Here is a 72,089-nt window from a genome sequence, read left to right on the forward strand (position 1 = left end):
TGCGGTTTCCTGTCGCCGTGACAACTCCGACGCTTCGGTGGGTGTGAACAGGGTTTTTAATTTTCATATTGTTCAGACGAGATGCTCCACAGGCGGCGCATGCAAATGCAAATGCAAATGCAAATGGGTTAGAGAGAGGTCTCTCCAATGATTAAGTGGCCGCATTAAAAGGCGCTGAAAGTGAGAGCGTTAAAAAGCCAACTTATGGCATATTTAACTTATCAATGAATAATTTATTTTTCTATTTTCATTTTCTTTCCTTTTGGTTATCTTTAAAACGAGAACTTGCATTTTTTTTTGGAATTTAATCAAATGCGACGCTTGTTGTTTGAGGAAAAGTTGTTATTTAGAGGAAATGTTTTGGAATTTGTGTTTGTTTTTCTTTTTGTTAAATGTGAGAACATTTTTGATATAATTATTTAAAAGAATTAATTGTGAGGTTTGAAATTTGTAATTAATTCAACGGCAATAAAAACTTTGAATAATAACAATAATAACTGAATTGAATTTCGTTGATAAGCTGTATGAGCTATATATTATATAATACATTTTAATCGAAGTGTAATTAATTTATACTAAATCAAATTAAATAATTAACGTAATAAAATGTAAATTGTAATATTAATAAAATTAAATTAAGCATATAATTCTTTTACTCTCAATTGTGTTGATTTTTTTTTTGAATAAATGATATTATTAATAATCAAAGTAAATAATTATGTTATAAATACCTAAATACTGAGTTTTCTGCTTGGCAATCGAAAGTCGTAGTCTCCTTTATGGCTTTCGAAAGGACACAGCCATGCGAAAGGACACAATCATTTAGTTAACTACTTAGCGACCTGATTGGCAACTAACATGTCAGAGCAGAGCACTTTTCATGGCAGGCAATAAAAAACCGCGGCAAAAAAAAAAACGCAAATGAGAAAAAATATTTCTAACCAGGTGTTGCAACGCTTTTTGCTGCGTTGTTTCCGCCATTCGCCAATAATTCACGACCCTGGCGGGTTGCCTATGGGACGCGGACGTGTCACAGCGGCGCAGAGATAAATTAGTTAATAAATAAAAAAAAAATAAAACGCTAACTAATTTGCATATTTGCCCTTTGCCTGGTCCCATTGACAGTTGCGAGTCGCGTCGCGTCGCGTCGCTCAATGCCAAAGCCAATGAGGCGCACCAAAATGCATTTAACCCAACTGCCGATGGGTTAGACGAAGGCCCAGAGCCGGGTCGGGGTTCGGGTGGGGAGGGGCCATAAGTATGGCAACAACAATTGCCATTTTGTGTTCCGTTTGCGTATTTTATGTTTTGGCGGGACGCGAAAATTTTCTATTTTTCTTTTTTTTTTTAGGGCTCAACTAATTTGCATATGACAGTGAGTCCTGCGTGTGTGTCTGTGTTGGAATTTGGCAAACTGCTGGGGTGCTCTGTATGTGTGTGTGTGCGTGTGTGTTTGTAGGTAGCGAAAGTGAAAGGATAAAGGCCAAAGGATAAGCGCCGCGTCCTTATTGCAGCCAGCAGAGACTTTAACGGCCGTTGCATGCAAAATCGCAAAATCGCCAAATTGCACAAATTTCAAATTGCCAAAAAAATGATAAATGGTTGCTTGCATCTCGCTGTTAAAGCAGACCCTCCGGAGGGGGAAGGGGGGAGTTTGAGTCTTGAGTTGCGAGCAAATTTGCCTACGTGAGCAGCTCGTCTGACCTTGTCGTAAGGGTAGCCCAGCCAAAGGGTTGTCTTCAGCTCCTGTCTTGGTTAGCTTCTTCAATTGAAGGCTGCTTGTTGTCTTTAGTCTGCTGTGTGTGTGTGCTACTTTTTGGCGCGCAATTTTTCTGGTTTCCTTCGTGCCTGCTCTCTGGGCATATGGTAAAGAGTTGACCGACTCGACTGTCTGCTGGGATGGGTTCTTGTGTGTCGCTGTCTTTTGGATTGCCCATGAAAACTGCAGCTGAGTCTTGACATTAGCTAATGAAACGTTTTGTTTGCAAACGAAGAGCAGGATTAAAAATGCATATGAGTTGGGCAAAGGGATTGAAAGCAGCTATGATAATGGCACGGAGATGATATGCGCTGCAGCATATATGATTTTGTATGAAACTCTGTCTGACTTGCTCATAGAAATCAGGTTTCTGCGAATTCCTGCGGCTAGAACTGAGGTAGGATAGGTATATATAGGATAGAATTGGTATATATATAAAGATTTGTCCTGGCAGTACAAAAATGTTGTAGTTATTTCTTTTCAAGCCGTAAGAAAAAAAGCTTCTAAATATAGATTTGACCACAGCGGAGTTGGGTTAGGTTTTTTTTTACGAAATTTCTCAAAACCTTCTTTTGCATTTTCCTTAAAGCTTCGTATGCATATTGTCGGATTTATAACTAGCCCATAGAATCAATTTGTTCACAGCTAAGGTTTATTTATCCATCAATTATCAATCGAAACTCATAAGACTTGCACAAGCCAAAGCAAGGTTTCATTAGGATTCCCCGCAGCTTTCCGTCTAACGTTCTCTCTATTAATTTGCGTACATTTGCTGACTTTTTATGCATTTAAGCGTTAAATAATACAACAATTAGGCGCTCAAGAGTTGTCCAAAAGTGGCCTCCCTCGCAGCGCCTTAATTGTGTATTGCGCGGCAAATAAAGCGTCTTAAATGAGACCAGTTTATATCTGGTCTACAAATTATGGCCAAAATTAATTGCCAACAACAGATGCCAAAGTTTGTTTTCGGTGGCACTACAACAATACACACACATACACACACACTCAAATTAATGCAAAATAAGAAGAAAATTATGCTAATAATTATCAAGCAAGTGCGCCGAGCAGACAGCTAGGTGCGAGAGGCCCGATACCCGGCCGCGAGCTTAAGCCGGAGCCGAGCGCAAAAAAAAAATGCAGCCAAAATGCTAATCGCGCCTCATTATCATCCAAATCAACGGCGCCGGAGGCGGGCTGAGGGCGAGGGGCAGAGGCGAGATCTTCATTCATAAATACAGCGCTTAGTTATGGTTTTTGTTTTTGCTTTTGCTTTTGTTGTTGTGCAGTGTTATTTACTCGCATGCGGCGCATAATTATGCAACAAGTCCTTGCCACGGCCACAAAACCAAACGCGGCGCGTGCGCATTTAGCATACGTCGAGGGCCACGGGGCTGGCGGTGCGGCATAAACAGGATTTTTCGTCATTTGAAATTTAAATATATTTTTTTTTCGTTTTAGGTTGTATTTTTTTTTGTTCATTTAATTTTTAAGCGGCGCCCGCCTAATTATCATGTAAATTCGCCCAAGGACCGTTGTTCGGTTGGGTGACAAAACTTTGACGCGGCGACGGCGACTGTTTAGCTCTGTCTCTGGCTTATTAATTATGCCCAAGTGTGTGGCCAAAGGACAAAAAATAAACAACAACAAAATGTAAACAAACTGATGCAAATGTTGTCCGTCTGTGCGTGTGTGTGTGTGTGTGTTTGTTGTTGTTGATGGCGTTGACCTTAGTTTGCATAATATTTGACACAACCTGGACTCTTGACCTGCCGCAAGAGTTGTGCATAGCATAAGGAGAGAGCCAGAGCGAGAGAGAGATACAGAGAGAGAGAGAGAGAGTGTGTGTGAATAGAGCACAGTTTAAGGTAAAAAATTATAAAGTATTTTGCACGTATTTGGACAGGTTTAAGCAATTAGTTGATGATTGGAAGAATTTAGAACAGGTTGCTCAAATGTGTACTATATACAATTTTTATGGGGCTCCAATAACAAATGATGTGTTCCTAAGTGTAGAAATTTTGGCTAAAGATGATGTCAAATCAATGAATAGAGATATTTAAAAGCGGCATTCCATGTGTATGATAGAAATTTCAAAAATAATATATTAACCTAACTAACTAATCTAAATATTAAGAGTAAATTAAAATACTATATATATGTTAGTTGGGTTTATATGAAAAGAATATACGATAACTGTTATCATTGAATGACATATACTTTGTGTATGCCAAAGGAAGTATAAGAAAATCACAATATGATAAATAAGCAATAGAAAAAAAATCATTTTAATAAGATCACATGCTTTGAAGTGTGGAAAATTAAAATAAGCATGCTTATAATTAAAATAAAATATAGGCGTTAATTAAAGCTATTAACAGTTAATAAATCCATTAAAAAAACTATAGATAGCTGCTTTTAATGACCAATTATTGGAAAATTATTCAGAAAACCCCCCGCAAGTCAGAAAATACCCTTTGGCATAATATTTCTCCAGGCAAAACCCAAGTGTTATATTATTAGACCAAGACACAAGCTCTGGCAAGCGAACTTCTATGCTCCCGTTTTTGCGCAGTGTATTCGAACTGTTGCATTCATTTTAGAGAATGGCTTAAATGCCATTGAAGCCGTTTTAACTGTCCACTAAATCAAAGCTCAGAGAGAGAGAGAGAGGGAGAAAGAGATGGTGGGAGGGAGGGAGAGAGAAGCGTACAAAAGAAGTTAAAGACTTTTACATTTTTGCAAATTCTGTTAAATGTAAAATCAATAAAAATTAGGAAAAAAATTAGCACGTTCTGCAAATCAATAACTAAACAGGAGAATGCTTAACGGTAAACAAAGCGCGAGTACCAAAACAGAGACCAGCCCACACACACACGCACACACACACGCACACACACACGCACACACACTCACTCAGACACGTATTCGCATAGACAATGGGCCTTTCTTTGAAAGTAACTGACAGATATGCATAACAAAAAGCTGCGAACTGAAAACTGGACGAAGATTGAAACATTTGTAACATTTGCATGCAAATTTATTGCCGCGATACATTTCAATTAATGTGCGACTGATTTTACAGTTGTTCTCGGACGCGTTAGATGCTCCGATATCGCAGAGATAGCCCGTTTGCCCGTTTGCCCGTTGCCCATTGCCCGTTGTCGGTTGTCGGTTGTTGGTTGTCAGTTGCATTGCCCGCCCCATTGTAGTGCTGCCAATGCACACGCCCCACTAAAAATAATACACACACATACACACATAGTCACACTCACACTCACACACAGCACACGGCACACCAACAAAATGAAAGCAAAAGTTGGCAGCCCAAAGTGCCAGAGCGAACTGAACAAAGCTTCCTGTGGCCGGCGCGCAATCCTGTGCGGAAAAGCTTTCGCGTCGCGTCTAACAAAGGCCACTGCGCGCGCCTCTTGCGCTCTCGCTCTCCCTTGTGCCGGCTGCCTGGCAATTAAAAATGTCACTCTGCATGGGAATGCGACGCTGCTTGCTTGCTTGCTTTTTGGTGGGCGGCACTGGAAAGCCAGCCAGCCGTCGAGCCCAATAGAGCGCAAGTCGACTTCCAGTTACGTGTGCTCTCAGCGGCCATCTCGCTTGCGCGCGCTACCTTCAAATAGTCGCACGCATGCCGTCTCGTTTGCGCGCATGGCGTATTGGAAGACACGGGTTGAAAACTGGTTTCGCCGCGCGAGCCCAATACAGCTGTGCGTGTATGCCTGTGTGTGCCTGTGTGTGTGTGTGTGTGTGTGTGTGTGTGCGTGTCGTTGTCGTCGTTGTCGGCCGCCGTCGAGAGCGCCGTCTACGTAGCGCCGCTGGCCGCTGCATGACGTTAGTTCACTTCGATAGCTCTACGAGTTTGCACGTGAATTTGTCCCATAGACTCGACTCTCCTCAGCAGTGTGTGTCTGGGCGCCCGTCTCTCTGTGTGTATTTCATATTATTATTATTATTGTTGTTATGTGCGCTGTGTGGCTGATCCGAATCCGACAAAAATCTCAATCACAATTCTGAATGCCGAATCTCGTCTCGCATCTGAATCTGTATCAAGCTCTTCTCGATCCAGTTGAAGATGATGTGTTTGTGACTTGACAACGATAACAACAATTATACGAAAAAAAAATAAACAACAACAACAAAAGCAACAGAAACAACAACAGCAGCAGCAACAAATATAACGTAAATTCAACAACGAAATACGCAAAATATTGTCCAAGTGCCAAGTGTTAAAAAAAGCAACAAAGTGCAACAATTACAAGAAGAAGCAGAAAACAAAAAAATAAATCACACAATTAAATAAAATATATACGAAAGCCAAATCGAAAGTAAATTTTTTGATAAACTGCGCAATTTTTACGAAATATCCACACAACAATTTTGCCGTGCAACATTTTTGTCGTCGTCGGGCCGTCGGTGACGAAACTTGTTGACTGTGTGTGTGTGTGTTGCGTGTGTGAGCGTGTGCGCGGTTGTGTGTTGAGTGTGTGCTGCGTGTGTGTGCGAGTCGCGCGATCGGCCGCCACGCCCACATATTTACGTCGCCACGTTGCCAGTAAAAGACTTCAAGACGGTTGCCTCACGGTTCGAGTGGAATGAGCATAGGGACTCAGGTCTTCCTTTCGATCGATCGGTCTACAAAGTCGTTAAACTGAGCCCCAACTTGGAGCCCTACCCCGCCAGCGTGGAGGGCCTGAACAGCCCCAGAGCGGTGGGGATGGCCGCTACCTCCTACATGACGCCGCCCAGCGGCGATCTCGACATGGCGCTGGGCGGCGGCGGCGGTGGCTATCACACATCCTCGCCCCGATCTGCCGCCGATGCCGGTGAGATGAAGTACATGCAGCATCATCATCATCATCATGCGGCCGTTGCTGCGGCCGCCGCCTCGGCATCGCACCACCAGCAGCAGCTGCCGTCGTCGCCATCGCCCAACGGACAGGTGCAGGGCGGCGGGCAGGGCAACAGTTTGGGCGGCCTGACGCCCGGCTCGGGCCTGGGCAGCTGGAGCGCCTTGCATCCGGATCCGTGGTCGCTGCCCACACATCATACGACGCATCATCATCCCGCCGCCGCCGCTGCCGCAGCCGTTGACTCCGTCAAGCAGGAGATGTCACATCTGACGCAGCAGACGCGCATTCAACAGGGCATGGCCTCGCCGCACGCGGCCGCTGCGTGGCATGCCCCGCATGCGGGTCACTATGCACCCACCGGCGGATCGCCGCTGCAGTATCATCATGCGGCCATGAACGGCATGCTGCATCATCATCCGGCCCATCATGCGGCGCAGGTGGCGCCACTGCATCATGCGCTGCGCGGCGAGTCGCCGCAGCTGCACATACACGCCCATCACATGGGCGGCGGTGGCGGCGATCGCGACGCGATCAGCGGCGGTGAGGAGGACACGCCCACATCCGACGACCTGGAGGCATTTGCCAAGCAGTTCAAGCAGCGACGCATCAAGCTCGGCTTCACCCAGGCGGACGTCGGCCTGGCCCTGGGCACCCTGTACGGCAACGTCTTCTCGCAGACGACCATCTGCCGGTTCGAGGCTCTACAGTTAAGTTTTAAGAACATGTGCAAGCTGAAGCCGCTGCTCCAGAAATGGCTCGAGGAGGCGGACTCCACCACCGGCTCGCCGACGAGCATTGACAAGATCGCCGCACAGGGACGCAAGCGCAAGAAACGCACCAGCATCGAGGTGAGCGTTAAGGGTGCGCTAGAGCAGCATTTCCACAAGCAGCCAAAGCCCTCGGCGCAGGAGATCACATCGCTGGCGGACTCGCTGCAGCTGGAGAAGGAGGTGGTGCGCGTGTGGTTCTGCAATCGCCGCCAGAAGGAGAAGCGCATGACGCCGCCGAACACGCTCGGCGGCGATATGATGGACGGCATGCCACCGGGCCATATGCATCACGGTGGCTATCACTCCCACCACGACATGCACGGCAGTCCCATGGGCAACCATTCGCACAGCCACAGCCCGCCCATGCTGAGCCCCCAGAACATGCAGTCGGCGCATCAATTGGCGGCTCACTAGCAATCAGAAATCCAGGAGTCGAACTCAGCTGCAGCTGCGTCCACTCCTGCCAACAGTCTGCACCAGCAACAACAGCAACAGCAGCAACACCAACAGCAACAACAACAGCAACACCAACAACAACAGCAACAGCAGCAACAGCAGCAGCAGCAGCAACAACAGCAGCAGCAGCTCACGCCCAATACGCCCTCTTCTAGTGCGGGCTCCTCGGTGACGATGACTAGTCAGGGTCAGGTGATGTCGCCGCAAAGCCCCTTGGGCAGCTCCTCAGCTGGTGGTCAGACGAATAATAATAACAACAACAACAATAGCAGCACCAACAATAACAACAACAACAACAACGAGGAGCAAGTGAAGCAACAACAACAGCAACAACAACAGCAGGCATCCAGCATAGCAGCCGCTGCAGCAGCTGCCATGTACATGGATCCCATGCGCTACCAACACGCGCACCATGCCCATCATCCGCACCAGCATCCGCATCTGAATCCCGCGCATCATCCGCACCTATTCCATACCAGCGATCAGCTGCAGCATCCGCACGCCCAGCATCTGCAGTCGCAGCAGACGGGCGGCAGCAGCAGCTCTCAGCTCTCGCCAGGAGCGGGCAGCAATAGCGGGCTGCCCCTGCAGCCGCCCAGTGCCGCCTCGCCGGGCTCGGCGTCCAGTGTGCTGGGCGGACATCTCAATCTGAATGCCCATTCGGCGGCGGCGCTGCACCAGCATCATCATTACCAGCACCATCATCACCAGCAGCACCATCATCATCAGCAGCAGCAGCAGCAGCTGCACGCCCGTCGCCTCTTCGAGCTGAGTCTGCAGTTTGGTGCTGCCGCCGCGCCGGGTGCAGTGCGTCATTTCAATAGCTTTGGTGGCGGCGGTGCGGGCGGTGAATAGCATTCGTCGGCCGCCTGGTTTGGCTACGAGTCCTCCTAGGACACAATGCCAGACGGGTGGCCGGAATGCAAGCGCGAGCAGCCCTAAAAGCGACCACAACCTCGTCCTCGTCCTCGTCCTCGTCGTTGTCGTCGTCCAAGGGCTGCTCCACACACGCCACACTTTTACCAGTGCATTAATCTGTGTTACAACTTGAACTAAGTAGTAGTTAGGGCAGTGGATCGATCGGTTAGTTGAATACTCTTCTATATACATATATATCCACATATATACATATATATATATATACAGCCTGGCACCGCCGCCTGCCGCCTCTGCCTGTCGTTTCTTTTTTATATACATACATTTATTTTTGTTTCCAAACTTTCAAAGTTTCAAAAACTTTCTAAAACTCGATGTAAAAATTTAAACAAAACAAAAAAAACACGCAATTCAAATCAAACGTGAAACCAAGTGATGTTGTTTTTAAATCTAAATTAAATAAAACAAAAAAGAAAACGAATTAAAATCGAATCGAATCGAATCGGATCGAATCGTATATCGATAACTAGCTAAAGTGCGACAAGTGTTGGGAAATGCGCGAAAACACTTAAAAAACAACAGCTGCATTCCATCAAGCAAGGTAAATCTTACAACCATATGACCACCAACCACGCCCCCGCCCCCCTGCCCCTAGCTAACGTTTCGCAACACTTTGTCGCCCGTGTGGGTTAAGAGATTTAGCAAAAAAAAAAAAAAAACAAAAAAACAAAAGAATAATAAAAAATTAATTTTTAAGCCAATGTAATGAATATAATTAATAAATATTGTAGCGCTCAAGTGGTTCAAGCCGCCACCGCAGACTCTAATGACTCGGTTCTAGCTAGGGTTATAGGTTATACACACACACACACACACACACATAGCCAGTAGATTGTACTCTATATAAATATATATATATATGACAAAAGTTAAAAAACATAAAAACAAAACTTAGAATTTAGTCAAGAATACAAAAAGTAAATGAGAAGAGAAGCAAACATTCTGTAAATAAAACTACAGTTAAGTCATATTTTTAGCTTTAAATGCAATTGTAGATTTTTTAATAAACAAAAAACATAAACAAAAATACAATTAAAAGAAATAATATGGAAGTGACAAACAAAACAAAAAGAAAAAAAAAAACAACCTAAATGAAGCGAAAATCATGAAATAAACATAAATTGTAATTTCTAGGCGCTAATTTTATGAATAGGCACAAGAAGTTTAGTTACTTAGTACTGTACTTTCTATATAAGCAAATCGAAAATACACACACCTACACACAACCACACACACTCACAAACACACACACACATATAGCTAAATCTTAAAATTTAAACGAAAAATAATCAAGTACACGAAACAAAAGCTAAATTGTAAAATATATAATTGATGTAAATTTGAAAAAAAGTCCAAAAAACAACAGAAAAAAAACTTAATAAAAAGCTGAAATTATTTCAAACAAAAAATAATAGATGTGTAAAACAAAAAAAAAAAAAAGGAAGAAAACAAAACGTGCTTCGTGTTTTTTGATATACGTACAACTTTTTATAGAAGTGGCCGTTTTTTAATTTTTTATTGTATAAAAACAAAAAGAAAATGGAAAAAAAAAAACAAAAATATAAATACGCAAACTTTTAACTATTACTTAAAATTGCTTTTAGTTTTCTTTGGGTGTAATTAAAATACAAAAAAAAAAAAACACTTTTGTTTAGTTATTTTGTTTGGTATGTTGAAAACTATGCATGAAGAGCGAAGGAGATGAGAGTACTTGTCCGCAGATGATAATGATTATGATAATGATAAAGATAAAGATAATGCTAATGATGATGAAGAAGAAGAAGAAGTTGAACAAAAAATATTAATGTTTAAGCCATGCCCTCAATTGTATAATAAATTATGCTACAACAAATGGAAGCACCAAGTCAACAAAGCGGTGCATTCCACCACAAATACACACACACACAACCACACCACCACACACTCACACACACACACACACACACACACTTAAACACAGAGAAATTTAAAACCAAGAAAACAAAGCAAAAAAAAAAAACAAAAGAAAAAACCTTAAAAAAACAAATAAAAGAGAATATTATTCGAAAAAAAAACAAGAATTTTATTTGCCAAAATGTCCTTTTATTATTATTTAATTAGCGTTAACGGCGGCTCATTACGGTCGTTAGCCATTTACAGTTTACGAGTCGCTGTGCCTGACAGTTTTACAGCCACATTACAGGGGGGGCACCCTTCCCGCCCTCCCTTATGTTTTGAGCGCCAGCCGATGCCAAGCCGATTCCCAATTGGATTCCGATTTCGATTCCGATTCTGATCCCGATTTCCATTGCGATAATTACGGGTATTATTATTTTTTTGTTTATTTAAAGTGTTCGAAAAGCAATTAACAATTAAGTGGGCACATTATAATGCGATTGCCTACGTCACAATTAACTAATAACAACCCCTCCCCAACCCCCGCTCCACTGCTGCAGCGGGGAGGGTTAATGTAGGCTGTCATTAGCAAGCGTTTTATTTGATTCGCTTTTTATAGGGCTTTAAATAAAGCTGCGTGTAGCTCATTGAAGTCAACTTCGGGCCTATAATAGCCCAAATATAAAATATTTAACATTTATTTATTATAACTATATAAACTGGATATATAACTGACAGATTGCAGATCAAACCCAGGAAATGTACTTAGCTAGCGGCATGGGCCAAGCGTCGGCAAGCTCAGCTCGAAGTTCAGGGATCAAACCTTCGTGAAGCCAAAAACAAGTTTAAGTTAGAAATTATTAAAAGAATTGCCAAATTTATTAAGTTAAGCCGCGCGACGTGGCTTTATTTCTTATTTGAACAGATATAAACTTAAATCAGGCTCAAGTCTTGCCGTTTTGACTTACTTAGCAACAAATTACTTGGTTACTTTGTTTGATTTATAATTTATTAACTTCCGATTATAGTATTTTTATTATATTTATTTTTATAGTATTCGCCTGCTCATTGCCCTTTACTCGAATGTGGTGCACGTTATTTGCATTAAGCCCATAATTTAGATGCATTTATTATTTTGCACATTTCTCTGGAAGCTGATTACAAATTTCATGCACAAAATATTTCGGTTGGTAATTTTGCATAAAAATTGCATCAGCCTCTAACGTTTTTAAGTCGAAAATATAATAATAATAAAAATAATAAATAAAAAACAAAAATTAAATGCAGAATAAAACAAACAAATTGCAAATGCGCATAATTGAAAGCCAGTTTGAGGCCTCAAAAATAAAATTGTACAGATATATATATATATTTATACTTATATATATATATTACAGATATATAATACAGAAGCGTAATTGCAATAATTTGTATTTATGCGTCGGCTTTCATGTTTTATCAAAACAAAATAACACTCGAAAATTATTATTTATTATTATTATTGCCAAAGTGTGTGCATTTTTCATTTTTCTTTTTAATTTGAACCTGTTTAAAGTCAACTCTCTAATTTGTGTTTTATTCTCTGAAACGCCCACGCGCTGCGCCTCGTGCTCTCGAACAATATATTTATAGGCAGTTCTCTTAATTACTATCTAAAATAAAAGACAAGGGAAGGGAATTAAATGTGATAAAAAAAAACATGGCTGCCTACAGTGCCTAAGCATATATCTATTGCCACCTGCCATTTTGGGGTTGTTGTGCGAGCACACACACACCCGCACACAGCACGTTGCAAACACACCCACATAGATAAAACCTGCCCCTAGGCTAAATAACTTTTTCAACTAAGTAACCAGAAGTCAAGTTTGACCATAGCAGAACGAAGTTTGCATGCTCTACTTGAAATTTACTAGAAAGAGGGTCATTTTAGATTTACTTATTAAAAGTTAATATATTTGGAATTAAAATAACAGGGAAATAGATTTAGGAATCTGCTAACTTTTGGTCTAGAAAATAGCATATATTTACTTTGATTGAATTGCCAGCAAATGTCTTTAGACGTGCGGACTTTTCAGCTTCAAGTTTCCATCCTTCAATATAGTTCTATATTCTAGTTCTCGTTCAAGTATCCTTCAATATAAGCCTTTATTTTGCTTCCAGTTCAAGTAGCCTTCAATGTAGGCCTATATTTAAGTTCTAGCTAAAGTTTCCTTTAACTTAGATCTAAATTCAGCTTTCAGTTCAATTATTCTTCTATATAGGCCTTTATTCAGCTTCTGGCTGCACACATATATGATAAATCATATTCCAAATTCCTTACCACTTGCATTTAACCAATAAATCAGGCATTAGAAAAGGGCGCTATCAATTAGCTATGCCGCAACCTAAGCTCATTAAAAGGTAGTGCACATTTGTGTACATATAGGGTATTATTCGAGTACTCTCTGCCGCGTGTCAAGCCCTGTGACATAGTTCTAATGCCCGCAGCACAAGGGGGCTATAAATGCTTATTCACATTATGGTCATATATGATAAAAATGTAGTCATATAAGATGGCAAATTGTAGTTTTCATTGGTTTTAATGTGGCCGTGCGTGTTAAGTGCGACCGACATCGAAGCTGAAGTCGAAGCCGCAGCCGCAGCCAGAACCACCCCCTCCCCCTGCTGCCAACCAGGGGCAGCACCTTAACAACCACCTCACCTCAGGTCCGGCTCACAAAACATAGTTCGTCGCAGTTCCCTTTCCGCAAAGCGATGCCGACATTTTCATTATTATTTCGAGTTGGCTTTTTTATTATTTCGCGTGGCAAAGCTTTTGTGCTCGCCTTGTTGTTGTTGTTGTTGCTTTAGCTGCTGCTCAGTTTCTCTCTGTGTATGTATTTTTGGGCTGCGTGCATACAACCGTGTCAATAATTACCCGTGGGACTGACACGACCAACGAGAATCATTCAAATGTTGCAAAAGCGGCAGCCACAGAGCCCCCACAAACAATGGCTAAAAACAAAAGCAGAGACAGGCAATGCCGACGCCAACGTCGACGTCGACGCCAACAGCGACCCAGTCGAGAGAGTCGACTCGAGACGAGACGAGGCGAGACGGGGCGACAGACAAGTGGAGAAGCAGGCACAATGGCAATATGCTTGGACGCCGCTGCTGCCATTGTGGCACTGGCAAAATGGCTGACACTCGTGGCCAGAAGGCGACCCAGCCGGGCTGACAAGCTGGCCAACTGACGAGCTGGCCAACTGACGAGTTGACGCACTGACGCATCGACCAACTGACTTGGTCCGGCTGGGCGAGTTTTCACTGGGGTGGCATTGTGCTCATTATCTATGCTTCCTTTGGGAATTTTCATTTTCTTTTAAAGTTTTTCGACGCTGCGCAATCGTGTGCGACAGTTCCGAATAGGAAAGAAAAACATTTCAGCGATAGCCAACACTGCAAAAGGAACCAAACTTTTCTATATATCTATATACTCTCAACTTTTACTTATAGCTTGTAGATGTGTGTCTTATTTCACTTATGTAAGCGGCAGAGACACATCTCCGACTCGAGAACTACACTAATTACAAAAATTGATGAGCTTTTAAAGCGAATGCGTCGATTGCTGTGACGAAAATAGTTTTAACTACCCACAATAACACCCACAAGCATATTAAGCTCTGACTTTTCCAAATGCAGGCGAAACAAACGAGACTATCACACAGCCAGCTAGAGAGAAAGAGAGAGGTTGAGGGAGAGATAGATAGAGAGAGGGAGAGAGAGAGACGCCTACCCCAAGCGACAAACGAGACGAACGACAGGCGACACCTTCGACAAGGCACTTGCAAAGCTGATCAGCAGACACCTAGACAAATAATGCGGGCATGCTATATATGGTAGATTGCTGTGATATAGGCAAGCCATAAGACCTGGGAGCTGCTACAGAAGTTGCTGCTCAGTGAGAAGCTATCAAGAACTCGGATGTCTGGAGAAAAATTTGTTAGGAAAAATGCAATCATTAATAGCAATGGGACTTACGATATTATTAACAAAGTAGGAAAATGTTACTATAAGAAAATATATTAGTTGTAGTTAAAGTTAACTAAGGCGAGTTTTCAGTATAATCAACTATTGTTGTAATATTAACTGAAGCTTAAGACCTAATATGGATTATTATACAGGGATTGCATGATAGTGAAAACTTTCAAAAACTATATTTCCGACTAGAATTTGAAATACATTCTATTTTACCACCTATAAGTAATGTTAATTATTTATTTATTAAGCAATGCCTAAAGTTGCCAGCTAGCTTTTAATTTAAATAAATTAAATGAACAGAAAATAATTACAATTTAAAAATAGTCAAGGAGTAAGGCCTGAAAAGAAAAAGTCATGGCATGAAAATGAAATTTATATGGATCGTCCCATTGTTGTTAAGAAAAAACAATGCTTTAAACATATTCATTTGCTTTCCATATATTTATATAGTTTTATAAGGTCTTTCTTCTGAACTTCTGCACAACCTTCCTGCATTAAGAGCTCTGTTTCAATCGCAAGCCTGACAGCTTGAGCTGCTAAAGTCATTTTGTCTGCTGGCTGTCTGCTAAAGAAACTCATTTAGCCGCCCTCGCAGTCAATTAACAGCACACTAGCACACACACACACACACATGATTGCATACACACCCAGATATACACACAGTCAAGTGTTTTGGCTCTGAGCAAACACGCAAACATCTCTCTTCTCTAATAAACAAACTCAATTGAGGTATGAACCATGACATTGTCTCGTGTGCAGTTTCGAGTCAACTGTTGAAAATGCGCGGGTTATTAATGGCTTTATAAGCTGCTGCCGCCACACACACTACACACACACTGCACACGCGCACACACACTGGCCAATATAATGTAGACTTTGGCAGGCAAATTGGACGGGCCACTTGGACAGGCCAGCAGCTGCAGCCAGCCAAAGAGCCAAGTGCCAGCGATCGCTGCTTGCCGATCGGTGATCGGTGATCGGTGTGAGGTGATCAGTGATCAGCGGCGGTGATCAGCAGCGGCGCAGTGTCAAAGCCAACCACTTTGCGCGTTTTCATAACAATTTTTTTTTGCGCTGTTGTTTGCGCACATTTTTAACGTATAAATAAAAGCGTGACATGAGCGAGCGGGGGGTGAGCGGGCTGAGAGGGGTACGGCTAGTGGCCATGTCTGTTGGTGTGTGGGCCAACCTGGCCCAGGTCGCATAGCCAAGAAATATTTCTCACACACAAAACGCAAACGCAGACGCAGACGCGACGGGCGGCGCTTGACATTTTGGCAAGCAAATGGAAATGGCAACAAGGTCGCCCAGAGCTCAGATGGCTATCGAAACGCAAATACTGGCGGGCAGCGGGCAACCGGGCAGCAGCCGGGCAGCAGATGGAGCGGAGCAAGTGCAGCATAGAATTTCAAATTTAAATTTGTATTGCACAGTTCGTGAACGGACGCCGGCGGCGTTCTCGGTCAAGTGCAGGCATCAGCTGCTGCTGCTGCCGTTGCTGCTGCTGTGGCTGCCGCTGCCATAAATCTCATAATGAAAACCGGCAATAAACTTGGCCAGCTCGCAAAACGCCGGCGGCAAACCGACAAAAAAATCCCGCGCCAAGCGCGAAAAAATGCGCAAAAGAATTAATAAACAAAGTAGCTGGGCATGTTGGCATGCCCACTCTTTCTCTCCTGGGATGCAGGCGGCACTTGGTCCACTTGGTCTCCCTTCACCCACTCCGCTCACTCTGCGCTTCACAAGCTGCAAACGGACAAGTTATTTGCTGCGCATGCGCGCACGTGCTCGCTGCTTAATGTGCGCGCAGCGCAGCCGACGTCGACGTCGACGTGGCCGCACGTTTCAGCGCTCGAGCTGCGCATGCGCATCATCAAAAGACGTTGTCGTCGCCGTCGTCGTCGTCGTCGTTGTCGCTGTCAGCGCTTGGGGCAGCGCCGCCTGACGTCTAGTCGCATTTGCATTTCTAATTTTTGCATATTCGCATTGCCATGCAACTCGGGGACGTTGCATCCACCGCAGCCGCTAGCCGCCAGCAGCCGTGCGGCAACAGCAAATATTGGAGTCAATCGCGGAGGTGTCTCCTCAATCGCTTGTGTTTATGTATCTTAGATGTCTAGGCTGACCAACCGATCACTTCTCACAAACAGCTGCTTGGACGTGTGTATCAAGGAATCACAGATGGAACAGGTAAAGTTCATTCGAATATAATATTTATTCTAATGCCTTAGCCAAAAACATTTCTTACTTACCCCAAAATTTACAGGCTCACGAGCTATTAGTTGATTGTATTTAATTTGTAGATAGAAACCTAGTTTCATAAATACACATCACTGAAAAATAAAGATAAAATGCGAATTAGTTAGTGAGAGTAAGAGCTGGCGAGAGAAAGAGAAAAGAAGAAAAAGCCAAGAGAGGAAGTGTGCAAATAAAAGTGAGAGCACGAGCAGAGATAATTTCAGTAAACTTACCAGCGTAACAAACAAATAAAAAAACTATCAAACAAGGCATTGCTACCTCCAGGACTTACTTTAATTCATGAGAATCGCGTAGTAGGGCTAGGTATGAGAGAACGTATATTCAAACGTGCATGTATACATACATACATACACACACATGCATACAAACATACATACATACATGCATGCATACATACATACATACATACATACATACATACATACATACATACATACATACATACATACATACATACATACATACATACATACATACATACATACATACATACATACATACATACATACATAAATACATACATACATACATACATACATACATACATACATACATACATACCTCGAAAAAACAAGACATAACTTTTCCAGCACGGCTAGTTAATGTAGAACTCTTACTCGCAGCATGAAAACCTGCTGGCCTTACTTGAATTCATGAGAATCGAATAGGAGGGCACTAAATATAATTACGTTATTTTAATTTCTAACGCAGTGGGAAAATGATTTTGTTTGGGTTAAACATACATATTTACGTACAGGCATTCATACTCTCAAGCATACATACAAACATACTCTCATGCATGCATACATACATAGCTTAAACAAATTATAGCAATCGATCAGAACTTTTTAAATATTTTTAAATATTATATTTTTGTTAAACAGAAATTGGATAACCGATTTCCACTATGCTTTATAAATTAGTTACAGCTAGAAATAAATTTAGGGATTATAACAGCGAGTGTTAGGAGTCAGCTTTTCTACCTATAGAATTTTTGCAAGAAACGAACTTGTATTTCGAAATGAATGTATTATGGGCCTCTATTGTTAGTCTAAGCCTCCCAAAGCTCTAGTCAACTTTGGCAGCTTGATTTGGTTTGTGCGTCGACAGTTTGTCTGGACTTTCGAATAAACTATTCAATAGGGATGTCTCGTCATGGGTCTAAAAATATCAGTTGATTCATTCAAAGTCAACAGTTTTGGTAGCAACAACAAGAAGACGAAGAAGAAGCACAAGCATTGTAAACGCATTTGAGTGCGATTGCTGTTGCTGTTGTTGCTGCTGCTGTGGTGTTTGTTGTTGTCGTTGGTTGAGGCAATTGACTACCGAAAAGTATTAAACAAAAAGCTCTCGAAGCGCGCCCAGCGAACTGCGTCGGAAACTAATGCAAACAACGCGCAGCAGCAAGAAAATAAAAAAAATGTTTAAATATTTGCAAAAGAAATCGTTGGCGAAAAAAAAAACTTTGGCAACGCGGTAGCCATAAATCAAAGTCGCGTTAATGAAAGCGCAATTAAAGCGGGCTGCCAGAGAGTGGGCGGTGAGCGGGGCGTATGGGTAAGGGAGGTGGGGTACATACTTGAAGTCGAGGCGTATTTGGGCCAGCTTTAAGCGCAGGAAATTAAATTTTATGATGCCGTTGCCAGCCAGTTGGCCATTTGGCCATTTGGCCAGCCCAAGCCAATGCCAATGCAATTGTTGCAGTTCGCAGTTGTCGCGACTGCAGTTAAATGTGCAGCCAATGTTGCTGTTGTTGCAGTTGTTGCAGTTTCTTTTGCTGTCTGAAAAGTTGCACAAGGTTGGCCACAACAACAACAACAACAGCAACAGCAACAACGACTGCCGCGTAAAGTTTATGCAGCGGCGCGACGGCGGCGACACCTACACCTACACATAAAGAGAGACCCGCAGAAACCGACCGCCTCACACCTCGCTGCAAGCGCCCGGGACCAGACTTGACCTACAAAAGCCATGGCGACCATGACGCCCCTGGGTGTACAGTGTACACTGTGCAGACACAGACTTCGTCTACCTATTGACAGCTCAAGCTGCGCCATTTATGTCCAATTTGGTGTGACGTCAGCCCCGGACTTTGATGGTCTCTCAACAATAACAATAACAATAATAACTATAATAACAATGCCACACCCCTTTTATAACTAATGAAATACTAACAACATTTTAGGCAGCTATTTAAGCCAAAGTATTTCAACACCTGCTCATCGTATGCCCAAAAATAATATTAATCCAGTTGACACAAAATGAGATTGTGAACTGAACTAAATAAGTTCTAAGATTGCCTTATGCTTTAGACTTAGAATATTTATATTATTTTTGTTAATTTTCTTACATTTTTTAATTTCAATGATTTGTTTTTCGTTTTTTTGTATTATTTATGTAAGCCACAGATTTGTTTAAAATTGTAATTGTCAATTGTATTCATCTAACCATATTTGAAAGATATAAATTTTATTGTCAGATCAAATTTATGCGTATTTTTATTATTATCAAATATCACATTCTTACTTTTAAATTCTTATATTTACTTTTTTAAATGCATACAAAAAGAAAACTAGGCTTCCACCAATCTCTGGGTTCTGACATGTGAAAAACTAGCTTCATGAACCAAGACTTAAGGCAGGGAGCTGGCTCGAACTGTTTTTGTTGGTTTTACAGCCTGGTTTTAAATGTGAACTTTAGTTATGCGTAATTGCGTAGAGGTTCAATTCGATGTGCTTGTTGTTCATTTCCGCTTCCAGTGGCAGGTTGCAATTTGCACGAGTGAATCGCAAAACCATCGTGAGATCCACATAAAGTTAAACAATTCGCAAAAGCGGCTTAATTGAAATAAAAAGTAAAATCGTATGCGGCTGGGCAGGCCGTCAACTCGTTTGGCTGTTGGTCGTTTGGTCGTTTGGCCGTTTGGCTTACTGACCATCAGCTTCATTACCATTAAGCGACTGTGGCCACAAATCATGCATTTAACGCCTTCTTAACAGACTTGCAACTTTAGCTGGAACTGGGCCGGAGCAATGGGCCGGCAACTGGCAGCTGGGATGGCAACAGGGCTGTTGTGTAGCGCCGCAATCAAAACGGGCAATAAGCATGCAAAGAAGCCACAGCAAACCGAATGAAATGAAATCAAACAGGCTCTTGATGAGCAAAGCGGGCCTGAAGCCGGAGAAGACATGGCCCTGGCAATGGCTTTTTGTGGTCAGGTGTAAAGCTGTGAGAATATGTGTGTGTCTCTGTGTGTGTGTTTATTGAGTTGTCAGGCAGGCAGCGCAGCTTAAGCTGAAGGAAGCCCAAGTCCAAGTTTAAGCCACAGGGCAGCCTGATGAGCTGTTGATGTTGCTGATCGTGCTAGTTGACAATTACACAACGAGCTGGAGACGGGCGTAAGGAGACAGGAGACGGCGGGGGGCGCACGAGAACGAGGAGCAGCTAATGGAGCGATCGTTGGCCAATTTTATGGGTGCAGCAGACAATTGGCTACCAGTTTGCATGAATGGAAGCTGCCCAGTCATTCAGAGAATCAGCTCAGAGTGGCTGCTATTTCCATAAAGATAAAAACTGATCAGCACTGCTGAAGATTTGCTAAGTGCCAGTGTTGTGTCAGCTTGTAAATCAATGATGGTCAACTTTCTGCAGTGTTGTCAATGTCAATCACAGTGTGCAGACAAATCAGTGTGCAGATAATGCAAAAGATGATTCTAAAAGATGAAATGAACTGATGAACAAATATAAAATATTTCATAGTTCTTCAAATAGGGCACCAAAGTATGCGAACTTTGCCAATTGCCAATGTTGTGCCAGTTTGTAAATCAGGGACGGTCAACTTTCTACAGTGTTGTCAAAGTCAATGAGAGTGTAGGCAAATCAATGTGAAGTTGATAAGAGATGAACTAAATTTACCTATTCATCACCTATCATCCTATCATCATATAGTACGCCCAGGTATATGAACTCATTTGGGATTTGCCAGTGCTGTGTTTGCTTGTGAATCAGTGATGGTCAGAGTGTAGACGAATCATTGGAATAGAATGAGGAAGATTATATAGATTATATAGAGCATAATTCTCAAAGATGAACTCATATAATGTATAAATATATCATATTTAATCATCTAGTTCACCCAGGTACATGAACTCATTTGCTAATGGCCAGTGTTGTATTAGCTTGTAAATCAGTGATGTTCAACTTTTTGCAGTGTTGTCAAAGTCAATCAAAGTGTAGACATATCAATGGGGTAAATAGAACATGATTCTAAATGACGAGGTCTGACAATGACGCAGTAAACCTTTTAATGCTTAAAACTCTTCTTTAGAATTCTGGATTTATATTGGACATATTAATTTACTTCTCATAAAAAGTAAACGGAACAAAAGCAACGGCTAACTAAGTATGTCAGCCAGCTGTCAAATACGCCAGCGTCTGTCGATTGAATACAAACTTTGACTAGTCCACAGACGCAGAAGAAGCAGCACAAGCAGATAACTAAGGCATTCTTGCTGTGCGTTGTGAATGGACCCAACAGCTTAATCAAAGAGGCAACAAATCAATCCATCAGTTATTTTAGGCATTTACATTTCAGCCAAAATAAAAGTCTTCTTTTTGCGCTTTTTTTATTGAGCCGAGTTTGCTCAACCCAGCCACAGCTATGCCGTATTTATTTGTGTATTTGGTTAGTTAGTAGTCGCTTAATTTATAAATATAAAAGGCACAAGGCACAAGGCACTTAGCAGATCGGACAGATCCCAAAAAGCAGCAAACCAGCCACAACAAAATTAGCCGATCGTTAAAAACCTGACACAGGCGCACGTGCCATTTTCGAAATGCTTAGAGCCCGAAACGCCTCACTACACACATAATAAGCCAGAGCCGGAGACAACAATAATTTCACTACAACAACAACAACAATAAGAGGGACGACAACAACAACCACATCGTAAATAGCTTGCCATGTTGTAGCGTTGACAATTTTGCGTTAAAATTTATTAACCAGAAATTGATTGGCCCGAACGGCTATCATCTGTGGCTTTAAGTCCAGCTCTCTGTAGCTCAGCTTCATAATTTACCATTAGCTTTGGCCAAAAACAAAAAATATATATATACTATATGCACGCGTCTATAAAAACCCAACGCAGAGACCCCAAAACTCAATTCGACTTTTATCATCTGCCGTTGTCTTTATTTTTGTATCTGTTTTGTTTTTTTTTTTTTTTTGGGGGGGTTTCGATAACGTTGAAATTTCGCATAATTATGATGCCTATAAATTTGTTTTCTTTCATTAGCTAAAGTTTCAGTTTTCTTGTTGTCTTTGCTTTTGTTGTTTTTCATCTTAGACGAAGGTCAACGACGATATAAAAAACTAATTTTATGTCCGTTGCCAACACAACCAGTCAAAAGGCGCTTCACTAGGGGGCGGGAGGCGTGCCTCTAGGCAGGCGACCCCCCCTCCCCCCAAAATAGACAAATATTAGTCTGTAATGCTATGATATCTGTTTTGTTTCTAATAAACGCTTTTAAAATCGATTAAAAAGCTATGATTATTATGTATGATTCTTAGAATCGCCATCAAAATAAACCGTTTGATGCCCAGAACCCATTGAATATGCGTAAAAAGGGTGTTCTATTTTTGTGAACATGCACGTAACATGCAGAAGGCAGCATCTCCGACCACATATAGTATATATATTCTTGCTTCACACCAATAGCTGAGTCGATCTAGCCAAGTCTATCCTAAAACAGCTAGAGATATTTTGAACGTAGGTCCTCCTAGAGCCCGTTCAGTTTGAGTTTGTTTCCAAAAATCGAAAAACTTGCCCAGCTTGCAAGCAATCGATAGTGTTGGCAGGCGAAGCTTCAAGGTATCCCATAGTCGGGCACTTCCGATTAGAGCAGTCTTGCTTGTTTTAAATCCATCTTTTGGGTAGAGCCTTTATTAAAATTATTTCATTTTATTAAAATTTTCCGCATTTTCGAGCTGCAAATAACAAGTACTTGAGCATGTCACAATTTTGGATATGCCGTAAATTAACTAGCCAAGATTAGCTCTTTCTTTTATTAATTTGAGCCTAAGTGCCTGCTAATCTTTATTGCTTGTTTAATGTATTCCCAGGCACTAATGAAACTGTAAACTTAAAAGCCAGGTTCTAGGAAACAATTGCACCACAATTATGAGCAGTAACTATTATATTTCTTAGCCAAGCTCATTTGCATTTATTCTTTCATTTCCGTATTTTATTGCCACTAAAATGTTTATTTCTTTTCATTCTGTTGGCCCATTCTGGTTTTGAAATTTGTGCAATTGCATGCAAATGTTTTTTATATAGTGATTTTATTAATGGGGCTCTCAGTTCTGAGTGTGGGCAAACCGAAACTTAAATACGTCTGATAAGAAACCGAGTCGAGACACTTAAATTTAAATCAATGACATTTTTGGGTGAAAGTTTTTGGAATTTTTGTTGTTGTTGGGTTTGCTTGATGCGTTCCAAAATGCCGTTTAGAAATAGAAAGTAGGGCGTGTCCAGGCCCGCTCTCTCGATTTGAATTTAGGGCAATTTATATGCCAGTCCAGTGGCCAGTTGCCAGTGGCCAGTTGCCAGTTGCCAGTTGCCAGTTGCCAGTTGCCAGTGGACGGTGGCCAGTGGCCAGTGGTTGCCCACGCCAAGCTCTGGTTTGGTACGCTCTGTGTTCTGGCTGTGGCATCTTTTGGCCATGTTGCTGAGGTGTTGGGCCGTGTACATCAAATGTGCAAACAAGCCACATAAATCTCATAAGGCGAAATTATTTTTTACTACTCAATTGCAGCAGCCGCACTGCCAACAAAAGGGTCCCGCCACAGTGCATAAATCTCCGCGCGAGTCTTGTACTCAAGTGCAGCCCCGGCTCCGGCTGCTGCTCCCAATAGTTGGCCCCGTCTCCGTCTCCGTTTCCGATAAATAATTGCGTACATTTGAGCAAATCGTGTTTGATGTTTGCTGTTTGCTCTTCTTGTTGCCTCCTTGGTGTTTTTTTTATTGGCCCCAACTGTCTTTTTGTTTATTTGCTTTTTTTTTTACTTTTGTTTTTTTTTTGGCCAGTTCTTTTATTGCTACACATGTAGTTTGTTTTATGCGCACCAAATACAATAACAGCAACAACAACAACAGCATTAACTAACAAATGCGAGTCACATAGAGCAGCATGCGCGACTAGACAAATGCCCTGTACGGGCTGCATGGCGTGGAGTTGCTTTGTCTGTAAAATTGACAGATCGCTTGAAAAGTCTGTTAACAAAGTTTCTCTAGACAACCAGGACCAAGATTCATATTTCATTTAAATATTTACCATTTAAATATGTAAAAATATATATATTTTTTACACATTTTGTATGTCATCTTATTTTTACTATCCAAATCTTATCTAAAAACGAAGTGTATTTTACTTGTCTTGTTTTAAGTTTATTTGAATTTCCTCAGCATAATTTTCTTTTAGTTTTTCTCTCAGTTGAGCATTTGCGAGCTAACATAGCCGCTTGTTGTTGCTGAACGCCTACAGGGTATCTTGAAATGTTAAGCAAATGTGCGTACATGGCGATCTTTTTGCTCGGTTCCCCCATAGATATATATTTTTTTGTAGCACATTTTCGTTCAAAATTTATTGCATTTAACAAAATTAGCTAACAAATTTATTAAGCACTTTGCTTAGTTGTTTGTTGTTCCTGTTGCTCTTGTTATATTTCGTTTTTTTTTCTGCTTTGGGTGGTCATTGATGAATCTGTTGGCTTCGCCTTGAAGCCGCGAGCCACGTGTAAATTGGCCAAAATAAGTTCTATCGCGGCAATCAATGAACCCATTAAAATTTAATCCCAATCACGCAAATAAAAGTAGAACTTGTCGCATAAATTATGTACGTGGCAACAGCAACAACAATGATTTAACGTACATATATAGTAGTAATAAGTTGAAAAAATTAAGCACAAATCTGCTAATGAATTGCAAATTTATGCGACGTTTCGGGGCGCGCCAAAAAGAACTTGACTTCTAGTTCATTTAGAGTTAGTTAATATAAGCACACACACATGTATATATACTAAATACTATGTGTATATATTTTTGTGTTGGCTCGTAAAAAGCGCAAATCTATTAAATTAAAAAGCCAGCAACAAAAAGACAAAAGTTTAATGAGAAAGAAACCTGATGGCGAACGACGTTTGCTTCGGTTTTTGGTTCGCTGCGACTCTTCCAATTTCCAAAAATGTAACTTTCCAAGTTAGCGGTACGCCTTTTTATTGAAATCTCAGCTGTTGTTGGGGGAGCCATTCTTTAGCTTGTCAACTCGATGAGACATAAATTTACAAAAAGTCCAAAACGAAATAGCTGAAAAGTCACAGCCAAATGGCGGCAAATGGCTCCACAGACAAAGGCCGCGGCGTTGTCATTGAGCTCTCAGCCGGACTCGGCACAACTGCGCCATGCTGTGACACTTGTGCTCTGACCCAACCTGGCTCGAACCGGCCTAATCAACACCATGACCAAATCGCAGGCGGACCTCAACCTGGGCTAGCTATCATAAATTTCAGCTTTAAGCCCCATCCAAAACTCTGCTTGGAGGCTTCGATCCGCGCTTCGTTAGACACCGTGAGCTAAGCTCTGCCTTTGGCTTAATTACAAACTCGATAAGGCGTCGATAGCTTAAAACGCATATTTCCCTCCCCTCTCTCTCTGGTAACAAGTGTCGCGCAGCTGCCCTTTGATTGGGCCCTGACCTATCGGTTGACTTGATCTATATTGTGTTCACTCTAATTTGCCGATTGTCTTGCTCGAAATATGGCACACACTACTTTCAGTTTGACTTGGCTGCATTCTATAGAAGAAACATAAAGAACGCTATGTTGAATATTTAATACCCTTGTAGGCATGAGCTTGATAGAAGATAACTTAAATGCCATAAAATTTGCCCTAAGATAACACGTTCTTCAAAACATTCTTCTTAAAGCGCTAAAGAGATTTTCATCGTTTATAAGGTCTGCGATGTTTTCATTTCATTTCATGACACAAAGTGTAATATTAGTGTAAAAGAATGTTTAAGTTTGGACTTTCATAACTTGGGTAAAAGTAACCCAATATGTTATTTTGACTCTAAGTAAATAGCCCAAGGCCACAATAAGAACTCTTTCTACATTTCAAACTCTTATAACTGGGTTAAAGCTCAACTGATTGCCAAGAGGGGCATGATTTTCTTAATTCTAGATTGATTTCGCAATTAAATTCGAATTTCCTAAAACTATTTTGCTGTCAAATATCATGTTTAATATTTGGACTCTTTATAAGTAAACCGAAGGGACAGCAAAACCTCTATCGACACTTCAATTTCCCATGAAGCTGTTTAGACCTGGTTTGCGCTCTAGATCGATTCTCCATTTAAATTCCAAAGCCAAGTACATGTTGAAGGTGTTGAATGCTTTCGAGATGCCTGTTAATGTGCATTATTTGTTGTGATTGCCTTCGATTCTTACTATTCCCGTTCCCATTCCCATTCCCTGCTGAGGTGCAGTGCCAAGATTGTCAGCGCTTTGAGGCTGACTCAGTGGCCAGGCACACGCCCAGTTAGCCCGCCAGCCCTGCAGTTGGCACCAGCACAGACAATGGCAGTCGGTAACTGTGGCTGAGACTCAGTCGCGGATTCGGATTCGGATTCAGATGCAGAGTGAGCCGCTGCTTTAGCTAGCCGGAGAGGTTCAGGTTGAGCCGTGTGCATTACTCAGCGGCGGCTGAGCAGCATTTTTAATTGAAATAATTGCGGGTTGAGTTAATTAAACGATAAATAATGTAATTGTGTATAAAAAGGCGATTCTCAGACGCTGCGGCGAGTCACGGCAAACAATGGACGCCAGAGCCAGAGATAAAAATACAACAAAAACAACAAAATATTGCACATAGGTTGGGTTTCTGTTGCCGTTGCAGTTGCAGTTGCATAATGCACATAATGCCATGTCTTGGCATTCTTAACCGCAAGCCGAGAGACGCTCAATCGGAGACTCTCAGAGACTGTAATTAGTGGCATATTTGTTTCAAGCTGCAACGCCAAGTCAAAACAAACTCTGAAAACTTAGCCGAGTGTCTGTTGATTGATTATGCCACATTTGATTTGCCCCAGAGACGAATGCAGGGGGGCAGCAGTTGGTCGGTAGGGGGGGTGAGGGACTTGCTTAAGGCTGCGTGGGCAACGAATTGAAAATTACGATCATTTTTGAAATTGAAAATGAATTGCTGTGTAATCAGAGGCGCGTGCGCAGCGCACCCGTTTTTGGGATGATGCCTTCAGCAGCTGTCTCGCTCCAACTGCATACAACTATCCCACTCGCACTCTCATGACTCGGCGTGTGTGTGTGTTATGCACACGCGTTATCGATTCTGAACGCCCGAATTATGCAAAATCGTTTTCACAACAACTCAGCTGTCATATGGTAGTTAAGTGTCTGGGTTTATGATATGTGGGCATCGTACTTATAAAGCGCACGGTAAAAACATTTAGATTGTAATTATTTTTAATGTGACCAGTTAATTTGTTGTGCCGTGCCACACGGCGTATGCGCAATTCGTGTCCAGATTGAAGTGCATTTGATTTGTTTTGTTTTTGCTTTATTCGACTGTCTCTTTAATTGGCATGCGGCGCATACGCAATGTGGTTTGTTGGCCGGAAAGTTTTGTGGTTTACTAGCGCATTGTTAATGGGATTAAAAATAGATGCACCTGGGAGTTGAGTGATCGTGAATCCCAGCTGGGCCCAGACTTAGCATAGGCTAAATGATGCTATAATTAATCAGCCGATTAATTGGCTGGAAAAACCTGACGCCTCACTCCCACTTTAGAGTCGTAACTGATATTTTAGACAAGTCTCGGTGCATTACCCGTTGTTTATTTATCGCTTCTGGTGATCTAAAAACACCCAGTCTCAGCAAATGGGAATTACAATGCTATAGCGACTATATATAGATATCAATATCAACTCACGTCTAGGCGCGTGCTTTTTGTTTAATGCAATAGATCTAATTTTTTATATAATTGTATGCACTTTCAAAATCTGTTGACCATCTGGGTCATATTATAAATACATATTCCACTCGTGCACTGGGAGACATCGCGTATCTAAGGCTGATTTGCCTTAAACTCATGAGAATCGCAAAGGAGAGCAGTCCAAAAATAAACGATTTTTTTTAAATTGCAGCCCAGCGACAACATACCCAGAGAACATTCACACAAATAAATATATACATATATATATTTATATATAAATACATACATATGAAGCGGGCATCGCCCAATGTTGCTCGGATCATCTTTTCCGTTATTTCCCGCCCGTTTTTAACTTTAAAGTTTCCCTCTGTTTGCCTTCAATCCAGTGGATTTTCCCAATCATTGAATCAATTATCAAATAACACTTAAATAGATCTTTGAAAGCGAAACGATTTAAATCGTCAGTCATGGAAAATTAAATAAATGTTATAGAACGAATTTTTGACATTTTACTTTTAATCATGTGCATTTCTCATCTCTTTTTCTGAGAAGTTGATATTTCTCTAGCTACTTTCAAATAATGTATCCAGCTCTGTTTCACTATATTACTTACTGCATCTTGTTTTGGGTGTTCTTACGATCTTAACTCTTATAATAATCTCTTCGTTTAGTGGGCAAATAAGAAATATAAATTAAAATTATACCATCTGACCCTCTCTTACTAATTGTCTTCTGAGGTCAAATGGTTATTTTATTTATTTCTGTTTTCATTTGAAACTTCTTCTGTTAATTTCTGCTCATTTCGCCTCTCTCTGCGATTCTCATTAATGTCTGCTTGTTGCTTAATCATTTCAATTGCTATGCTCTGCCACATATCACATCATTTAGTGCCATATCTCAACACACCATCTATTTAGATACATACATCACCACCTACACACACGAGCACACACACACACACACCGCCACCTACACGCAAGAGCAACAACAACCGCGCCAAGCCCTCGAAATGCGTTTGCAACTTACAGCAAAAAAAAATAAGAGAGAAAAAAACAAATATGGCAAGCAGAAATAATTATTTCTGCGGCATTTTCCGTGCTTCTGCTTGTAGTTGGCTTTCGGTCTCTGGGGTGGTGCTGCCAGACTTGGGGCCTGTCCAGTTTGCCCTTTCAGTAAAGTGAAGTCAAAGTGCAAAAAAAAAAAAAAAAAAAAAAATAGAAAGAAGCGCGCAGAGCAGTACGCACAGAGCTGTGGTCTGTGGTCGACCAGGGCACTTACGCAGCTTGGACCAGGACCAGCAGCAGGATCTGAGCGGAGCGGAACTGAAAAGAGTCCGAGCCATGTTGAAGGAGATGATGAGCTGGCTGAGCTGACGAGCTGTGCTCCTATGTTGTTGTTGTTGTTGTTGTGGTTGTTGCTGTTGCTGCTGGCTGGGCTAACTGATTTCGATTTCAATTTGCAATGGCCTCGTCCAGGCGTCGTGGAATGCAAAAAGCCAAGCAAACAAGCAAACCAACAAACCAACAAACGTCTTTTAATGGCCACATAGAAGTTGTTGTGGGCGCAACAAGGCTCGCAACGCTTCCTGTCAAGTGATTTATGCCAATGCTGCTGGCAGGCACACAACCAGTGCCTGGCTGCAAGTCCCCAGTCGAAATCCCAATCCCAGTAACTAATTTTCTTGTGTTTGCTGCAGAAAAATTGACTGCCTTTTGTCGTCGTCGTCGTCGTCGTCGTCGCCGTCGCCTGTCTGCTATCTGTCTTGGCCGGCCCAGTTTGTGGCTCAGTTTAGTGCCTCGGCTGATCTGTGATGAATGTCTGCGTCTGCGTTTTTTTCTGCATTGTCTGCCAAGTACCACGCACTTTGCTTAACAGTGTGCGTGTGTGCGTGTGTGCGTGTGCGTGTGTGTGTGTTGTGTGTAGGTGCAATTTGCGCAATCATCGACGTGCTGCCGCCCGCAGCTTGAAGTCTGCGAGCTGGGCGCGTGCGCAGACGCCGCTTAATGACTGCACAGAGGAATGCCCCCCAGTTTGGCTTTTTCGAACAGAGCACATGCACTTAAAAAACAATTCAATTTACCATCCAAAGCTGGTGGATTTATGAATGAAAGCCATAAAAATAAAAGAACAACAACTCGAGAGAGTGCCAAGCCTTTTGCTTTGGCCAGCTGGCAGAAAATTAATTAATGACAATCACTCAAAAGGCACGAAAAATACGCAAACGAAATAATTAAACGGGCCAAAAAGCAAACAGGTATATTCCAATTTGATACTCTACCCATTCTACACGGACACGGACACACACACATTAGTCAGTCCGTCATCTGTGAGGGTCCGATTGCTATCGATACGACTCGACTTGACTCGATTTGACTTGACTTGACTTAACTTGACTTGGCTCCACTTAATTCTCTGTTTGTTTTGGTAATGAAGCTCATTTCCGTTTAAAAAATATGCATACGAGTAGTTAGGAGTAGGGCGCCATACTATACAGCAATGATCTATCGTTTTTGCTTGGGGTTTTTGCTTGGAATTCTTGAAATTTCTTTGAATTTATTGCAAATTTAAAATTATAATTGTTTTGGCATATCAATCACAGAAAATCGATCAGTTTTGCCTAATCCAATGCAAGGCAATTATGCCTTATATGTGCTAATTTATTATAATAAATGTAAAATACAGCGCAGTCATTTGTTGTTAACTGTTTTAATTTTATTTTCTGTTTGTTGTTGCTGTTGTTGTTTTTTCGCTTGTCTTGTTGTTGTTTTTGTGATAAATTAAAATATTTGTTTGCCAAGTGTTAAAATATTAATTATTTAAGCAATACACGCAGCCACGGCACGCGTCTCTTGTATATTTTATTTTCTTAATTTCTGTATAAATACAAACAACACAAAGAGACAGAGAGAGAGAGAGAGAAAGAGAGCGGCCGCTTGTTTGTTTGTTTTTTAATTTATTTTTTTAATGAATGATTTCTCAGTCAGTCAGCATTTTGGCCAGTTAAATGTTATGTTGAATAATTATCATCTCTGTGGATGGGCACTCGCATAGGTAAGTAACTCGCCCTCCCCCTCTCTCTCTCTCTCACTCGGTCTCTCTCTCTCTCTCTCTCTCTCTCTCTCTCTCAGTCAATAGTTTGTCAAATGAACTGTCACGCCATGGCGCATTTTTGGTTTTCATTATCAGTTTGTTTTTATTATTCAATTGTTAATTATTTAAATGATGCGTGCTATTTATTGGCTAATTGAAAGGCTCACAACCAAACTGTTTGTTTATTTTGATGTTTATTATTATTTAACAAGTGTTAATCTTTAAACATTTTATGCTGCCTTTTTTTCTTAATGTAATTCAATATCGTCGTATAAAAATAGAAGTAACTGGGATCCCAAACATTGCAAACTATCCGAACATATTTGGCAGTTGGCAAATTTGGCCCGACGTTTGTATTTGAAAATATTTACGGCTAGCTATATTTTCAGGACAGCAGGCAACTCTTAATACAAAAGTCAAGTGTTTCATTAAAATTTTGAATATATAAGACAAACGAAGGTTTGAATCAAAAGCTGAATGCAAGGCTGGGGAAAAGCAGCTTCGCAATGAGAATGTCAAGGCAGGGAGTTGGTTTGAACTTTGATTTGAACCAGCGACAGTTCAATTTAGGGCTCTGCAGCTATGCTCTAAGAACCTCACTCTACGTTTCATTCAACTTAAAAGTTTAAAGATCATATATATCTATTAATATTTTCACTATTAATAATACATTGTTAGGGCTTGCCTGATTCATTATAATAGCAAAAACTTCACATCAATTTGTCAATTTTCTTAACAGCTATCAGAATGTTTCTTATATTAGTCATTTTTATATCAAAGCCGCTCTCGCAATTCGTTAGTTTTTTGTCATATTTTGAATTCGCCTTTCAGAGTCTGTCATTTGTTTTTGCAGTCAAAAATCAAACGATCATTGCAAATTACCTTAAGCTTTGCAGTGAACAGCCTCTCTAATAGATCCAATTACAGTTTGTGTCACGTACTTAATTCCATTTATTTTCTAAACGTTTCACGTTATTGTTGTTGTTATTGTTGTTGTTGTTGTTGCTAATGTTGTTCGTCTGTGCAGCCGGCACCTGCAATTAGCTGGTCCAGCCTTAAAACAACTCATTTTTTATGAGCTTGCCAAGCGATTGCTCTTTGTATTGTTTACATTGATTGTTGTTGTTGTTGTTTTTGTTGTGGTTGTCATTTGTAACGACACATTGCGACTTAAACGCTTTTCTTTAATTGCATATAATCACAGACATTTGCACGATCCTATCCAATCGAATCCAATCGAATCCAATCCAATTGAACCGCAGCGAATCGCATAGCTTAGCTCTGAAGTCAGCCCATTGAAATTTGTCACACGATCCAATTCGATTTTTGTTGCATATCGCCCCCAAACACACACACACACACACACACACGCACACACTTTGATTGGGAAACCTGTATCCATGCTATATATCAGTCCCCGGTGATATCGTCTTAAAGTGCCTCTTGCAGCTTTCACTAACAAAGCGCCAAAGAGTTGGCCCGAATAAAAGAAGAAAAAAATAACACCACTGATATCTATGGCTAAGATAGCTCCACACATAGTGCCCGGCGAGCAATCCAATAACTTAAAACAAGTTTTTTCTTTTCGTTCGCTTGGTCAGCACAGAGAATTAAAAGAAGAAGAAAACAAAAATAATAATAATAAATAAACACAAGCCGAATCTAAGCGCGCTTGTGTCCCACTAATAAATTATTACCCAAAGGGCATTCAATGCCTTTTAACAACAGGTCAACCTTATCATTATTTTTATTATTATTATTATTATTATTATTTCTACTCGTTGCCCCGGCCACGCAAAGGGCCAAAACACGAACAAGAAGAAGAAGACGAGTATAAATCGATACCAAAAGCGAAAACCAAAACCAAAACCAAAAAAAAAAAATCCCAATGATCGTCGCTTAGTTATTTTTCCCCCTCCTAAGTTTAGATTTTGTGCGTGCGTTTTAAATTTGGTTTTTGGACTCTCTAGTCCCTTGCCCCTCGCCGCTCGCCCCGTGCCACGCCTCCTCTCTGTGTCGGCTATTACAGCAACTCGCACAGTGAAAATCAGGCAAATGTTGCCCCAACTCATTGCCTCGACTCGGACTTGTTTGGTTTTTTTTTTCTTTTCGAAAATTTAATACAAGCGCGACACAAAAGACGCACAAAAATGTCATAAATTATGCGACCATGATACCAAAGGGAGGGGCAGCTAAGAGCTCTATGGAGCTTGTTTCATATGCTCTTAAATATAAACGGGCCACATTTGATCCAAGTCGTTTGCTCTAACAATGGGAACGGGGGCTTGGTCGGAGCTGGTGTCAAAGCTGGGTGCTGCTGTTGCAAGTGTTTCAGCTATTGATGACATCCTATATGAGAGAAGCTATAAGAAAAGAGTTTGCCGCACTCTAAGGAAGCCTAGGAAGTATGTTACATTATTTTGGGTCAAAACTCGGTCAAAACTCAACAGATTTTCATATGGTTTGCATTTCTATTCATGGTTTTACCTCTAGATCAATTTTGCATCTAAATCTGGGAACATGATTTTTGGCCGAAATTCATGTTAAAATGGAACCTCAGATATCCTATATAGACATGGGTCAAAATTTCCCACCCCCATAACTCGGTCAAAACTCATCCGATTTTCATATGGTTTGCATTTTTATTCATGGTTTGACCTCTAGATAAATTTTGCATCTAAATCTGGGAACATGATTTTTGGTGAAAATTCATGTTAAAATAGAACCTCAGATATCCTATATAGACATGGGTCGGAATTTCCCAACTCCATAACTCGGTCAAAACTCAACCGATTTTCATATGGTTTGCATTTTTATTCATGGTTTGACCTCTAGATCAATTTTGCATCTAAATCTGGGAATATGATTTTTGGCCGAAATTCATGTTAAAATGGAACCTCAAATATCCTATATAGACATGGGTCAAAATTTCCCACCCCCATAACTCGGTCAAAACTCATCCGATTTTCATATGGTTTGCATTTTTATTCATGGTTTGACCTCTAGATAAATTTTGCATCTAAATCTGGGAACATGATTTTTGGTCGAAATTCATGTTAAAATGGAACCTCAGATATCCTATATATGGATCCTATACATGGATCAAATTTTCCCAACCCCATAACTCGGTCAAAACTCAACCGATTTTCATATGGTTTGCATTTTTATTCATGGTTTGACCTCTAGATAAATTTTGCATCTAATTCTGGGAACATGATTTTTGGTGAAAATTCATGTTAAAATAGAACCTCAGATATCCTATATAGACATGGGTCGGAATTTCCCAACCCCATAACTCGGTCAAAACTCAACCGATTTTCATATGGTTTGCATTTTTATTCATGGTTTGACCTCTAGATCAATTTTGCATCTAAATCTGGGAATATGATTTTTGGCCGAAATTCATGTTAAAATGGAACCTCAGATATCCTATATAGACATGGGTCAAAATTTCCCACCCCCATAACTCGGTCAAAACTCATCCGATTTTCATATGGTTTGCATTTTTATTCATGGTTTGACCTCTAGATCAATTTTGCATCTAAATCTGGGAACATGATTTATGGTCGAAATTCATGTTAAAATGGAACCTCATATATCCAATATATGGATCCTATACATGGATCAAATTTTCCCAACCCCATAACTCGGTCAAAACTCAACCGATTTTCATATGGTTTGCATTTTTATTCATGGTTTGACCTCTAGATCAATTTTGCATCTAAATCTGGGAACATGATTTTTGGTCGAAATTCATGTTAAAATGGAACCTCAGATATCCTATATAGACATGGGTCAAAATTTCCCACCCCCATAACTCGGTCAAAACTCAACCGATTTTCATATGGTTTGCATTTTTATTCATGGTTTGACCTCTAGATCAATTTTGCATCTAAATCTGGGAACATGATTTTTGGTGAAAATTCATGTTAAAATAGAACCTCAGATATCCTATATAGACATGGGTCGGAATTTCCCAACTCCATAACTCGGTCAAAACTCAACCGATTTTCATATGGTTTGCATTTTTATTCATGGTTTGACCTCTAGATCAATTTTGCATCTAAATCTGGGAATATGATTTTTGGCCGAAATTCATGTTAAAATGGAACCTCAGATATCCTATATAGACATGGGTCAAAATTTCCCACCCCCATAACTCGGTCAAAACTCATCCGATTTTCATATGGTTTGCATTTTTATTCATGGTTTGACCTCTAGATAAATTTTGCATCTAAATCTGGGAACATGATTTTTGGTCGAAATTCATGTTAAAATGGAACCTCAGATATCCTATATATGGATCCTATACATGGATCAAATTTTCCCAACCCCATAACTCGGTCAAAACTCAACCGATTTTCATATGGTTTGCATTTTTATTCATGGTTTGACCTCTAGATCAATTTTGCATCTAAATCTGGGAACATGATTTTTGGCCGAAATTCATGTTAAAATGGAACCTCAGATATCCCACCCCCATAACTCGGTCAAAACTCATCCGATTTTCATATGGTTTGCATTTTTATTCATGGTTTGACCTCTAGATAAATTTTGCATCTAAATCTGGGAACATGATTTTTGGTCGAAATTCATGTTAAAATGGAACCTCAGATATCATATATATGCATGGATCAAATTTTCCCAACCCCATAACTCGGTCAAAACTCAACAGATTTTCATATGGTTTGCATTTCTATTCATGGTTTGACCTCTAGATCAATTTTGCATCTAAATCTGGGAACATGATTTTTGGCCGAAATTCATGTTAAAATGGAACCTCAGATATCCTATATAGACATGGGTCAAAATTTCCCACCCCCATAACTCGGTTAAAACTCATCCGATTTTCATAAGGTTTGCATTTTTATTCATGGTTTGACCTCTAGATCAATTTTGCATCTAAATCTGGGAACATGATTTTTGGCCGAAATTCATGTTAAAATGGAACCTCAGATATCCTATATAGACATGGGTCAAAATTTCCCACCCCCATAACTCGGTCAAAACTCATCCGATTTTCATATGGTTTGCATTTTTATTCATGGTTTGACCTCTAGATCAATTTTGCATCTAAATCTGGGAACATGATTTATGGTCGAAATTCATGTTAAAATGGAACCTCATATATCCAATATATGGATCCTATACATGGATCAAATTTTCCCAACCCCATAACTCGGTCAAAACTCAACCGATTTTCATATGGTTTGCATTTTTATTCATGGTTTGACCTCTAGATCAATTTTGCATCTAAATCTGGGAACATGATTTTTGGTCGAAATTCATGTTAAAATGGAACCTCAGATATCCTATATAGACATGGGTCAAAATTTCCCACCCCCATAACTCGGTCAAAACTCATCCGATTTTCATATGGTTTGCATTTTTATTCATGGTTTGACCTCTAGATCAATTTTGCATCTAAATCTGGGAACATAATTTTTGGTCGAAATTCATGTTAAAATGGAACCTCAGATATCATATATATGCATGGATCAAATTTTCCCAACCCCATAACTCGGTCAAAACTCAACCGATTTTCATATGGTTTGCATTTTTATTCATGGTTTGACCTCTAGATCAATTTTGCATCTAAATCTGGGAACATGATTTTTGGTCGAAATTCATGTTAAAATGGAACCTCAGATATCCTATATAGACATGGGTCAAAATTTCCCACCCCCATAACTCGGTCAAAACTCAACCGATTTTCATATGGTTTGCATTTTTATTCATGGTTTGACCTCTAGATCAATTTTGCATCTAAATCTGGGAACATAATTTTTGGTCGAAATTCATGTTAAAATGGAACCTCAGATATCATATATATGCATGGATCAAATTTTCCCAACCCCATAACTCGGTCAAAACTCAACAGATTTTCATATGGTTTGCATTTTTATTCATGGTTTGACCTCTAGATCAATTTTGCATCTAAATCTGGGAACATGATTTTTGGCCGAAATTCATGTTAAAATGGAACCTCAGATATCCTATATAGACATGGGTCAAAATTTCCCACCCCCATAACTCGGTCAAAACTCATCCGATTTTCATATGGTTTGCATTTTTATTCATGGTTTGACCTCTAGATAAATTTTGCATCTAAATCTGGGAACATCATTTTTGGTCGAAATTCATGTTAAAATGGAACCTCAGATATCATATATATGCATGGATCAAATTTTCCCAACCCCATAACTCGGTCAAAACTCAACAGATTTTCATATGGTTTGCATTTCTATTCATGGTTTGACCTCTAGATCAATTTTGCATCTAAATCTGGGAACATGATTTTTGGCCGAAATTCATGTTAAAATGGAACCTCAGATATCCTATATAGACATGGGTCAAAATTTCCCACCCCCATAACTCGGTTAAAACTCATCCGATTTTCATATGGTTTGCATTTTTATTCATGGTTTGACCTCTAGATCAATTTTGCATCTAAATCTGGGAACATGATTTTTGGCCGAAATTCATGTTAAAATGGAACCTCAGATATCCTATATAGACATGGGTCAAAATTTCCCACCCCCATAACTCGGTTAAAACTCATCCGATTTTCATATGGTTTGCATTTTTATTCATGGTTTGACCTCTAGATAAATTTTGCATCTAATTCTGGGAACATGATTTTTGGTGAAAATTCATGTTAAAATAGAACCTCAGATATCCTATATAGACATGGGTCGGAATTTCCCAACCCCATAACTCGGTCAAAACTCAACCGATTTTCATATGGTTTGCATTTTTATTCATGGTTTGACCTCTAGATCAATTTTGCATCTAAATCTGGGAATATGATTTTTGGCCGAAATTCATGTTAAAATGGAACCTCAGATATCCTATATAGACATGGGTCAAAATTTCCCACCCCCATAACTCGGTCAAAACTCATCCGATTTTCATATGGTTTGCATTTTTATTCATGGTTTGACCTCTAGATCAATTTTGCATCTAAATCTGGGAACATGATTTATGGTCGAAATTCATGTTAAAATGGAACCTCATATATCCAATATATGGATCCTATACATGGATCAAATTTTCCCAACCCCATAACTCGGTCAAAACTCAACCGATTTTCATATGGTTTGCATTTTTATTCATGGTTTGACCTCTAGATCAATTTTGCATCTAAATCTGGGAACATGATTTTTGGTCGAAATTCATGTTAAAATGGAACCTCAGATATCCTATATAGACATGGGTCAAAATTTCCCACCCCCATAACTCGGTCAAAACTCATCCGATTTTCATATGGTTTGCATTTTTATTCATGGTTTGACCTCTAGATCAATTTTGCATCTAAATCTGGGAACATAATTTTTGGTCGAAATTCATGTTAAAATGGAACCTCAGATATCATATATATGCATGGATCAAATTTTCCCAACCCCATAACTCGGTCAAAACTCAACCGATTTTCATATGGTTTGCATTTTTATTCATGGTTTGACCTCTAGATCAATTTTGCATCTAAATCTGGGAACATGATTTTTGGTCGAAATTCATGTTAAAATGGAACCTCAGATATCCTATATAGACATGGGTCAAAATTTCCCACCCCCATAACTCGGTCAAAACTCAACCGATTTTCATATGGTTTGCATTTTTATTCATGGTTTGACCTCTAGATCAATTTTGCATCTAAATCTGGGAACATAATTTTTGGTCGAAATTCATGTTAAAATGGAACCTCAGATATCATATATATGCATGGATCAAATTTTCCCAACCCCATAACTCGGTCAAAACTCAACAGATTTTCATATGGTTTGCATTTTTATTCATGGTTTGACCTCTAGATCAATTTTGCATCTAAATCTGGGAACATGATTTTTGGCCGAAATTCATGTTAAAATGGAACCTCAGATATCCTATATAGACATGGGTCAAAATTTCCCACCCCCATAACTCGGTCAAAACTCATCCGATTTTCATATGGTTTGCATTTTTATTCATGGTTTGACCTCTAGATAAATTTTGCATCTAAATCTGGGAACATCATTTTTGGTCGAAATTCATGTTAAAATGGAACCTCAGATATCATATATATGCATGGATCAAATTTTCCCAACCCCATAACTCGGTCAAAACTCAACAGATTTTCATATGGTTTGCATTTCTATTCATGGTTTGACCTCTAGATCAATTTTGCATCTAAATCTGGGAACATGATTTTTGGCCGAAATTCATGTTAAAATGGAACCTCAGATATCCTATATAGACATGGGTCAAAATTTCCCACCCCCATAACTCGGTTAAAACTCATCCGATTTTCATATGGTTTGCATTTTTATTCATGGTTTGACCTCTAGATCAATTTTGCATCTAAATCTGGGAACATGATTTTTGGCCGAAATTCATGTTAAAATGGAACCTCAGATATCCTATATAGACATGGGTCGGAATTTCCCAACCCCATAACTCGGTCAAAACTCAACCGATTTTCATATGGTTTGCATTTTTATTCACGGTTTGACCTCTAGATCAATTTTGCATCTAAATCTGGGAACATGATTTTTGGTCGAAATTCATGTTAAAATGGAACCTCAGATATCCTATATATGCATGGATCAAATTTTCCCAACCCCATAACTCGGTCAAAACTCAACCGATTTTCATATGGTTTGCATTTTTATTCATGGTTTGACCTCTAGATCAATTTTGCATCTAAATCTGGGAACATGATTTTTGGTCGAAATTCATGTTAAAATGGAACCTCAGATATCCTATATATGGATCCTATACATAGATCAAATTTTCCCAACCCCATAACTCGGTCGAAACTCAACCGATTTTCATATGGTTTGCATTTTTATTCATGGTTTGACCTCTAGATCAATTTTGCATCTAAATCTGGGAACATGATTTTTGGTCGAAATTCATGTTAAAATGGAACCTCAGATATCCTATGTAGACATGGGTCAAAATTTCCCACCCCCCTAAATCGGTCAAAACTCAACCGATTTTCATATGGTTTGCATTTTTATTTATGGTTTGACCTCTAGATCAATTTTGCATCTAAATCTGGGAACATGGTTTTTGGTCAAAATTCATGTTAAAATGGAACCTCAGATATCTTATATAGACATGGGTCAAAATTTCCCACCCCCATAACTCGGTCAAAACTCAACCGATTTTCATATGGTTTGCATTTTTATTCATGGTTTGACCTCTAGATCAATTTTGCATCTAAATCTGGGAACATGATTTTTGGTCAAAATTCATGTTAAAATGGAACCTCAGATATCCTATATAGACATGGGTCAAAATTTCCCACCCCCATAACTCGGTCAAAACTCAACCGATTTTCATATGGTTTGCATTTTTATTCATGGTTTGACCTCTAGATCAATTTTGCATCTAAATCTGGGAACATGATTTTTGGTCGAAATTCATGTTAAAATGGAACCTCAGATATCCTATATAGACATGGGTCAAAATTTCCCACCCCCCTAAATCGGTCAAAACTCAACCGATTTTCATATGGTTTGCATTTTTATTTATGGTTTGACCTCTAGATCAATTTTGCATCTAAATCTGGGAACATGATTTTTGGTCAAAATTCATGTTAAAATGGAACCTCAGATATCCTATATAGACATCGGTGAAAATTTCCCACCCCCATAACTTGGTCAAAACTCATCCGATTTTCATATGGTTTGTATTTTTATTCATGGTTTGACCTCTAGATCAATTTTGCATCTAAATCTGGGAACATATAGACATCGGTGAAAATTTCCCACCCCCATAACTTGGTCAAAACTCATCCGATTTTCATATGGTTTATATTTTTATTCATGGTGTGACCTCTAGATCAATTTTGCATCTAAATCTGGCAACGTGATTTTTGGTCAAAATTCATGTTAAAATAGAACCTCAGATATCCTATATAGACATGGGTCGGAATTTCCCAACCCCATAACTCGGTCAAAACTCAACCGATTTTCATATGGTTTGCATTTTTATTCATGGTTTGACCTCTAGATCAATTTTGCATCTAAATCTGGGAACATGATTTTTGGTCGAAATTCATGTTAAAATGGAACCTCAGATATCCTATATAGACATGGGTCAAAATTTCCCAACCCCATAACTCGGCCAAATCTCGTCCGATTTGTGCGAGGTTTTGGCTTTTTGTTCATAGTTTGGCCTCTTTGTCAATTTGGCATTTAAATCTGCCCTTAAATATCCTATATAGAAATAGGCCGAAATTTGTCACCCCCATAATCCAATGTTCCTTTAATATAGGGAAAATCTCCAACAGATACATTTTTGTAGCTGCTAAATTGAACTGACAACTTCTTTAGTCAAGCAGCTGGAAGATATTCAGATATATTTTTAAAGTCGCAAATCTATCTAAATAATCTTCGCCAAATAATGCGATCTTTCGCGAAAATAATTACCCCACAGTCTCCCACAGGTTCCCACAGTATGATAATACTATTTTATCCCCCTTGCAAGCCTTTTCATCGTGCAACAGTTACAATAACCTTTGCCCCGATTCACATGCATATCATTGCATATTTCCCATGGCCGCATCCAACTGTACTTTGGCAATCCTTTAACGGTGCATTTCTGCTGCAATTATTGTAACGGCATTGCCTACTTGACTGCGTGAGAAAGGATCAACGCGGCGTCGGCGTCGGCGTTGACAACTCCGATAATGACACCAAACACACGGGACACACGGGACACAGGACAGGCCCAAAAGCATTTGAATTGTGTTTGTTGTGTGTACCTGTAACTGCGCCCTTTACCTGAGCTAAGGCTGATGCCTATCGCATAACTCGTCTAGCGACAGCCACAACAACAACAACAATCCCTGGCCGAGTGTCAGGTGGCAGGTGTCTTTCTCACAGGCCTGCAAAAGATGCCGAGGTGTCGTTAACCCTTTGGCTGCGAAGAGGCATTGTTCAAGATGCGGCAATACGCATACCAAAATGTAGATTAATCATGTGCTCAAATGCGCAAACACGCAACACCCACACAAAAGCAGGATAACAGGACGAGTCACAGCAGTGCATCGAACAATAACAACAGGGGAAAAGTGGTGGGAAATGTCCGACTAGCAGATACCCTACTCAGTGCTGCAACCGTTAGAAGCATTTTAGCTTCCTTTTACGCACACGTACACAAAAGCACACATACTGAAACACGAACTGTGCTTCTTCTTCCCTAACCCCATCCTATTAAAACTGCGTTCTTAAATAGCTTCGGTGTTTGTTGTCCGATCAATTTATAATTTTCTGGGTCCATAAAGGGTGTATCTAGCAAAGCACAAGGCTCTTGCTTTACAGAAAAACCTTTTGTTTTTTTTTGTATATTCTGAATGTTTCTACACTTAACAAGAATTTGTATAGTTTGATGTATCTAGCTGATATAATTATCGAGTTATGCATACAAAACGACATTAATATTTATCATTTATCATGGAAAAGAAAGACGATCCCCAAAAAGGGGTAAATATTTCGACTCGATTATTGATGCTGAACAGGAATGTGTATGTTTCTTCCTTCTACCTTCTAAAAGCATTTGCATAAAAACTTGATACTACTTTTTAACCATTTCAATTGGTTTAGGGTATAAAAACAAAAACCAAAACAGAAAAAAATTATATCTAACTGCAGCCAGCTAAAGTGGGGCGTGCAAAAGGACTGTCTCTCCCTCTCTCTCTCTCTCGCGTAGTCGTTCTCCCGCTCTCTCGCTCGGAGCTCTAGTTTCGTAACGAGGTCGTTGCCTGCTGTCTGCCTGACTCTGTATGGGTGTGTGTGTGTGTAGGAACGCATCCTGCATACCAAATAGCTGCCCGATGAGCTGCCGGAAGTTGTTGCTGTTGTCGCTTTTGGCTTGTCTATCGATAACTTTTGCTAGGACCTCGCGCAACTATGCGAGCAGCGAGTGCAGTTTTTAATTGTTCACAATGCGTCTCAATTTGACAACAAGCAACATGTGAACACACACACACACACTCACACGTACACACACATACTTCTATAGTAGCCACCTCTTCGAAGGGGGCCAGCAGCTTGTTTCGCATTCAGATTGCATCGCATCGCATCGCGTGTGTGTTTTGAATGTCCTGTAACGATATGAATTATTCAAAAAAGGAACAATTTTTGCGTCGCCGCCAAGGACGAATGTTTGAAGCGCTGCGCGGCATACAAAAAAGGCAAAAGCCGGCGACGACGTAGCAAACAGTTGGTGTTAGCCAGTTAGACGAAGCCCAGTTACAGGCATGTGTATATATATATGTGTGTGTGTGTGTAGGTGTAGGTGTGTGAGTGTCTGTGTGTGCGGCGCAGTCGTCCTCGCTGCGAGTCGTACATACAAATGTCCTGGTTTGGTCTGGTCTGGTCTGTGCTGCTAGACTCTGACTGGCTGGCTACATTTGTATTGCTGCTGCTGTCGCGCCAGTCAAAGTTATATCCTTTGACAGGACGCAGTGCAGCCAGCAGTGCTGTCGACGTCGACGTCAACGGCGAGTCGAAAGTGAAAGTCAAGGTTAATCCGTCTGCAAAAATTCAATATTTTATGCATTAAAGTTGATGGCATTGTGCGGGGGCGGATCGCAGTCGGAGTCGTAGCCGGAGCCGGGCGCTCGCTTGCCTGACGTCTGCATAAAATTTGTGGTGTGTGCTTTTGGGCGCCATTTTGAAGCTGTCGTTTTGTGCGAATGTCGCCGCATGTTGCATGCAACGCCATTCGGTTGCGTGTGCCATCCGAAAACGCAGCTGATTAATGGCACTTCAAAGTGTGCCTTATAAAATGCATTAATTGGGGCCATATCGGAGCACGAGTTAATTAAAGTGTATTTAAAATGAAATTTGGTATTTTATATTTGATTTGTTTATAAACATTATAAATTTGTCTAAGCTAAACATTTCACTCTTTTTCTCTCTCACTTTCTCTCTCTCTCTCTCTCTTTTTCCTTTACTGATTCTTCTTCTGTTCTGCTATTCACGCAACACGTGCATTACATACGGCGTTGCCACCTAGACAAACTTGCACTTTGGGCGTGAAGTCACAGCTGCAGGCGGTTATGCATTTGCGAACAGATTGATTGCTTTTGATACTTGCCTGTGATTTAACAGTTACTTTCTCCGCATAACACATGGAATACTCGGAATTGCCGGGCAAATACGGTACGCATTTTCGCCGTAACGCACTTGGAAATATATGATCTTAAGTAAGAGCGAGAGCGCCAGCAGCTGAGCTCATTGACCCACACGTTTCGCTGCATAGCGGGCCACAGAAACTGTCACATTGTCAATTTGAACGCCACGACGAGGGCCAATGAAATTGAACTTTAAATTGAGACAAACAAAGCGGACCGTGGACGGCGGCGAGCGGGTTGCGGGTTGCGTACATCAGAGCCACACAAAGAAACTGGGTTAATGGGTCTGCTTTAGCGGAGGACAGGTTGCACGCAGCTGGCGACATACGCGACATACGCGGCGTATGCGCAATGGCCTTTCACTGCAGTTGACTTCGTTGTGTGGCACATATCCAACCGTTTAATTGAATAATGAGCTGCAGACCGGCGCACAAATCTGCGCGCGACAAAATGCAGGTCAGCTGCGTTCCGAGTTGCGAGCCGATCTCCACTGCGAGCCGTATGCTCAGCTGTGTTGCATGCCGCCGATGATGTTGCACGTGCAGGCGGCAATCAAATTGCGCAAATTGTTCGCTAAATTTTGATAGCTGACGCGACCGCAGTTGACGCAGTTAACGCAGTCGACGACGTCGCTGCCAGCGCCAGTTGGACTGATCTGTTACAGTATCTGTTGCCTCTGGGAGCAGCGAGGTCAATTGATTGAAACAACTTTGAACTTGTTGATCTTGTCACAAATTAAAAGAAGATTTATACACACACACATACACACACAGATATAGAGAAACACGCGTGCAATAGACTCAAATGTGGAGACTACAGTGCGCACTCGTTACAACGATTTGGGGTAAAAATACTTAAATAAACTGGGACTAAGGCGCCCAATGTCTTGCGCTATTTAATTCGTAATATTTTTGAATGTATAACCTGGAGAGAACCAGCCCCTAATTGCCTCACTATATAATCTTATGCATAAGTTATATATATATAATTATGTACTTACCCAATAACTCCACATGCATGTTCAAAAACTGTAGGAGCTGACAGACATAAGTTTAATATCATTGACTGAAAGAACAAGAGAACGGTTTAGAAAATGAACGAAGAATTATGAATTAAATGCAAGAGAGAGAGAAAGGGAGAAATATTGTTTGAGAGAGTAAGTTAGAATGTGAGTTTGTCGAAAGGTTTATTAGATTAACAACACAACTTGCTAAAATACAAAAATACATAGCATGGAAGCCTGTAGAGCTTCCTTGATTTCATGAGAATCGCATAGTAGGGCAATATTTACAAATTTGCAGCGCAGCAAGGTGAATTATCAAAAAAGGCAAGCACACATACATGATTACATACATATATACAAATGCATGCATGCTGTCTGTGTATTTTGAACAACGGGTTTCCACCCATTTTCCGTCCGTGGAAAATTGTATAGCTTCTGCTAACAAGCTGCAAGCTTTATATTACTTTTGCATTTATTTATTTATTTATTTTACAGTCTGCCTGATTAATTTGTTGACCATATCGAATCAACACTGTGTGTATCTGTATCTGCGAGTGCGTGTGAGTTTTTTTAGATGCGCTTGGGGCGCTATTGAAGCTGTTTCTTCGTCTTCTTCTTTCTCGTATTCGCCTGCGCTTCGATTTTGGTTTTGTGAAATCTTCAGGCAGCACACTTTGATTTAGTTTTTCGTTGTTGCTGGGCATGATTTATAGCGTTCAGAGATCAGCGTTTGGCTTTAAGTTTTTAGCTTGGGAGAGCTTTCAGCTTTTCATGGATAAGAGCCGGCGCTAGTCGCCCGGCCAGATAGTCATCTAGTCGTGGCTTTCGGGCACAGAACGTGCTAACACTTGGCATGGGCCCCAAAAACTGAACCCTCACACGTATTTACGACCGCAACCGATCACGCAAGTGTGTGCGTGTGTGTGTGTGTATCTTGGATTGCGTTGCTGCGAGCCAATTTTATGTTTTTATACCAATTTTATTTGGCATTTAATGAGCGACCTTCGCGTTGTAATCGTTAAAGTCCATAAACCTACAGCAGCGTCTAAAAACGGAGAGTCGTCTTTATTGGAATGTCTTTGGTCAGGTTTTAATGAGCCGGAGCTGATGTTTGTTTTGGAAATATGTTCGTTTGGCTCGGGCTGAAAATTGATTTTTGGTCTGTGAGTGAAAAGAATTTCGTTTTCAAGGGTCAAACATTGAGCACTTCACCCGCTAAGCACAAATATAATATAAAAGAAATAGCATTTGACGAACGTCGCGACGATTCTACCAAAACCGAAACAATAGAAATCCTTTGGGCACTGAAATGCTTTTTGAGGAATTTCTCTTTCATTTTAGAAACAATAAGAGACAACGACGAAGTCGGCATCGGCGACGACGTTTCTTTGGCCACGCCACATAAATGCAGCCAAAGGGGCTCTGGTTCTTCCTCTGGCTCTGGGGGCTCGCAAAGCGGTTCGTGGAAGTCTCGTGTTTAGCACACGCGTAAATTTTCTGCCTCCGTCTGGCAGGCAGAACGTCATGTCCGCATCGGGCTGGCGAGCTGGCGGGCTGGCGGTGGCGGCATTCGCTTTGAGACGCGGCCGCCATTCGCAACGCATGCGCACTAAACGGTACCGCTAGCGGGTCGGGCCTGTGTCCAGCATATAGGTGCTGCCGGTGGGAGCCGGGCGTAGGGGCAAGCAGCCTGTGGCTTTTTGTCGCCGCATTTCATTGTTGCAGTGTTTTAGTTGTATTCTTTTCTTTTTTTTTCTCGTACTGCGCGTATGAAATGTTCGTTCCAAATGATAAAAATGCTCGGACTGCTCAGCTTCTTCAAGGTCAAAGCCAGTTTTGGATACGTCTTTTTTTGCTGGTCTGCCACAGCCCTTTTCTCTTTATAAACACGTCAGTGTGTCAAATGCGACTGAGTTACGTTTAACAGGCTTAAGCTACAAAGGCAGCGAAAGGTCCAAAACGTTTTGAATGCTGATTAACTAAAAAACACTTTCTTAAGTTCATATTTTTACATAAGCTTTTAAGACTTTTAGGTCTTCAAGATTCTTGAAGTTTATATATTTGTTGAATTTCGATTTTGATTATGATTTCTAAAAAACGTGAAGCAAGTTTTATTTTTAGAATATGATTTGACTCTAGAATAGAAAACTAGATGCACTTACTATTGATACAATTAATTTGCTTTTTAAAATAAAGTTATTTTTAAGGTTTACGATATAAATTCTGATATACAATTGATATGTTTTCTTTATAAATTAAAATTAAAATTTCTATTTGAAATAAAATTGTAAAATCATAAATTCTCTTTTAAATATATTGACATATGTCACACATCATTTGTAAAAGATTATGTTATATATCTGATAAATATGATTATTTGCAAGTGAAGGGTATTATATTATTACCTTTTTTTACTTTATTTTAAAAGTTTTGAACACTTCAGCATCAAATATTCTTTGTGCGTAAGATATTCTTGTTGAGCATTTCCTTCTTTTTTAAAAATAAACATTTTTATTTAATTTTAATTTTTTGTTTTTTTGGTAGTTCCAATCAAAGTGCCAAAGATGTTGGGTCTTTGCAGCCCTCCTCCAACCCATCCCATCCGATCCCATCCGATTCCATCGCGACCCGCTGCCGTTTGGCCCTTTTATGCACTCGTCGTGGGCTGTGGCCATATCCATTGTTTGCCTTTTGGCCCTGGTTTTTGTTTGGTTTTGTTTGGTTTTGTTGTGTTTGCTTATGAAGTGCGCAACTTGACTAAAAGGGGCAAACAATTGCATTGATCGGGGTCTGCTCTGCCAGTGCGGATCCAGCGCAGCACTGCCGCATTTTGGGCATAAAGTATGAGTAAAGTATTTTGTTGTTGTTGTTGTTGTTCGTTTTGGTTCTGTTCGGTGCATTGTTTTGGGTCATGTTGATCGTCGTCGTCGCTGGCGTTGGTAGCAACGGTAGCATCCTCCACACATACAGACAGACACAGAGACGGACGGACTAGTGGCGGACGGACAGACAGAAGCACTGTCCAGGCCGAGGCCCAGGCTTAGGCCCGGGTTGAGGGCTACAGTTTTGTTGGGTTTTGTTCTTGATCGTGTCGAACGGCGAGCGCCCCCTTTTAACAGCGCATAACAGCAAAATCATGACTTGCCATTTACATTGTTCGCTCGTTTTGGACTTTATTGTTTTTGACGGTTACGTCGCAGCCGCTAGTTTTCTGGCCAGGCTCAGAAGCAGAAGCAGAGGCTGCTGCTGTTGCTGGTCTCGACATGCCAACCAGCCAGCCAGCCAGCCGGCTAGCCGGCCTGCCTCTCAATTCAAACGAAAAATAATGAAAAATTATTCAATAAAAATTATTTCGCGTGGACGACGCGCCAAAAGATCCTCAGCCTCCTCCACACAGCAGCTTGTTCGTGCGTTCAGCTCGGCCCAAACACGACGCCGCTGACGAGCGAATGGAGTCGGTCTCCAAGTCGAAGTCGGAGTTGGAGTTGGAGTTAGAGTCAGGGCAGCCCATGAGCAGCTACCAAATGGAGCTTCCGTTGCCAGTAGCCGGTAATCTTAATGCCCCCAACTGATCGCGATCGTGAGTTAAGTGATCGCGCTATAATTTTACGCTCTGGCTCTGTGAACATTTCCAGCTCTGAGGATCAGTGCTTGTTTCCGCGCCCGCGCCCGCGTCCGCTCCCGCGTTCTTTGCTGTTATGAAATTATTGTTAAACGATTTTGTGATTTGTTGTGGGCTACTGTGCGCTCTCAGTGTCGAACTGGGCACTGTTATTAGGCCGGCTCCTTAACCTAGGCGGAGCAGCTGAACAGCAGCGGGAAACAAGCTCAAGTGGCAGCCAATGCCAAGAGATGGACGCACGATTCGCTTAAGTGCTGGCTGACCCAGTTAGACGGAAGGCGGGCGCCCGTTCGCTCCGTTCGCCCGAACTTTGACTATGACTTGATAAAGTGCAATGCCTGAGATTTGCGCTTTTGCACGGCAAATGACAAATAACAGCAGCTACAACTGCAACTGCAACAGACACAGAGACAGACACAGAGCTACAGCCACGACAATTGACACAACAATGAGCACTGATAGTCCAAGTCCAAGACGTAGCTGCAGACCAGACCAGACCAGCCAGACCAGGCCGACCGGCAACGGATGCGCCCAATGAGCAAACAAAGCGCAGCGGGAAATTGCAACGGGTTGCGGTTGGGGCAAAGGGACAAGGCGGGGGCGGACTTGGTGGTGACTACGAGCTATTCGTATTTATGCGATTGCCGCACCGCAAGTGGCATAGTGGCTGCCACTTGAGGAAACACGCGAACAAAATTAGCGTGCCGCCTTGCAATATTTTATGTATCTCACAGATACGCCGCGGATTCTCTGTATGTGTCTGATTGTATGTGTGTGTGTGTGTGGGTCTGGCAATATTTTGGTGTACAACTGATTAAATGCAACTTCCTTGGCATAATAGAAATTAAAAGTGCCACGGCACGGGCTGCTCTTTGCGGTCTGTGGCGCACAATTGATTCATGGCGCAGCTTCCCCATTTGAACGGATCTGTCGAAGCACCTTTTGTGCATCCATCACTCGGCAATCAATTTCAATTAAACACGCAGCGAATTCTAGGCACCAGCTCTTCTACTCGTTCTGTCTCTATATACGAAAGTGAAGCATGAGAAAATGAATTTCGTGGAAATCGAGCATGATTTTTGGGAAGATCTCGACGAACCTGTTCTGGCCCCTTCTCAACTTAGTGACTATGGAAATGTGAGCGTTAGATTAAGAGTTTGATAAGCAAAGATCGTTTTGTTGTTTGTCTCCAGCCGTAGAGATTGAGATATTGGTCGAAAACATTTGAATTAGTGTGTGCGGCAACGTTTCGTAGATATTATTTTGATTTTTTCCTTGTCGCCAAATGCAACAATTTTCCCATATTATCGGCTCGTTTGTCTCTGTAACTGAAAGCCACATAATTGACACATTAGCCCATTGGCCCGTCCTCGTTCCCGCTGCTTAATTGGCATTGCAACCTCATCGTTGTCTCGTTGTGGTCGTCGTCGGACTACGTAATGCGTTTAAGAGGCGTGATCGTGTCTTTTGCACGCCCTCCTGCGGTGCCTGCTCAGTCCGTCCGTCCGTCCGTCCGTCCCGCTCGTCCTTGTTCTACCGTTTGTCGTCAGACATGCGGCTGATTGATCATTGTGAATAGGCCAAGGGTCCGGCAATGCCCGATGTTTTGGTAGCAAAACGGCCAGGATTACGGCTGGCAAAAAAAGTGTTAATGCTGTGAATTAACAGGCAGAAACCAGACACATGCTGAGCGCAACACACACAGCACAGTAGCCGGAGCCAATGGCTACCGCTGTGCCTGCCAAGAGATTTGCTAATTGCTAATCTTGAGAGCCTCTCTTCAACTGGGCCCTACAAATCACAGCTCACGACGAGGCTGAGCAGTTGAAGCTGTCTGTCGAAGCTGTCAAGCTATTTAATGTGGCGGATAAACTGTTGCAATGAGTTAAGACAGGGTTATGGTCAGGTAAATTAGAAGAGAATGCGTGAGATTTTTAGCGATGTATATGAATAATATAACGCCGTTTTAACTGTCTTATTGAAAATTTTGCATAATGAAACATTTCTTTACGACGGAAGATAAAAAAGCGATAAAAAGGCGATACTGCCTTCAAGAAAACTATACTTAAATAAAAGTAGAGTAACCACTTTTCCAGTCAAAGTCTCCAAGAGAAAAGGGGGTATAAATAGATGGTTATATATCTGTATATTCTGGAAATGTGGTAATACGAAGAAGAAATACATGTGCGAGGGAGATAAAAAGGCGATAGAAAAGCGATAAGAACGGTGTCAAGCGATGTTTAATGGAAAGCGAAGTTCGCATTTTCCCAGATCACCTCTTGTATAGGAAAGAAAAATTAAAAATATTCGCTCGAAATATAAAAAAAATCAAGAAAATTTTAAGCGAAGGAAGTTAAGAAAGCGATAAAAAAGCGAAATCGACGGCAACAAACAATATTTAATAAAAATCAAAGTTCCGTCATTTATAAAGATGTTCTTCGCTGAACATTAATTGTTTATCAAGACAATTTCGGAGCTTAGCTAAAAACCAGCTACCAAAATGCCCTCCACACATAATTTCAGGCATATCAGAAATAAAACAACGGTAGCAGAAGCCAGTGCAATCTGAGCCTGTTATTTAGTCCCGGACCGCTTTATCTTTCGCCATGCGACACATTTTTTATTATTATATATTTTGGTTTATTCACATTTTTTCAGCTCTTTTTAGAGAATGTTCAGGTTTGTGTCTGTCGGCTACCTGTCGTATGTGCGGACCCAGTGCGAGTGTCGTTCTGTTGTCTGTTGATTCTGCAACTGTTGATTTTATTTCATGCCGTTTATGCAAATTAAGTTCAAGAGGATAAGGCCAAAACGGCAGCAGCATCAGCAGCAGCAACTGCAGCAGCAGCAGCAGCAGTTGTCCGCCATCAACTCACAACATTTGGACATAAAAAATTATTTCTGAATGAAATTCGTTGGCCGAAATTCGTATCGATGACCGACCGGCCGGCCGTCCGTCCGTCCCATTCTCTGTCCGACTGTCTCTCCGGCTGTCCAAATGCAAATGGCATGCCAGGTTGCCAAAAGGGTAGCTCAAGTAAAGACCGGTAGCCGACAAAAAATGCTGCTGTGATATCGAATTAATTAAAAACAAAAAAAAAGTAAGGAGGAACAACTGGCCGAATGGAAGAGCAGGCCAATGCCTGGCGCCAAATGTAAATGAGGCAGGCTCTGCGAAATTAGTTGGAGAATTGCCACGGCGAAGCCTGCGCCTCGCTGCGAGTGGCACCTTGTGCGGCCGGCTTCAATTTGGCGCTGATTTGACGGTGTTCGGCTTGGCTCAATTTGAGCCCGAAATGAACTCCGTGGCCCCAGCTGGGAGCCAGCAGCAGACTGCGCATGCGTGTCGCTGTTGTCGCCGTCGCGAACTGAGGCGACGTGCAACAAGTTAATTAAGCCGCATTTGCATGTCGCACCGCAGCGCTGGCGGTGGCAAGTCTTTGGGCCATTTGCGCCACAATGGCCGCGTACAACCCACACTTCCTGTGCGGCTGTATCTTCTGCTTCTGCTCCTGTGTCTTCTGGCTTAAGCAGCAAAACGTGTCACATGCGGCCTCTATTGCTGCCCCTGCCAACTCCTGCTGCTGCTCCTGGTTCCTGACCAGGCGATCGATCACATGCTGCGAACTGCGGTAATCCGCACTTCCACGCCTTAGTCGCATTTTCACGCGCGCCCCTTTTGTTCCATCTGAGTTCCAAGTCTGCTCCAAAGACATCCCGGCCAGGCGGACAGTCAGACAGGCAGTTTATTTTATGATTGATTGCAAATAAAAATCGCAAATTGTGTGTGTTTACTTTTGGGTTTTTTCTACGCTCGCCATAAGCCATCATCACGACACACACACACACACACACGCACACACACACACACATTTGTGTTGTGCCTCGGTGGTGGTTTTATATTGGACATATGTCGTTGACGTGGCTGCCACTGCTGCTGTTACTGCTACTGCTACTGCTGCTGCTACTGTGACAGAGCCAATACTGCTAAGTAGCCGGGGCGTTGAGGTTTCTCTTTTTTCCCTTTTTTCTATTCATCTTTTTATATTTTTGCTATGGTTAATTATTGTCAGCGTGTAAATCGCATATGTTCAAATATGAGAAGTGGTTGAGAATTTTGGGTTATTTGCAGTTCTGTGGGTTTTAGTGGGCGGAGTAAGCTACATTAATCATTAGCAAGTGTTCTATTCAGAATTTGTACTTTCAGAAGTTTTGAGAAATATTTGACCTCTAGTTTGCATATAAAATTTAAAGTGCATTCTTTGTCGTATAGTTCATGAATTAAAACTCATCTTTGGCCGTGGCTTTACTCACGATTTACTCTGCATTTAAATTATGAATTATCATTTCCACAAACCCTCCTTATTTATGTTTATGAATCTTTCTTATTTAGAGCCTAGAAATTTCATTTTGCCTTAATTGTGGCTGTTAAAATTAGCATTAAGTACAATTTTTGTTAGCAATCTTTGACAGTCGAGCTGTCTAAGTGAGCCAGTCTTTTAATGAAGATCCGGGTTCGACTTGCCCAGCCTTGTCCATAATTGAATAATATATATCTTAAAGGTTATAATAGCCAGCGCTCTTTAAAAAGCTTAACAAGTAAATTTATAACTATATCCTTTACTGTCAAAAACTAACAAAAATTAATATTATTTGTATAATTAAAACCAGAAACCACAATTTTTATCTGGCCCATTTTTTAGTCAAGCTTCACAGCTGAAACGTTGAAAAATAGGATTCATACAGTTCCTTAATTCCTACTAACTGCCATTCCCATTCTAACTAATCTGCGATTTGTATGAAAAATGCGTTTAAGTGTTGGTAACCTATTTGAATTATTTCTATTTAATGTTGGCTTTTCGCTAGTACAATCAACTAAGCTTTAGTTCGTGGAAGCTCAGCTCCCAGGTAATTGCCCACCTGCTCGGCATGCTTATCACATGATTGTGCTTTGTTATCAGCAGTTACAGCTGTTAGAAAGAGAGTTGGCAGTGGCAGGCAGGCAGAGATCGCTGGCTGTCCTTGGGGGCGGTCAGTCACAAATGGTTATGCAATAACTGGAATCTCTAGCCATCACGGAAGCCATTTGAAATTGGCTTTAATCAACAACTATTGAAAGCGAATAGTTAAACAACAACAACAGCGGCAAGAGAAAAAAACTGCAACTGCGGCTTAAAAAGTTGTTTATAGATGAACAAAGCGCGACGCACCTCCAGCCTGTCTCGGGCACCACCTCCGGGCACCACATTAGCCACTTTGCTTGGAGCCACTTGCGGCGCCTGTCAAAAGTTGCCATCAAGAATTTATTTCAGTTATAGCATTGAAATTGTTTAAACAGCAACAACAGCAACAACAACTTTTATATTATAACAAAGTTTGAATGCGTTGCACATGCGCAGCTAAAGGTGACGCCGGCAGCGACGATGACAGCGGCAGCGGCAGCGACTGCTGGCTTCGCGACGCTCGTTTTATGCCGCTCCATAGATAAAAAATACACCTGTCGCATTACAGCTAAATTTATGTCCACCGGTAGACCTTTACTTTGGCGCGGCTAGAAACGTCTGTGTGTGTGTGCAGGTGTGTGTGTATAAGTGTACGTGTGTGTGTGTGTGTAAGACGATTGCACGCTTCGATCGGGGCGATCGGTTGCCGCTGCTGCGGCTGCGGCTGCTGCTGCTGGCCGGTGTGTTCGGTGGGGGTCCAAGTGTTGAGACATTTCAGGTTTCCAGTCAAGTTGTTGTTGTCCGCGTTGTTGTTGTTGTTGTTGTTGTTGTTGTTGTTGCTGTTGTTGTTGTTGTTGTTATTGTTGGTGATGCGTTGCCGCTGGCTGTTGTCTGGCTTGGCCTGGCTTTGTTTTTGCGTCGTTTATTTATTTTTGTTTTTGGTTGAAATAAATACATAAAATTCGATCGAAAGTTTTGTGCTTGACGACGGACTTAAACAACGTCGTCGACGACTTGGACGTGGACGTGGACGATGGCATTTGATTTCGCGCAGATAGCAGCCAAAAGAGCTGGCGATGACGTCAGGACAAGCCAAGAGGAAGACAGCGCGTGTTGGCCAGGGGTAGCAGCCCAGCGTTGCCAAGACCCCAAAAGTATTTGGCAAGACCGCAAGACGTCTTGTAGTTGAAACTGCGTACAAATAATTTACGGTACTCACCAGCGCCAAAAGAAATCCACTGCTAACTGTTTTCAAGAAGCTGCGATCTTTGATTAGCAAACAAGCCAGTCGCCAGTCGCGGCGATTACGGAGGGGGCCATCATTATCTACAAGCTCGGGTTTAGGCCAGCTGAACGGAGCGCACTTTGATTTGGCCAACTCCGACGGGTGCCAAGAAACAAAAAAAGAAAAACAAAGCGCAGCCAATTGCAGAAGGGTCAATAGACTATGTCGTCCAGTTTGCAACGTTTCAAGAGGCAAAAATACAAGGTATAAGAGCTTATGGCTTTTGAGAGTAAGAGTAAATGCACAATAAAACTAAAGCTTCGGCTCGCTTTAATCAATTTTCAATAAAAATTGTCTTTGAAAGAGCCAATATTTTATATTTATATTCTTTTCTTACATTAAAAGTGGAAACCTCTCTTGCTCTCAAACCATTATAAGTCGGGTTACAGCTATTCGAACTATGTTAGGTGAATACTCCTCTTGAATGGACAAAAATTACGCGACCTTTCCTGTCAGTACAAGAGAGTTTAGCTGTATATATAACACGGGATAGTCCGGCTAGGGTGTGGATTTTTATATTAATTGAATTTTTATAAACATATTTGAAAATAAGTTTGAAACTTATCGGGTGCAATTAAATTTTATACAAGCGTTTTCCGCGAATATTCCACAAATGCGGGTGGAATTAAACAACAGGTTCGGCTCGCTAGCTCTTAAGATTTGCATTGTCAGTCAGTCTGTCATTCAACCAGTCAGTTGATCAATCAATCAGTAAGTCAGTTCAAAATGTATCGACTGAGAATTCCGCTCTTGTTTATTTGCCAACTTCAAAGAAATATTTCGACCAGATTATTTGCATAGAGCATTACCGATTCGATATTATTTAGTCTATGTCTTTTTATTTACTTGGCCCATAGCTGACGGGCAATTTGATTGTGGAATTTTCAGATGCTTTCGACGCGTCTTCGGCCTGTTTCTTGGCCAACAAAAACAGCAGTAAAAAAATAAGTAAAAAACCAACATCGCATCTTAGCTCATTTATCAAAACGTCTATTGATAGCTGGAAGTAAACGCTTAAATTTTGCACTCGTGGAATGATTCACGCGTGTCGCAAGTCGCGATCCGCTGAGTCAGCGAGTCAGTACAACGAGTAGTCGACCGCAGCTTGCTAATTGATAGGGCGACTCATGAGTGCTTACAGCGAAGGCACACCTGCTGGAGGAGAAGTTGCAGACCAGGACTGGGACTGAGGCGCAGTTCTAGACAGCCAAAAGAGACCCAAATACATAATTAACTGAAGAGCCAGTCGATCCGTTGGGAACTGTTGGATTCCGCTGGGATACGCTGGGATCAGTTGCTGTTGTTGTCGGTCGCATCCCTTAGATGTTCGTTTCTCAACACTCGTAGAGGGGCCCCCACCCCTCCCCCCAAAACGAAGAAAAGGTCAATGGTATCGGCTAGAGCTCAGCTAAACGCTATTATTAGAGGTCACAAATCAATGAAGACTTTATCGACGGTCGACGGCAACGGACTGCGACTCATTACAACAAATCTGGAACCTAGGGCTGCGATTACAATAAAACGCCGCGCCGAGACTAAAATTTATTGACAATTCGGCCAGAGACTGGAGAAACAACACATAATGGATAAAAGTGTCCAACCGGGAGAAAGGTGCGCAGCTAGAAAGCCAGTGCAAGTGGCAGGCCTTTCTTCGCTCTCCGCTCTCTACCCGTCTCTCTCCTCTCTCCTACCTAGCCCCACCTACCCTAAAGATGGGCATACCAAATTCGTTAGCTGTTGCACGCATGTCAGCTTGGCCCATAAATTTCGTGGCCCTTTTTTTTTTTGGTTAGCAAGTCCTGCTCAGCTTGGCGATCAAACGGATCGTTAGACGCCGCCGTTGCCGTCGGGTACCAGACTGGGGTTAGACCAGATCAAAGTCTGTCGCTATTTGACCAATAATTATGCAAATGAGCCCAGACGCTGGATTATCCCGTCGATACCGTCGCATAGAAGCTGTGTGTGTGCCGGAACTAAGTCGATTTGCATTCACTTTTTGCGCCTGCCGCCGAGACTCTGGCATTGGCTCGGCACTCGAGGAACACGCGTCGTTGTCCTCGTCCCTTGAAGCGGCGTCCTTCATAATTTAAATAATTATGCCACTTGCTGGCTTCCTTTTTGGTCTCGAGCTTAGAGATTTTATGGCACGGCATTTGGCATAATTATGTAGGTCAAAAATTGTTTATTGACACGCAAAGCAACAAAGAAATTTGCATAATTTTACGCTGCAGTCGCTTGTCGAGCGACCAGCCTGCTGAAGAGTACAAGAAATCCAGTCCAAAAAAAAATTATATATATATATACATATGTATATACACCCTCCAGCCCAACAGCTGTTAATTATAGTGCCTGGGGGGGTCAGAGACTTGGCAGCGTGGCAAATTGTAGTACCCGAAAAAAAGGGTTATGGTTGGGGTTAGGTTTAGGCTAAGGTTAAGTCTGGGCGCGCACATTTTTGCACCTGCTGTTCGAGAAATTGAGACATAAAAAACACAGCTGAACAAAATACAAAAAAAAACTGTTGGAAAATGTGAAGAAAAACGAAAAACGTCAGCCTAATATGTCGAGCACTGTAATTTATGCTTTTTAATTAAGCCGCTAAAATATTTGTGATTTTTCCAGCTAGAAAATTCCCCTGGCATGCATATATAGCTTTTCATGTTTTCCATTATAAATCACCTTAGTTAAAGCGCGTTCAGGTTTTTTGTTTTGTATATATTTTTTTGCGCAACCCCCGCCCTCGCCCCCCTCGCGGGCCAGACGTGCCCACACGAAAGCCAACAGCGGGGCAAGATAACAGCTGAGAAACGGGTAAAACTTGTTTTGAAAAAGAATTTTCCATGCGATTGTCAAGACTGTAACTGAAGATAAGGTTAAAACTGATTTGCGACTAAAGCTATACGACACAATACCATATATATATGGATATGGAATGCCCCGACTATATATATATTGAATTTATAATAAACTATATATTGAATTACTGAATTACAATGCAAGTAATTGCAAAATACTTCCAGATGCACCTGCTTAACCTTCAGACTAACCTCGAGCAGACTTACCAGGCGGGGGCACAGATAGAGTTAAAGTCGTGGCCAGAAACACGGCTAAGCCGCTCGGGCATAGACTTCCGTTCGGTTTTAGTACCTGTTCTTCTGCGGCTTCTTCCTGTTGTGCCCTGACTCTCTGATAGGCATCTAAGCCGCGACATTCGTTCGCTCGCTCGCATATCCTTCTCGGCTCACACGACAGCAGCAAAATGTGGTGGCAATGTCAAAGCCAAAACGGAACCCAGCGACAGGCGCAATGTCAAACTGACAACAACAGCAGCAGCAGCCGTCTGTCAGTCTGTCAGTCTGTCGTTGTTATTGCCGCCGCTGCTGCTGCTGCTGCTTTGTGTGTAGCTGTTGGTGTCATAAATCGTTATCGACCACGAACATCAGGTGGCACTCAGGCGCACTCAGCTCAGTGGCACCACAGCCCCGAATCCTGCACTGCATTCGGTGAGCCTTGCATTTTCCGGCCATAATCCAGGCAAGAGTAGTTGGGCGGCGGCGGCGTGTTAGGGCACAGAGTGCAGGACCCATGACCGAAGGGCTTGTCGTAAATTAATGCTAGATACCCAGCCAAAACTGTGGCCAGTCAATAGCTGAAGTGTGGCACTGGGAAGGGGCGCAACATTAGCGCAACCACTTCAAAAGGCGGCGCAAACATGCAAAACAGACCAGCACAAAGGATCTGCAGTTTATGGTGGGTCCTTTCAATGCGAGCTGTTCACTAGTTATTCGTAGTCGCTTGTAATTGCCAATTACTGTTGGCTTTTACTAGCTGCGCCTTTCTATGCTTCTATTTTCCTAAGTTATCTACTACTTCAATTAGCCAAAAGTTGCAATTCGCAACTATTTTTAGTCTGCCTTTCTATGCGATTCTCACGTGTTTACTGGACGCCAACGTGTTTGTCGTTCATTTTGATAAGCCACAAGCTAGCAAAACAACATCCATCACAAAACAGCTCATGTCAGAAATTTTGAAGCGAACAACACACAGAAACAGCTGTAAATGACATTCGGACAAAATCAAACATTTTAACACGCTTCAAAGTTGTCCGGACAGGGAATAGCAAAATCAGATGGAAGGCAGGAAAAAAAACGCACACACACACACATACAGAGAAGAGAAATGTCAAAAACGCGTCGTGAAAAGCTGGCTGGCAGGCAAACTGAAACTCAAACTCAATCAAAGGCTACATGCCACACAACGAACGTCGCATAATGTGGAAAATTCTACAGCAACAAGGGCAACAACAAGCGTAGCAACGCGTGTGTCCTGCGCCATTTGGGGGTCAGGCAGGAGGACTTGCCCCGTCAGCCTGTCTGTCGTCTGCCAATCTGTCCGAGAACATTGAATACGCATTACAAGACCGCGCTGAAACCAAAACCAAAACCGCGTTACCACATGTCAGCGGCAACGGCAACGGCAACGGCAGCGACTGCGGCCCCGGGGCATATGGGAATACGAGCGCGCAGAATGTGCAACACATGTTGTTGTTGTCGTTCGCTGTTGTTCGCGCTGTTGCCTGTGCCTCGGCCTGTGCCTGGGCCTCACTTTGGCCAGCTCTGGCCTGTCTGATTTTGGCCCCGCTTGATTGGTTGAAAATGTTGGCAAAACGAACAGAGTTTCCTCCCGCGCTCGTCCCCAGCCTGCCCCTTGCCCAAAACATAGCGAGAAGTTTTGTTATAATTTTTGCGGCTGTCATTTTGTGCTTTGATTCGGGAACATGTTTCGGGTGGAAGGTGCAGCGCAGCAAGGCGTTTTGTATTGCAACAAAAGGGCGCTGCTATTATTGAACAGTAATCGCATAGCATTATGCCCAGATCCAGAATGAGAGATGAGTTCCACTTGTAATGAAAAATGTGTCATATTTGGATAAAAGGCGTGAAGTTTATGACAGACCGTTCGTTAGATGGCCTCTGAAGGGGTTTAAGTTAAGCAGAAGGATTTCGAATCTATATTTAGCTCAAATCAGTTCCAAGCGACTCGTTTCTTCCTTTTAATTAGCTGCGGCTTTCTTTGCGATTCTCATAAGCTTTGATTTATCGTATCTACTTAAAATCTTAATGGATTTGATTATATAAAAGGTCCGGTTTCGTAAGCTTCATTTTGCTAAGTTGTGAGAATGGTTCTTATTTCAGCATTACTATCAAGAAAATGCTTCTGTTTGCCTGTTAGGGCGCTTGGGCTTGGGCCCTGGAGCTAGGTCCACCCCTCCCAAAGTTCCTAACTTCTCACTTTTTTGAACCCAACTCTATCGCCACTCAGTCTGCAAATACCAACGGCATTTCACAGTTTCTTTTTTTTTAACTCTTTGCTTTGAGTAAGCCCCTGCCTCGGCACATTGTTCCAGAGAATTCCAGGAATTCTCGCAAGTACACTTGCGTATGTGTATCAAAGCCAGAGCCAATGACTATTTGTGGCATCAGTCAATAAGTTTTTGGGGCGCACTAATCTTCACACCTTGCCACGGAGCACAACCGACCCACTAGTGGGGGGAAAAAGTGAGCCAGAAACTTCCGTCGAATTGTCGGGCAAACGTGAGCTATGCAGCTTCCGAAGAAATGCAGCAGCATCGAGAGGATGGCGCTGTCCTGGCTCAACCAACTTGGAGCAGCTGTTGGCCCAACCAATTAGTGTGCATCCAGTTGCCAGTTGCCAGTTGCCAGAAATTGTTAGCTGGAGGAGAATGGAGAATGGTCAGACCAAGTGCCATGTGTGCCGAGCGGTTAATGAACAATTTCATGGAAATATTGTCACACTTTTGTTGACGGCGATTGGCGCTGAATTCCTCAGCCAGCAGCGAGCAGCAGCTCCTCTCTAGTACATAGCGCTCCATCATGGAGCATTCACTTGCTTGCATTGCCAATGCTTGCCTAATTGATTTATTGATGTTTACATGTGCGTGCCTGCCAACTGACTCTGGTACTGGGTACTGGGTAGTGGGCACTGGGACTAACCAGACTTACTACATGGCCCACAATTTGCTCTAAACGCTCGTTGAGAGCGTTGACAATTGTTTGGGCCTTGTTTGTCGACGTCAACGTCTGTCGATGTCTTGCGCTGTGGTCGAGCCAGACTCTTTGGTAGCCAAAGTTTAGACAGGCCAAACAATTCGTCAGTCTGACTGAGAAACAGGCAGACAAACAGACAGACAGACAGACGGACGGACAGCCAAGTAATTGTTGACCTTTTACGTCGCAGCCACGTTTGGTTTTGGTCTATGCTCTCCTCTCGGGCCTGTTTCAATTGCTGTACAATAATGTTGTTGCCGTGCTTGTTGTTGTTTCTGTTGTTGTTGTTGTTGTTGTTGCTGTTGTTGTCATCATGTGTTTATTACTGTTTGCACGCCCTGTCCTCAGCCCTCTGTTTGCTCTTCATAAATAGCATGAAATCTTTGGCGCTGCACATCGAAATGCCTGAAAGTCTAACACGACAAATACGCAGTGTCGCACACGAAATATGTTGACAACATTTTCGATTTTCATTGGAATTTAAGTAACATTTTGAAAGCCTAAAAGGAACTGATCAGCCAACTCTTTCGATTTTACGGTCATTTCTCATGCTTGATTTCTGTCCATCTATTGTGATATACCAAATGGAAGAGGCAAGAGGAGAAGCATCTGCGTCCGTCTGCCAGGAAACCAACAAAAACTAGAGTTGAAAATTCTAATATATATTCTTCTTTGACATACGCAGAATAAGCTTATCAGTTTTTCAATATCTCCCAACATTTTCTTAATATCGATAAATATCGATTTTGGGCTTTGGTTTTTTACGCATAGCTCGAGAAATATAAGATCGAGCTACACCAAACTTGGAATGCAGATTTTCATATAGTATACACAGATCCAGAATGTTTGACTTTTTGGATACCTTTTCCTCTCTCCCGGTTACTTTCGACTATCTCACTTTTAGTTGTTATTTTGATGATTATTTTTTTGAAAAGACTTTCAGCTTGGGCGTTTCCAAGTCAGATACACATTCCTATTTTGCCTGAAAGATTGGAGCACTTAGAGAGCTTATCTATCTAAGACTGCTACTCGCAATCTAAATGGCAGGCATTTAGGCAGTTTGAGAACCTTTTAAGCAAAAGAAAAGGAAACAGCTGAGCTCCACTTCAAGAGTATTTAATTATGAAAATAGTTCAACTTCTTGGGCAGCTCCTAGCGCAGCCTTGAACCTGCCACCAATTGCAGTTGGCAGCTGCCGCAGCCGTGTTGCACCCTTGGCTAACACAGGCACCGAGATGGATAAAAAGCCGCATACTTTCTCGTCGTGTCAGCGACCCAACGAAGCGTTAATGAATTACAACCGCGATCGCAGCCCTGACTGGCCCCCGGGGCTAACTGAAAAACACCTTGCCACGGCTGCAACTGCGGTTGCGGCAGCGGCAGCGACAGCGTCGAATGGGATCGCCAACGTCATCGGCAGGACAACAACTAATTACCGTGGCTGGAACAATTTTTATGGCATTTACGCGCTCAGTTGAGCGCTGACAAAGGTAAACGCTGCCACTGAGCTGCGAGTCGCTGTAGCACGGGGTCGCAGACACCTTGTATTGGCCAGAATACACACATACACACATGCACAAACACACACGCACACACACTCGCACACACACGCCAAAAGACTACAGGTATACCAAAATTATATTGTTATGCTGCCGGGCAGACGTGGCTGTCTTTTTGCTTTGGTCAAGCTGCGTCTGTGCCGAGCTAACCCTCGCCTGCTCCTCTTTTCTCTCTCCTTTTTTTGGCTCCTTGCCGAACTCTGCTGATCGATAATCATCTGGCGTGTCCCATTGTCTGCTCTTTAGAGCCAATATTGGCAGCCAATTATTAGCACTTTGGCGCTGCAGAAATCACACGCAACAACTGAGCGTCCAATGCTGGGCTGGCGCATTGTCCTCGGCCCAATTAATAACATTTTGTCAAGGCAGAGAAATTGCAGTTAGAGCTACAATTGGCCAAAACTTTGATAGACTCAATTAACTGGTTCGTTTTGCAGAACCAGTTGTTAGTTGGTTTGGTACAGTTTTTGTGTGATTCTCAATCTCAAGGCCCACAAATTGCAAGAGATATCGCAAATTAGCTGCCGATCTTGACGGCGCTTTACGCACACGCATTTCGGGGCGATTTATCAATTTCAGGTCGCATACCGATTGGTGACATTTAACAAGGTTCCAAAACAATTTTGCGCTTTCGGCTCTAATCGCAGGCAACACCAGTGACAACGACAACAACATCAACAACAACAACAACGGAGACCAACAACAAGCGCCAGCAACAAGGAGAACCAGAACAACTTCAATGCGCACCTGGCGATCAAAGTGGTTTTCGAAATGCAGCCAGAACAACCAACAACAGGCAACAAGCACATGCGAAACGCAAGAAAAGCTACTTTACTCTACTGCAAATCAATTTGGAATTATAGAAAAAAACATTGAAAAAAAAAACATATCGAATTTATGTGAGATAAATAATAAAAAAACGGAAAAATGCGCTAATTTGACTACATTTACGAGATCAGAGTTTTTTAATCGCCTAACATTTATTTGCATAACTTATTTGAGCTTTAATAAACGTGCAATTTCTCATGATATTATTTTGATCGTTAACAAGTTGATTGTCATAGATCTTATAGCTTAAATGATCTTACAATTTAAAACATTTATGAACAGATCATTCTACTAAGCGGTAGTAAACGTTTGGAAGAGTGTCGAATAGAAAGAATATAGTCTATTGATTAGTCCAAATTGATTGTCATATTTATAACATTTATTTGGGCTCAGCAAAATGCTTAACTTAACTATATCAATATCATATTCAGAATGTCTTTAAGGTCTATACCATGGCCATAATCTGCCGCAGCATGTGCTATTCTTAAAAACTGTTGAAACACTTATTTTTTTAAATCAATTGAAACATCCCCCTGGGTGTAGGCGGGGTTGGGGGGGAGTAGAAGCAGTCATGACACCTTCCTGGCCCCGGGCTCAAGCGGCAAATCATTGCGAATCAACAAACTGAACATAACATTTGCTTAATATGCCAACTATGCGCAAACTGTGGCAACAACTTTTACTGCGGCCAAGCAGCAGCTACCGAGTTGGTTGCACAAACCGTCAACTCGCAGCTCGCAGCTCGCAGCGGGCGCCTTGCAACGTCGGCAACATGCTAATGTATGCAACACCCGCCGTCGACTGACGACCTTGAAAAATTATGCAAAATCGATGCAAAAAAAAAAAAAAACAAACACACACACACACAGAGGGCGAGAGTTACCAACAAAATGCGAAAATAAGTTCAACAGCAGTAAAAAATGTAAATGTGGCACGAACGGAGAGAGCGTAGAACTGAGAGGGGGTTGGCGAGGGGGCGGCTAGGCCGGCAGTGCGGGCTGCCTTTGCTGAGGCGTCAACTGTTTTTTATTTTGCACTCCCGATTTTTATGTAAAAAATTGGCGCAAATGAGGCAGACAATGTCGGCGCCCATGCGCGCTGCTCTCCGCTATTAGAGGGGCAGTCGACGGGGCGGCGGGCAGCGGGCAGCGGGCGTTGGGCGGTGGCATGCCCAGTTGTTGTTGCTGGCTGAAAGTTAAGCGTACGCTGAACTTTTGCCTGCCACAGCGCGGCGACTGATTTGCATACGATTTTGTCTGCTCACCAGGCCAGCAGCAGCAGCAACAACAACAACAACAACACGAGCTAAAGAACTTCATATTGGCACAAATGATGTTGACGTTGACGCCAACGTCGGCAGCGGAAGTTGTTGCTTATGCGCTGACGTCGACGCCGGCAGCGAAGTTGTCGTCACATTATGGTTTGTTTGCTATTTCCGTTTGGCATTTGCATGCGCAGCGAGAGTGAGAGAGAGGGAGAGAGAGAGAGAGCGAGTAAGTGTAAGGCTCTCGCTTTCTGCTCCTGTTGATATTTCTTTTTTCTTGTGCAATTTAAATAATTTTGCATAATTTTTGGAAAATTGACTTATGGATTTTTCATCGTCTGCGATTCATTTTTATGGCTGTGTGTGTGTACGGGTGTGTGCGGGTGTGTGCCACTTGTTGATCAGCTTGGTGTAGGTCATGTCTTGGCACTGTTTAAGTACTTATGTCTCATTTGCCCCGAGCTCAACTTGGCTGGCAACAACCTTCAAAAATTATGCAAAAATTATTTTCAGAAAAGTATTTGTTGATTTTCCTTTTTATTTTTGTTCTGCATAAATTGTGCGCTTTGTCATATTTTTGGTTTTCTTTAAAGTTCTCTCACACACACACACAGGAGCACAGCGCATGATAAATGAGACTTTAAGTTGTTTGACAGTCGCCTCCAGTCTAACAACCGACCCACCCCCCGCGAAAGCGCTTGGCAAATGTTTTGTGCAACTTGTTAAATGTTTTTTTGTGTTTTGTGTTTTTTTTTCGCCTGCTTTTGTTTGCATTTGTATTTGTGTCTTATCAGGCCTTAAAGTCGTCAGAGAGTTGTCTGATTTGCATATTTGCAGCGCTTGCTTATCAGTCGAGCGAGTGTAGTCGGGAAAGCGCAGCAGTGACAGATACATTTGTATCTGTATATCGAGTTCATTGTGGGCAATAGACAAGTCGCGTGTGTGTCGTGCGTCGTTAAAACCAGAACAAAGTGAACAACATTTACGAGTTGCCCAATTGTGAGCCCTGCAGCTGCAATTACACGAAAGCAGAGCAACAGCCCATAAAAAAGAGCAGCTTCAAGATTGACTGAAGCCAAAGATTGAGCGGCCCTCTAAGACGGGATGGTGGGGGAGGGTGTGTGGGACTGGGTAGTTACATAATTTATGACTTCCCCCCTGCGTATTCGAAGCTAGCTAGAAAAATACAATAAATAAATTGAGGATCGTCGTCGTCGTCGTTGTCGTAGTCGTCGGTTGCCAAACACGTAGCAGGCCAAACAAAGTCCAAGTTGGGAACGTTTTAATTTCTTACACTTGGCAATGGAGACGCGCGTGCGTTGCGATCCGTCAACGTGCGCGGGCGTCGTCTGTCGTCAGTCGCCAGTCCCCCAGCAATACTCAGTCATCAGTCGACAGTCGACAGTCGTCAGTCGTCAGTCGTCAGTCGCTAGTTGTTGTATGACCAAAGGCAGCCAGTGATAACGACTCGGCACTCTGTATAGCTCCTATGACTTGGCCCGGCAGCGCATTAACCGGAAGCCTGCGCCAAACGTGATCAACTGTTTGGTTTGCGGCTGTGCGACAGCGTTCGCCCTCGCCTTTAGCTGCTGCTCCATGTCCATGGGATTGGAACTGGCAGTAGGCTTGGGCTTGGGCTTGGGTTTCGGTTTGGGTTTTCGGCTTGAGTCTGGGCATGGGCATGGGCATGGGCCATTCATTCGTGCGGCTGTTGTCAACGATGAGCGCTGATACGTTAAATGAAAAAAGCGAACCGGCAGCGTCCGTCCATGTCATACGTTTGAATGAAAGAATAAAACGTGCGTGCTGCCACAGAAGGAACGTTGACTTTGGACGCGGGCAACAACAACAACAACAACAACAACAACAACAACAACAACAACAACAACAACAACAACAACTTCGAGAACGAGACGCGTACACATCTGTATATATACATATATATATACATATATTCTATATGTATGTTGAGGCATTGGCACTCGCACATTTCTCAACATTTTTAGTGGCACTCAATACAATTCGTTGCGTACCACTACCCCAATCCCCTACCCTACCATACCCTGTCCATGGCCCCTTCAACCAAAAAAAAAAGAGAAGAGATTATACGCAAAATGCAATATACATTGTTGGATTGTTGACTGCCGGGATGGATGGCAGTATGAGATTCATAAAAAAAATGTGCGTTGGTGTTTTAATTTTTACGTGTTGCTAAAGGTCTCTTCTTGGCGCGACTGTCGCTGACGTCAACGCCAGCGTCCATGTGCCTTCCTGTCTGAGGTTGCGGCAAGGTCCAAAAAAACACAGAGAGAGAGAGAGAAAGAGAGAGAGGGAGAGAGAACAAGCAGAAGCAGAAGAGAACGAGCAGAACTCTGTATAGATGTAAAAAAGCAGATGAGTGAGCTGCGTACGTGCGTAAGGCAATTGCGTTGGACTCACTTGAACTTAGTGGATTTGCTGCTCTGCTGATGTCTAAAGGCATCCTTGGCGGCGGGGCACTTTGATGTTGGGGGAGGGGGAGGGGCGCTGGCCAGGAGTGAGAGCGGGAACGGGGCTGAGTGTCTCGGTGGTGAATGTGAATGCTTCATTACATGCCTGCTGCGTGCTGATGAAGTGCCGCAAATCAAATTTTTGCCCAAGATGATTGACTATTATCAAATTTGTGGCAAAAATCATCATCAGTGGGCAATCGATATTTAAGCGAATCGATTGTTGCCGAAGACATTTGGCTGCTTTTTAAACTAATCGAATAGTAATCGATACATTAGCAAAATCATAGATTGGTTTTTGTAGATAATCTTAAGCCTTGATTGTGGACAGATCGTTGGTTTTTCTAATTCTCAAAATATGTATCGAACAGCTATCGATATTGAAAAATCGATAAGACGATTAATTGATGCTTGTTATCGAGTTCAGTCAAATACAAAAGTAGTCTTATGTAATTTGTCATTCACAAATGTAAAAGACTTCTCATTCGACTAATATTCGGACATTGGCAATAAGTCTTTGAAGGTTATTCACTTGGCTGATAATAAAAAATTGGTTTAACGATTTATTTAATTTTTTATAGATTTCAGTCGAATAATCATACTCCTCATTAAGTTTTCTTATGTAACTTGTCATATTCATATGTCGAGGACTTTTCAATTTATTCATAATGGTCAAAATAAATCGAACTTCCATAAGCACATATGAATATTCTCACCCCCAATGCCAGTATTCTTAAATAACTTCTTACTCACAATAGGTTATCCTGTACTATTCAATGGCACACACTTGCCTGACCCACTGTAGAAACCCTTTCACAGTTCACAGACGCCTGTGGATATGCAATGATATTTTTAGCGTTCATTCACACATAGCCCGACACTCACTTGGAGTCATTCACTCTCGCATTATATGCATAATAATATTGTTAAATGTTTTATGCGCTGTTGATGGCTGTCGAGTATTTAAACTTAACCACACAGAAACCTCAAGAATCACAGTGGCGAACCCAAACCTCAGACCCCCTGCACCGCCGTATTTCTGCGCCCATAAACCCGCCACATCCAACATGTCCACAGTCAATTAAATGTATGGCAGGCATGTGTGTGCGTGTGTGTGTTTGGGCGCCATATAATCAGTGCGTGCGTGTGTGTGTATCGGTGTGTATATGCAAAAATGGCAAACGGTCTGTTAGGCAGACACATGCGACTGCCACGCCCACACAGCCCAACCCGCTGCCCAGGAACAATCAGCAGCCAGCAACTGGCAACAATTTGAAAGATACGAAGCGGAACCGTAAAGTGGAACTGGAGCAGGAGCTGGTACCGTTACCCGTTACGGTTACCAGGACCTGGCCATGTTTGAGTTGCGTCTGCAGTTTTATCAACGCAACGACATCAGCTTAAAGGCACTCAAGGGGCTGGCCATAACCCTGGGCAAGGGTTAAAGGGGGCAGCAGCCCAGACGACAATCAACGCAGTTTATTTATGGAAAAATAAAATGAAATAAAATGATGATGATGAGCAGCAACAACAGCAGCAGCAACAATAACAACAATCGAGGCTATCAGCAAGCGCCCGCCCACAAGAGAACGTTCTGCAGGAATTGGCACTGGCTGCTGCCGCTCAGGGTTAAGGGTTGCGGTTTGGTTGAGCTCAGCTGTGTGTGAGTGCGGGTGTGTGTGTGTAGAAATTAATTTCTGAAAACACTTGAAATTAAAATTCAAAGTTCTCGCATATAACAAATGGGGGTTAGGTTTTGTCTGGTTCTCATTAAGCGCAGTTCAGATGGCTGATAAAAATTCTTGATTATCATTCGTTGCGCTCTGACAAATTATTAATTTTAATGGCAACGAGAAGTTATGAGTGGTAAATCAGAGAAAATTAGAGAGAGCGAGAGCGAGAGTGGGAGAGAGAGAGATTGAGATTGCGGGAGAGGAAGTCACATTAAGCAATTAGAGCAGCTTTGTCTGGCCTCACTTGGGCCTAACTAATGCGCAGCGAATGAAAACAGAGACAACAGAGAACCAGGGCTGCGAATCGGTTATGAAGTGAGCCGGTTCGTAGCCGAAATGTCAAAAATATTTGAACCGTTGCCCAAAAAACAGCTGAACCGAAACCCGAATCACATATTCTTCCAAAATTGATAAAGCTTAAGGGTCAAATTATAGAATATGAAATTGAAATTTTTTATTTGAATGAAAATATATCCAAAAACAAAATTTTAGCCAATAAACGTTGGTTCATGGTTCTTAACTGAACAGCTTTACGAACCGAACCCAATGGTAGGGTGCTGGTTCAATTCCCGAATAGAATTTTGGTGTACGTGAACCCTCAGCCCTGGGGAGAACTGTTACTCCTAGCCACAGAAACAGGCCAACACAGCTGTGGGCCCCAAAACTACAAGTAATAACCATAAAGGCGGCTACATAAATTTTCAAGTCAAGTGCGTTGTCGCTCCCTAATGCTCCCCCCTTCCGCCCTTCTGCGTGTCCCATGGCTGATGTCTCTTGACTGTTGTCGGGAGTTAGCCAAGCGCAACCCGCTGCTGGTGGGCACCTTATCATCTGAAGCGACTGCCAACTTACATATAGCCATGACTTTTTCGTGGTGCCGCTGCCGCTGGTGTTGCGGTTCAATAAACCATAAAAGGCTCATTAATTATGCGCATATCGCGCCTACAGGGCCGGAAAATGTGTCACTCTGCAGCGGAGTCACTTTTGCAGTGGCTTCGGCTTGTTAGGCTCAGTTCCTGGTTAGGGTATGAGCCCATTGTCGGGGTGTCTACGCAAATGTAGCTGGAAGAACTTAAATGATAAGATGAGTAGGCAAGAGCATTATTCTAAGGCTTAGCGATATGCCGCGGATCCTCTTTTGATATGCTGCCTGCAATATTTGATTACAATTGGTAAACCTTATTTATATATCTATATATATATAACAGGCAATATGATGTCAGGTATCTGACCTAATACATTAAGCTCATAAGTGTATCTGGCATTCGCTTAGCTTATAAACATCTATATAGGTTTGCGACTTGTTATCAACCCCCGATGGCTTGCTCTACTGGAACCAGCCACATGTCAACGGCTGGCGATTAATTAAACCAAGAATTACGCGGGTATAAAACGCTTGACATACTTTTGAGCTCTACTCGAAAATAACGAAAAAGATATCTATTAAAAAAAAAAGAAAACACAGAAACACACAAAACAAAAACGGGCCCAAAGAAACGGGGCTTAGGTGTTGGCCTTTGCCGGCTGCGTTGTGGCATGCAACAGTTTTGCATTGCATTAAACGAGCCACACACACAATAAATGTATAAGAAGTAAAACAATGAAATTCAAAAACAATAATTAATTTAATTGACAACTTTTGAGGCACGGTCTTGAGGCTGTGATTGAGACTGCGACTGAGAATGAGACTGAGACTCAGACTGAGGCTTCGACAGACTCTTGACTGACTGCCACGCAGGAAAAGCGACGATGTCGGCAACGACGACAAGATCTTGGCAAAAAAAAAAAAAAAAAAAAACAAAAAGCACACACACACACCCCGAAAACTGTCAAAAAACAAACTTCAAAGCACACAGACAACAAGAACAACAGCAACAACAACAAGAAAATGCCAATAAACAAGAACCCGGCCAGAGTTGCAAACAATTTTATTGCGTGGACTGATTACAGTCGCACACACAACTCGCAGCTTGCAACTCACAGAATCACAGAAAAAAGGCAACTCTGGGGCGAGCTTCATGAATGAGTTGCCGTCTGGAGCTCGTCCCTGGGCATGGGCATGGGCATGCCCATGAGCAGCATCATTACAAGCGGGGCCGCAGCGTCGTCTGTCTTTCATTCAGAAAGACTGTCTGGCTGGAGAGTGTTCAGTCTTCAGTCTGCAGTCTACAGTCTTCAGTCTACAGCCCACGGCAAAGACGAGCCTTCGCAACGGATATCATTAAGCCAGGCTTTATTTAAACTGCCGCGTCTGCAGATGCGGCTGCCTCTTTAAGTAGGCGCGACAATTGCAACAGTTTTTCATATTGTTGTTGTCGTTGTTGTTGCTGCTCTCGTGCCCCTTTTAATGAATGAAAAGTGAATTTGGAGTCGAGGTGTGCGCCAAAGGTTGGGCCGCTGCCCTGTTGATTGACATGATCATGATTTACACCTTTCTGGGTGCGTAAGACACCCACCTCAGCGGGCCTACAGGGAATGGGGAGAGCAGGAAGATTGAGAGAGAGAGTTTGCTTGCTCGATCAGCAATTGACTGCAAATTGGATTACACTGTGAAGCATGATTCAGGACATAGTAGCTGCACATATCAAAAGGTATTGAAATAAGACGAAATACTACTGAAACTATTATTTAAGGTAAATGTTTTTCCACTTTTAAGTCAAATTTACTATTTAACAGCTGAATGACTGAATCAATTGACTACCTGTTATATTGATAAGGAATAATCCATTCTAAACGGCTTATGTTATATAAAGCATTTCATTTCTGACAACTTTTGTTTGCAAACATAATATTCATTCATTATAATTTAAATTGGCTGTAAGCCTAATGAAATGCTTAAGTTTTTATATAAATACACGCAGAATATTATATTCGATTATTGCTAAATGTCTCGCCTTTAGACTTATGCATTTATTATACTTTACAAATGCAAATTAGCTTCAACTGTAAAAGAATTCGTATTAATTATGTAGTTTTAGGCACATTAGGGCCAGTTTGGTTGAGTCATTGGTGAAATAAAATCTACTCATAACATTTTATTTATATTTATTTATACAGTTTTATACACTTTTTTTAAATATTCCAATGTGCATAAAGATTTAAAAAATATATATATATTTTTCAGTAAACTTCTTTTTAA

At 41.9% G+C, this 72,089-nt stretch overlaps 1 protein-coding gene across 1 annotated transcript; it reads left to right on the forward strand.

Moving 5' to 3' along the window:
* Positions 1-4,861: 4,861 nt before the first annotated feature.
* LOC115771051 (POU domain protein CF1A) lies at positions 4,862-10,144 on the forward strand. The gene is given in 1 exon segment (XM_030716598.1): positions 4,862-10,144. A coding segment is annotated over 1 exon segment (2,217 nt). The 5' UTR covers positions 4,862-6,485; the 3' UTR covers positions 8,703-10,144.
* The last annotated feature ends 61,945 nt before the right edge of the window (positions 10,145-72,089 follow it).

This window comes from Drosophila novamexicana, unplaced genomic scaffold (genome assembly GCF_003285875.2).
Source record: "Drosophila novamexicana strain 15010-1031.04,08,12 unplaced genomic scaffold, DnovRS2.1 tig00000024-arrow-pilon, whole genome shotgun sequence".
Lineage (NCBI taxonomy): Eukaryota > Metazoa > Arthropoda > Insecta > Diptera > Drosophilidae > Drosophila > Drosophila novamexicana.